Source organism: Hesperophylax consimilis, chromosome 7 (genome assembly GCF_061612785.1).
Source record: "Hesperophylax consimilis isolate HC1 chromosome 7, BYU_Hcon_1.0, whole genome shotgun sequence".
Taxonomy (NCBI): domain Eukaryota; kingdom Metazoa; phylum Arthropoda; class Insecta; order Trichoptera; family Limnephilidae; genus Hesperophylax; species Hesperophylax consimilis.
This window is the reverse complement of record NC_142842.1, coordinates 15409469-15481557: the sequence shown is the minus strand read 5'-3', so window position 1 is coordinate 15481557 and position 72089 is coordinate 15409469. Positions and strand designations below refer to the sequence as shown.

The 72089-nt window shown below is 32.3% G+C and overlaps 2 protein-coding genes across 2 annotated transcripts; both read right to left on the bottom strand.

The window, feature by feature from the left end:
- Positions 1-64703: 64703 nt before the first annotated feature.
- On the bottom strand, positions 64704-65384 carry LOC149422369 (GILT-like protein 1). The gene has a single exon (XM_089633758.1). The coding sequence runs from the start codon at positions 65334-65336 to the stop codon at positions 64719-64721; it is 618 nt and encodes a 205-aa protein (XP_089489884.1). The 5' UTR covers positions 65337-65384; the 3' UTR covers positions 64704-64718.
- Positions 65385-70600: 5216 nt separating this feature from the next.
- On the bottom strand, positions 70601-71321 carry LOC149422368 (GILT-like protein 1). Its single transcript, XM_089633757.1, has one exon. The coding sequence runs from the start codon at positions 71269-71271 to the stop codon at positions 70648-70650; it is 624 nt and encodes a 207-aa protein (XP_089489883.1). The 5' UTR covers positions 71272-71321; the 3' UTR covers positions 70601-70647.
- Between the last annotated feature and the right edge of the window lie 768 nt (positions 71322-72089).

The following is a 72089-nucleotide window of genomic DNA, read 5'->3' as shown; positions in this document are numbered from 1 at the left end:
TTCCACGCCATATCTCCATTGCTTCTATGATTAAACCATAAAGGTACATAAAAATATATTTATATATATGTGTGTATATATATGAACGTAAACAAGGAAGATACATGTCATGACCCGTTTTTAGTATGTATGTAGTGACGCCAACATAGTTCACTTACATATTAATTCTATGCAAATCGCATCTTCGCCCCTATATACCAAACTTATAACCTGTGCAGTATAGCCCATACTCGATGACAGTTATTCTAATGTTTCTAATATATATGAATAAAACCATGTAGGTACATATAATAAAGCTAAATTAAACATGGACGGAAATAATGAAGATAGGCCACAAACTGTTTTTTTGTTTGTGTGTAGTGTCGCCAAAATCTAATATGCATTTATAAAAATATTATGTTTATGTTATATTTCTCAGTCAGATATAAAGCATCCTTAGAGTGGTGTACGCAAAATCGGCGCTATAAAAATACTGTTCACAAGAAATGACACAGTAAGTTTTCGAAGCGAAATTACAAACGCTATTAGATACTTTCTAATTCAGCCATCGGAAATATGAGAACGTAAAAGATGTTCCAAGCTCATCTATGATAATTTTTTTGTGAAACCAACTGACACGCAAAATACGCGTGATTATTTTTTGCTACAGAATGCGCTCACGGGCGCACAGTGATTTTATTTTGAAAATTACTGGCCTATACTTTCATGTCTTCATTTTTATGGTTAGTATTATTATTGTTTACAACGCAAATAAAATAAAATAAAAATGATTTGACAGACAAGAAAATAATTTTTATCGCATTTTAAGTAAATAAAAAATATCAAATTTTGTATAAGTAGGTTTACAAAGAGTAATTAATGAAAATATTTGATTAGGAAGCAGATACTTTGTGATGTGACATCATGATTCATAATATAACACTACAAACTCATTATTTATTACAAAATGAAACAAACACTTAGTTTTAAACCACTTTATTTCGAGTTATATTCGTCGACCGGTTTCGATTGGACTCAATCTTCATCAGGACAGTAAAAATATAATACTAAATTATAATACAGATTAAGGTATAAGGTAATTACCTTGTCATGTTGTACCATTACAATGTCAAGCCACAAAGTGTTTGCTTTCTTCGATAATTTCATTATTTATTGGTAATTATTACAATTCGCCAGTGAATACAGAGCCGCTCTGTGATTCAATCACCTCAATGGCACTTACAGTATTATTTATTGGTAGCCTCTTCTAGTACTTTTATTATCTTTTTCAAACCAGATGGCTTCTGAACTTTCCAGAGTGGAAAATACTCTCAGTATCACCCTTGTGTAAGACCACCAGTCTTGAAACGTGGCTTGAAATGGCTTTAACTGTGTTTGGTTACCCTCCCCACTATTATCAGCTTTGCAACATACCCCAATTGGGGATTTCATAGTGTCACTGGCTACAGATAGTTTGGAGCAGTTGGGGCTCTTATGCGGGTTAATATTAACATAAATAAAAAATAGATTAAATGGCAGGTCATTTCAAGAATTTGAAAAATGTTAAAAATTAATGAAAAAATTATTTAAATTACACCAAGAAAAAATGTTTCGATCTGCAGTTTACAGAAGTAAGTGGTAATTACTGCAAAAGATAAATTAAAAAAAATGCTTTTAAGCTAATCCTGCTGCAACAGAAATCAGTTTGTGTGGTAAAACCATGAATGCTCGTGTGAGAAATGTGGAGATCCGCAAATAGTGCAAAGCTGATGTAAGTGTAATGAGTAAAATCAAGAAATGGACGCTTAGATGGTTTGGGCATTAGAGCGAATGAGCGAAGATAGGAGTGTAAGGAGAATATATGATACAAATGTGAATGGTAGCAGAAGTCGGGGACGCCCGAGGAAGATGTGGCACGATCGAGTGAATCAGATACTAGAGTCGGGCCATGTAAAGATTCAGAATAATAGAAGAGTATGTATGAATGTGAATGAGGCAAGAAGTGTGTGCCAAGACCGAGTTGTTTTGCGGTCCGTCCTTTCTGCCTACCCCTGCGGTGAAACGGCGAGATGGTTGGTAAGTTAGTTTAGCAATAGAAAAGCAAAACATCAAAATATAAATACTAAACATTTTATACATTGCTTATATGTTTCCAAGCAAGGTGCTTTTCGGTTCTGGAAAGTATAGTTGATTCTTCAAAAAATTGCCTGGAATGGACGCTAAAAATATTTTCGTTCTTACCTCTTCCGTATTTTTTTGATATAGTGACATACGAGCTTCTGTTTCCGTGCGTATGGTTTGTCTAGTCTGCGCGGGGCAAGTCATTTTAAAATAATATGCATCTGCAATAAGTAAAAAGCGCCAGGCGGGATCTCTCGTCTAACACTAACTGAAACTAACTCTTTTTAACAGGTGGACTTTTTAACTACCGGTGGTTTTTGACAACTCGCGGTCGAGAACGCGTCTACTTTTAACTGCCGATAATTCTCCAACTTTAAGGATTACTGATTAATATATTTTTTTTATAAAATTAAATTTTAGTAATTTATTTTAATACGGAAAACCAACATTTATTATATTTTGCAATGTATAGTAAAAGGGTGCGTATAAACAGGCAAAGTTTTATTGAGTCGAACCACGAATTAGGGAAAGGAACCAAAATACCGCAATTGGCATCAATCTTATAATAGCTCTTTTTTATCTTATCTTCGGATATATATTATGTTTTCTAAATTTTTGAAATAATCTCTTATCTTTTTGAACTATACAACGGTTACAATTTTATTTATTTATGTTTAATTTAAAAGAAAGACGAACACCACATACGAATAACCTGACAATGTTTGAAATTCTCCCACTACCCCCGTAGTAAGCGGAAAAGGTTGCTTGTGTCATGTTGGAGTCTTGGCCAGCCGAGGAATTGAATTTACGACGCCTGGGTGAAACCCAGCCGCGATGCCAACTATATAATATTATTTTATTATTTAATATTTTTATTTTTTAGAAGAGATATTTTTACATGTTTTATAGTGCCCTTTAGGTGATTTTGCACAAAAAAGGCGCTACAAAAATCATCCAAATATTTTATTATTATTATTTACAAAGGAATATAAAATACAGCCTCATATCATTACTTATATTTTTTATATTCTATTTTGTAATTGAATATAAAATTGTAACTTTTCATAAAAAGATATACTGCGTTGCATGTAAAAGACCTATGGGCGTGTAAAAATTAGATAATAATTTATAAATTAAATTGCGCGTTATTTACAAAGGAATATAAAATACAGCCTCATATCATTACTTATATTTTTTAAATTCTATTTTCGTTGTAACTTTTCACAAAAAGATATACTGCGTTGCATGTAAAAGACCTACGGGCGTGTAAAAATTAGATAATAATTTATAAATTAAATTGCGCGTTATTTACAAAGGAATATAAAATACAGCCTCATATCATTACTTATAAATGACCTATGGGCGTGTAAAAAAATAAATATACATACTATATTAAAATATAACTTATTAATTTAGATACATGTTTAAATTACCCGTGAAATCAGTGTATCTGGAGAACCAAAAAAAATATTTTTCCGATTTGAGCAAAATCTGTTTTGCTCAAATCGATTTCTTTATATGTTGTATAAACTAGTTCCCTATCGTAAAATGCAAGTTATCGACCTTGGCACGTTTGTGCCCACATTGCTATTTAAAAAAAAAACTTGCCAATATCGCCGTACAATCTAGTTTTTCTAAAATACCTTGATTCCAATGCAAATTTCGGCAAACGTGGCATGACAAATTAAGTAGAACATAAAATTTACTAAAAGTTTTTTATATACAGTTTTTTTTCTATCTCTAATAGATAAAAAAATAAAGTCGTAAAATGCGAACATGTTTAGAAAAATATTATACGTTATTAGGTTTGGTTTTCGTGAAATCCAGTGCAATTTTAGGGAAAATTTACAGAAACTAATTCAGTAGAACTTAATTTTTTTATGTTATTTTTACCGAGGTTGGACTTATGAACCAAAATCAGGTAAAAAATGAAAACGGAGGTAGGTAGGTATCAAAGATATTAGAAACTCTACTATTAGAACTTATACTTACAAAGATATTAGAAATTCTACTATTTGAAATTATAGATATTTACCAAAGATATTAGAAATTATACTTACCAAATATATTAGAAATTCTTATATCTTTGGTAAGTATAGTGTGGCTTCTGGAAATTAAAAAAAAATGCAATTTAATATTTTATTTGCGTAGTGCGGGCGCAACAACAAAATTTAAATAAATATAGTCAGCAAACTTTCATCAAATTAAATGAACTAGTAATTAAAAACAAAACAAAACCGAAAATTGGATTACACGCATATAACGCGGGTCTACTATTCCTTCGAATATTTTATCGTTTTATTTCTTGCTTACATGGATATTTGTTTTTATTTTACTATCTATCTCATTATACTATAAAAACTCATTATTAGACCATAAATGCAAACGTAAGGTATATTTTCTGTAAGAAATAAATCATTAAATAGCTAATAAGCAATAAACCTAACGGTTCCGGTATTTTGAAATAGAAAAATCAACCCGTAAAAAGTTCGTCTACTAAATATATGAAACATCTGTTTTTATCAAAAGATATATTTGAAAATATTATTTTTGGTTTGATTAAGGATTGAATCTTCCTCTCCAAGGACTGGGATCAACCGCGTTAACTAACTGAACTAAATCCCGATTTGGTATGACCGGCATTTATTTATTATATTAACTGCTGTAATGTCATTCAATTTCAGAGAAATGCAAATATGTCCGCGTGTATTCACGTGATTGCCGCCCGTTCATTGTAATCAACAACGAGTCTATCTGCCGAATTTCAGCTTTATTGGATGTTGGAAAATGGGTGAATTTCCACTTCATTCATACATTCATTTAAGAAAACGCATGTGAAATTCAAGAAGGTGTATTTAAAAGTATAAAAAAATAATATTTAAAAAAAAACACACGAACATATCTTCACAGTTTGAGAACTAATAATAATTGTACACAAAAAATGTCAACAACGAAAAAAACAGTAATAAAAACATCTGCACATCCGGTCATCGCGCATCGGCAGTGTATATACCGACCAGCCTCATATATGTACTACCGTATTATTATTCAAAAAGTAATATTATCTCATTTGGGTTTCTTTTGCGGCAATTTTTGAAACAAATAATGTCTATTATTAAAGCCCGAACGAAACAGAAAATACAAAAATGACTATTACCAGTTTCTACTTTGAGATTGAGATAACAATCCTTGGCTATGAATTCGGAGGTCGCGGGTTCATATTACGGCGTGCAATTGTGAATTTTAATTGATAAATTTGTATAATTTCACAATATTTATTAGTTTAAAATAATACGTTAATAACTATATCGTATATTTGCGGCATGTTGAAGAATGAAATGGGTACTTTCAGTATCGCCATGTTAAATTAATAATGCAATATTTTAAAAACTACAAAATAGTTGTTAATAGTATGAGGTTGAGATTACGATCCTTGGGTACGCATTTTGAGGTCGCGGATTCGAATTCCGGCGTGCGCAAGTAAATTTGATTTGATAAAATCGTTCCACAGCCGAGCTGTTGAACTCAAGAACCAGTGGTAAAACGAAACGACAAGGTGCCGAAGGGATTAATGATGCTGGTTCCTCGGCGCATCTTTATAAGAAAGAAAAAAAGTTAATTTTTGTCACAGATAATCTTAGCCATAATTCTGTGTGTTTTTAAGTACCTGGTTACTCATGTGCGTTCTTATGATAAAATACAGTTTTTAGTATTTTACAATTATATTTTAAAATTATACAATGATACAAAGTAATTGAACAAATATATGTTAATTCCACTCAAGCAAAAGGATAGGAAAAACTTTATCAAAAGCATATTTATTGGTGTTCACCTTGTAAACAATCACACCACCTTTAAATAGAGATACTTACATCAATGATTCGTAGTAAAGATACATTTACAGATGGTCGCTATGGTAGAACGATGGTATAATAGTAATTTATGTGAATACATCACAAGAGTCCCGAGTGCTCCCAACCGCCTGGAGCCAGTGAGATTGCAGTGAGGGCATCCACAATAATTGGGGTATGTTTTTATATACATATATGTGACACCTCACAAGAGCGTCCCTGCCTGTGCAGTGTACAGACAGGGGAACTATGTCACCACCCGATTGGGCGGCGTTGTGAGGCGGATTAAGGTAGGGGCTGTAGGAAGGGATTTGTTAATGCGGGCCTTGAAGAGGCTCGGATTATAGGAGGGAGGAAAAACAGATGCCGGTAGCTCGAAATTGCTATATACATATATACATATACATATATGTGACACCTCACAAGAGCGTCCCTGCCTGTGCAGTGTACAGACAGGGGAACTATGTCACCACCCGGTTGGGCGGCGTTGTGAGGCGGATTAAGGTAGGGGCTGTAGGAAGGGATTTGTTAATGCGGGCCTTGAAGAGGCTCGGATTATAGGAGGGAGGAAAAACAGATGCCGGTAGCTCGAAATTGCTATATACATATATACATATACATATATGTGACACCTCACAAGAGCGTCCCTGCCTGTGCAGTGTACAGACAGGGAAACTATGTCACCACCCGGTTGGGCGGCGTTGTGAGGCGGATTAAGGTAGGGGCTGTAGGAAGGGATTTGTTAATGCGGGCCTTGAAGAGGCTCGGATTATAGGAGGGAGGAAAAACAGATGCCGGTAGCTCGAAATTGCTTGTTGAAAAGCTAAAAGTATTGGAGAGAGGAAGGAGATGTGGAAGAGAAAGGTGGGGAAGTACCTGGTCACCAAACACGGCTAAAGCCATTTCAATCTGAATGATGGTATTACACCATCAAATTCTGTACGATGGTATTACACCAGGGCAATACTGAGAGTACCCTCCAATCTGGAACGTATCGCAAATATACCTTATATTATTTTTAAAGATAAATTGTGAAAAAATACCATGCCATATCTGCTTTGTTACTTTTATCTATGGGTAAAACCATCTAGGTGCCTACCTAACACAAAAGTTAAAATGTGTAACGGAACAAGGAAGATAGGCCATTAATCGTTGTTAGTTTGTGTGTAGTGTCGCCAACATCATATAACCTAACAATGCCCTGCATCTACACTCCTACATAGTCACCAAACGTACAACCCGTGCAGTATGGTCTAAGCTCGATGACAGTTGGCAAACTTCCATGCCATATCCGCTTTGTTTCTATTATCTATGGATAAAACCATCTAGGTGCCTACCTAACACAAAAGTCAAAATGTGTTACGGAACAAAGAATATAGGCCATTAATCGTTGTTAGTTTGTGTGTAGTGTCGCCAACATCATATAACCTAACAATGCCCTGCATCTACACTCCTACATAGTCACCAAACGTACAACCCGTGCAGTATGGTCTAAGCTCGATGACAGTTGGCAAACTTCCATGCCATATCTGCTTTGTTTCTTTTATCTATGGATAAAACCATGTAGGTACCTACCTAACACATAAGTTAAAATTTGTACCGGAACAGGGAAGATAGGCCATTGATTGTTGTTAGTTTGTGTGTAGTGTCGCCAACATCATATAACCTTACAATGCCCTACATCTACACTCCTACATAGTCACCAAACGTACAACCCGTGCAGTATGGTCTAAGCTCGATGACAGTTGGCACGCTTCCATGCCATATCCGCTTTGTCTCTATTATCTATGGGTAAAACCATGTAGGTACCTACCTAACACACAAGTTAAAATGTGTACCGGAACAGGGAAGATAGGCCATTGATTGTTGTTAGTTTGTGTGTAGTGTCGCCAACATCATATAACCTTACAATGCCCTACATCTACACTCCTACATAGTCACCAAACGTACAACCCGTGCAGTATGGTCTAAGCTCGATGACAGTTGGCAAACTTCCATGCCATATCCGCTTTGTCTCTATTATCTATGGGTAAAACCATGTAGGTACCTACCTAACACACAAGTTAAAATGTGTACCGGAACAGGGAAGATAGGCCATTAATCATTGTTAGTTTGTGTGTAGTGTCGCCAACATCATATAACCTTACAATGCCCTACATCTACACTCCTACATAGTCACCAAACGTACAACCCGTGCAGTATGGTCTAAGCTCGATGACAGTTGGCACGCTTCCATGCCATATCCGCTTTGTTTCTATTATCTATGGGTAAAAGTTTGTTGGTATCTATAAAAAAGCTAAAATTAACAATAAGTATTAAAAATGTTTTTTTTCGTGATGGATGAAATTTTTCACTCTTATCTTTCGAAAAACTCGACGAAAAAGTTTCATGAAGTATTTGACTTGAAAACGAAACATTACTTTATCATAATGTACCAAATTCCCAGCGCGTAAATATCTACATTTTTGATATGATTATTTGTGCCATCTGGCGTCAAAAATATTAATAATTACACATTATTCCAATGGAAGTTTCCTACTTACCATAAGGTCGAAAGTATGCTATATGTACACGAAACACCTCTCTGTGAAAAGCATTGTTTGAGACCACGACGGGAAATTATATATAACGCATACATTGAGGACTGTCTTCAAACTATCGTCTGTACAGAATAAAAATATGTCTTCAAAGTATGCTCTAGATGTATGTATCGATATATATTTTAAACGGTACATCATAGACGTATATAGCTGTGAGGGGGTAGTTTTTAAGGGTTGATTAAACAAAATGGCATTAAAAAAAAAGTGTATATAATGTGGCTCAAAGTATGCCTTATACAAATATATATATATATATATATATATATATATATTATTTCAATATTTTTTAAATATCATTTACAAACTTTGCCATTGAAACTAAAAAAATAGAAAAAACCTCCAGATAACTGATTATATACCAGATACCACCCTACTGTAATGCAAGACCTATCCCCATCCTTGACAATCATGTAAAAATTTGCCTTTTTTTTTCTTTTTGCTTCTTCGTGTTTTTTTTGGCTCCTTATGGTTCTTCTTGACTCTTCTCCGCTTTTCGTAGCTCGCTTTGACCCTTCTTGCATATTCTTGTATCTTCTCGCCTATTTGTGTCTCTTCTTAACTCTCCTTCTCTCTTCTTTTTGACTACTCGTATTTTAGCGGCCATTCTTGGCTTGGAGTTTTTATTTGGCCGCGGTTCCGGGACGTCGTGAACCGGGAAGACAAGAACCACTCCATGAGCAAACACGATTACGTACAAGGATGACGACACCGTTTTGTGGATTTACCTTTGGTCATCTTTGTCTCTTCTTTTAAAATATCAGCAATGCATAAACGCATCGCTTGGCGCCCGTCATTACATTCTTCAGGTTAGTTATTATAAATGCCACCCAATTGTCGCTTTCAATGCAATATTTAAATTAGCAATCGTGCTCTCTACCTTCGGTAGTAGCACACGCCTGAGATAAATGTCACTAAATAAAGAGTTCTCATGTTATTTAAAGGTTAATGAAGTGTTGTAGAAATAAATGTTGTGTCATGGAATTCATTTCCCTTATCTTTTATTTAATACACTGTTGTTACACACATTCCTGAGGCACTCACGCCCAATGTGGCAATAATCATCTTACAATGGCAATTGTAACGTTGGGTTATTGCCACATTGGGCGTGAGTGCCTCAGGAATGTATGTAACAACAGTGTATTAAATAAAAGATAAGGGAAATGAATTCCATGACACAACATTTATTTCTACAACACTTCATTAACCTTTAAATAACATGAGAACTCTATATTTAGTGACATTTATCTCAGGCGTGTGCTACTACCGAAGGTAGAGAGCACGATTGCTAATTTAAATATTGCATTGAAATTGACAAAAGGATGGTGACATTTATTATAAACTAACCTGATGAAAGTAATAATGGGCGCCAAGCGATGCGGTGAGCATTGCTGTTATTTTTATGTAGAACGAAGGATGACCAAGGTAAATTATTAAACTGAGGCGTCATCACCGTTCGTAAATTTTGTCAGCTCATTGCGGGGTTCGCGTCCTCCTCTGCTAAGCGATGTTCCGGAAGGCCAGCCAGTTGAATACTCTAATATATATATATATATATATATATATATAATAAAGAATTTGGTCAGGATTATCAGCGTATGTCTTGGAGACAGTGTTTATATTCAGTTCATCCATTGATGTAACGTTGATAGATTTAGAGCTTGCTATTTCATTTATTATTTGCCACATTTTCCGGAGATTTTGTTACCTATTTTCTATTTGTTTCTTATAGTTGGTTTATTTTTTATCTGTCATAACTTTTTTCAAATGATTCTATAACCATAGAGTATTTCATAGGCCAGGTAGTTACTCTCTATTATAAGGAACACGAGTGAAAAATTTAAGGCTTAAAAATATATAGTTATTCAGACCAACAAACGCTGATTCTGAATAGATAAGTTTTATTGGCCGGCCACGTTCATTAAGAATAAGAATGCGGACAATTTTGTGCCAATTTGCTCTGCGTATACGAGCACAAGGGTCACTACAGCGCTTTTCAAATTATTTCCAAAGAATTCATGATTGTTAGTAATCTTGAAATAAATTTACATAATTGTTTTTTTTTTTGTTTTCATACCGATTGGAGTGGGATTGACCTTACTGTTACCCGACCAAACGAAAGTACGCATGAAGTCACGCGATCAGATTTAGATCGTTTTGAAAAATTCAAACTATGAAAAATATTTTAACTATGAAATACTAAAAAAACATACTAAAAAAATTTAATTAATGTAATTTAAGTTGGAAGGTGAACATTCACATTATAAAAACTGACCAGAATTCTTTATTGTATTATATTCTTCCTTACAACGTTTTTCTTCTAATCGCTGGTAATAAAATTAAAAAATAAATAATTAAAAATGAACCAAATTCTGAAAGTGTTATTAACTAGTAAATATTTAATTGTAACGACATGTTAGGTTATTTCATTTCAATCTACCGCTATGGTGTAATTACGCCTTTTGCAGTCAAAATGAAAACTACACAAAAACTAACCAATATCAAGGCACGTCCAATGTCCGTCTGTGGAAGAATAAATGTTCAAAAGAAATGTCCATGTTTTTTTTATTATCGGAGATAATGGCCTTAGTTAAATAACAATTAGCGTAGTCCAAACTCCGAGAGGCGTGCCACACATGCTCTAGACATGTGTGAGCAAATGTAAAGCAATACTTGAACATGACTGTAGAAATGTCCGAAAATATTATAATATTATCATAGACACAAATGATTTCGCTTACTTGATTTTGTCCTTTTGACTATTTAAGTATTTGTCAGTTTGGTATGTGTATGGAATCAGGATGAAACTATTAACATTCTGAAATCTTGTTATACTAAGCATGAATAGTACACTTTCTTTCCACTTTCGTTTACTCATAATAGCTTAGAACGTGAAAAAATGTTTCTTATTTTAGCATCTTATACGGCAATAAGATAATTTCTAAATGGCCACTAAAAAATCTGATCTCAGTAAGTTGTTGGAATGTTCTCAGGGATGAAATGGAGTATATTTGCTTTACAACTCTCTAAAACGCGGTAAATTACCCAAAACTATTTCAGTTATCTCTTTATTCGGTGAGATCTAAATGGTCTCGAAATTAGGGTTTTTCCCATTATTCTTGTAGTCAACATTAGGTTAATTTGTTTGGGTCTCACCCTCGATAAGAAATGGGTGTTATTTGTCAAGACTCCCATTAAATTTACGTTACTGTGGTTTTCTTTACGATGGAGAGAAAATCTTTCGATTAAAAAGTTTCCTTGGAGATGGCGAGCTTCTTAAGCTGAGAGAATGAAAACAATAAATACGGATAAGAGTTTGAAAAATTCCAGATGCGTTAGTAAATGCCTATGTCTATAAATACTAGGTTCGATGGTAAAATAACTTTATTTTTACTGAATATGTCTGTAGTTCAACGGTTAAGAAAAATTCGAATTAAAGTGATTTATTTTTGGAGTATTATGCCGTGTTACGCTACTTCATTCATCGGCCAACGTTTTGCGTAGCATTACAGTGTCCGTCATCAGGGCAAATGTGTAATGAACAGAAGAAAAAAACCGATTCTTTTTTAAACCGCGATTCGTAAAATTTTATCGTTGTGTTATGGTCATTCAAGCGGCCCGACTGCCGGGGTAGATTGACGACAAGGATTGGGGAAAGGGTTGAATAATCTGCCTTTTCAGATCTAATTATTTAAATAGCTTTTTCATGTGATAAGCCTGCCTGTGGAGTGATATAAGGCTGAAGAAGGGAAAAGTGATGGGGTGGTAGAGGAAGGTTATAAAATTAATTGGCTATTTAGACCTTGTCGCTAAAACCTTTGGTTCCAACGCCCAGAAGCTTGCCACTCTACCACAAAGGTTGTCAAATAAAATTTCTTTTCTGACGCTGAGTTCGTTTGTTATTTGTCACCGTTATCTTTTTTATTTTCTGACGCTGAGTTCGTTTGTTATTTGTCACCGTTATCTTTTTTATTTTCTGACGCTTAGTTCGTTTGTTATTTGTCACCGTTATCTTTTTATTTATTTATTTTTATTTTTTTTTTATTCGAGATCTCGGGGAGGGTGGTGCAATCCCTTATAATTATAATAATAATTATAAGGGATTCAATATTACAAATTCCTGTAATATTCAAAAATCTGTTAGTGAAAAAATAAGAAAATATACAGATTTAGGAAATGAAATAAAAAGAATTTGGCATTCTCAGACTATAAAAATATTACCATTCGTTATTTCGGCTACTGGCATTATACCTAGCTCTCTAATTAAAAATTTAGGCGTATTAGATCTATCAAAAAAATTATATATAAAGATGCAAAAGTCGGTCATTTTGAATACATGTAGGATAACAAAAGATTTTTTAAATATTTATGTTGAGGGATCAGTAGGATTTATAGGCCCTGTTAGAAGTTCTACCGAGCCGAACCCTCTGATATGAAAATATCTGGAGACGGTGAATTATTTTCCCATTTGATCTCTGGTGATTTGACGTGTTGTTCTTGTATTGTTTTGTATTTATTTTGCTTATATAATGCACTTACATAATGTTGATTGACTAGATGATCATTTGTGGAAAAGTGAGTGGAAGGGTTAAGTTTTTCCTTTGGGGAAGATTTAACCCGGACAACTAAATCGGAAGTTAAAAAAATCATAATATAAAGAATTGCTTAGCAACGCTAGTTTAGGCATATACTTTGCATTTGCTCTCTGATTATTTTTTGTAATATCAGATAGAAAAGAATTAGCTTTGATCCCAAAAAATATAAATATTTAAAGAAGAGTATATCAGATAACGCATTAAATAAACTGCCAGTAAGCCATAGGATATTTAAGTAAATAAATAGGATTTTTAAAAAAAATTATTTGCGGACCCCAGTAACCAAGGTAAACAACAATATTTGACATTCATTTGAAAAAAATAAAAATATATTTTTATGTTGATAACGTTTTTCTGGAATATAATGTATCATAGATTCGTAATGTTGAAAGGTAGTTGAATTAGAAATTATAGATTTGTTATGTCGAAAGGTAGTTTGATTAGAATATTTAATTTGGTCACATTGAAAATTATTTATTGATTTGGTTACTGGAATGTAGTAGTAAAGATACAATCATCTCCAAGTTGTTTTGCAAAATGACAACAATGTAATTTGCAACCAACGTAGATGAACAGGGGATTATTATGTCATCTGTACAGATGAACATGGATAGTCTAAGACCCCAAAAAAAACAAAAGCAGGTATTCCTAGACAGCGTATGAAATGGACGAACGATGTCAATATGTTCATTGTTCGTTCATATTTTTATGTAACCAAAGTAGAAACAGATATGTTGTTATATAGGAAAAAATTACATTTACTTTTCTCACAAAATTATCCGATTGCCCAAGTAAGCGAACAAAGATTAGCAGACCAAAAGCGAGCTATTTTCAAAAATAATTTAATTTCTGTAGTCACATTAGAACAGATTAAAAGAGAAGTAGCAGATAGATTGCAAAGGGGAAATAATTTAGAACAAATTAACACAAGTAACAATGTCATATCAGATGCATTGAATGTAGATAGTTTGGATAATATTCTAGTCGAAATGTCCAATGATATTACAGTAGATTCAAATAACTTAGCCGTTATTTATAATCTTAAGGAAATCAATATTGCAAATTTAAACTTTGTTGATGAAAATGTAGTAGAATTAGCTAACTTACTTCATAATAATATAAACAGATATATAGATGTAGAGCCAACAGTTAGACCAAAATTACCGAAATTGCATACGTCAAAGAAATTATCTAAATTAATTTTTGAATTAAATAACATAATTTTACCAAAAATCATATTTGACGAAATTAGTTTTTTAGATCTTCATACAATAGTATACGCTAGTGCGATTACTGTTTGTAATAAGTTAGGAATTAAATTATCATCCTCTGACGATAGATCATATAGTTATAGTAAACCAGAATGGCAGATCAGATTAGAAAATGATGTAGTATTTTTAAGAAGTAACATAGCTAGAGTAATAGAATATAAAAATGGAAATAGAAGTAGGAAAATTTTGAGACATGTAGATGAAATTGGTAGAAAATTTGGTTATAAAATTGATAGTCATAATAATGAAAATATAATCAATGATTTATTGGATTTATTAAAACAAAAATTAGGCGTAAAAGCTAGTAGATTAAAAAGATATAATTATACGTATAATAAAAAAAATAGTAATAGATTATTTCAGAAAAATGAAAAAAATATTTTATTCCAAACTTGACGATAAACAAAATATTATTTCGAATAATAATATTCCGTTACCATCTGAATCAGATATGCGCGATTTTTGGACTAAAATTTGGAGTAAAGATATAAAACATAACGAGTCAACTCCATGGATAGAAAATGAAGAACTCAATTTTTCAGGTATTGAACAAATGAGTTTTTCTAATATATCGGTTGAATTGTTAACCAAAATTATTAAAAATACTCATAATTGGAAAGCCACGGGTTGCGATTGGATACATAATTTTTGGTACAAACGTCTGACTACTTTACATCCTCTTTTGGCAAAAAATCTTTCAAAATTTGTCAGTCAACCTCAAAATTTTCCAAATTTTCTAACTAAGGGTATTACTTATATGTTACCCAAAAGCGAAAATATTAATAATCCTTCTCAGTACAGACCCATTACATGTTTACCGACAATATACAAAATTTTAACCTCTTGTTTAACAGATTTAATATATACTCATTTAGATGAAAAAAATATTTTATCTGAACAACAAAAAGGTTGTCGCAGAAAACATATGGGATGTAAAGAACAATTAGTTATCGATTCTGTAATTCTAAAACAGATTCAAACTCGAAAACGTAATTTACATACTTGCTATATAGACTACCAAAAGGCTTTCGATAGTGTCCCGCACTCGTGGCTGATCAAAGTATTAAAAATATATAAAATTAACCCCATTATTATTAGCTTTTCGGAAAATATTATGTCCTTTTGGAATACCAATTTACTTATCAATTTAAAAGGTAAGAAAATAGTAATACCGGGCATTTCAATTAAAAGAGGGATTTTTCAAGGAGACTCATTGAGTCCTCTTTGGTTTTGCTTAGCATTGAATCCTCTATCTAAAATGTTAATTAAAAGCAAGTTTGGAATAAAAGTTAAGGGTAATACAAGGGAGAGTAGTACAATTTCGCATTTATTATTTATGGATGATATAAAATTATTTTCGAATTCTGAACAAAATTTAGAGAAAATGATCGAGGTAGTTAAAAACTTTTCAGATGATATCAAAATGACATTTGGTTTAGATAAATGTAGAACGATCCATATAGAGAAAGGCAAAATTGTAGATGGAGACGAGAGTATATTTAGAAATTTCCAAATTACTAGTATGAAAAGGGATGAGGTTTATAAGTATTTAGGATACCCACAATCAAATAGATTAGACCATAGTAGTATTAAAAATGATATTAGGATTAAATTTCAAACTAGGATAAGGAAAATTTTAAAATGCAATCTATCTGCTAAAAATTTAGTAAAAGCAATAAAAACTTGGGCAATACCTCTATTAACGTACTCATTTGGCATAATTAAATGGTCTAATACAGATTTAGATAACTTAGAAAGATTAATTAGAACTACGCTAACAAAGTTTAATTGCCATCATCCAAATTCAGCTATAGAACGAGTTAATTTACCTAGAAATTTAGGAGGTAGAGGTATAGTCAAAATAACTTCTTTGAAACATAATCAGGTAGAAATGCTAAGAACTTTTTTCCATAGGAAAGCTCATAGCTCAGAAATGCACAAAATAATTTGCAAGGCAGATAGAAATATTATACCTTTAAATTTATACGATGAGAATGCCAACATTTTTATAAATCCCAACCAGGAATTATTAGATTCCTGGTCAAATAAAATTTTACACGCAAAACACTTCAATTATCTCAACCAAACGTATGTTGACAAAATTAAGTCAAACAAATGGTTGAGTATTGGAGAGTTGAGCGCAGAAATAGAAGGATTTATGCTTGCAATTCAGGATAGAGTCATTAATACTAAAAATTATAGAAAGCATATAATCAAAGATACGAATCAAATTGATGATTTGTGTAGAAAATGTTTGGCTTTTCCGGAAACTATAGAACATATTATATCGGGATGTTCTATATTAGCACCGTCCGAGTATACATTTAGGCACAATCAAGTTTTAAAAATAATTCACCAAAATTTGGTAATTAAACATAACTTGATTGACTGCCGTAATGTAGTACCATATTATGAATACGAACCAAATTCATTTTTAGAAAACGAATTTCATAAAATATATTATGATAAAACTATACTAACAGACCGAGCGATTAGTCATAATAGACCCGATATAGTTTTACATGACAAAATTAAAAAAATAACTTATATCATTGATGTTGCTATTCCAAATTCCTGTAATATTCAAAAATCTGTTAGTGAAAAAATAAGAAAATACACAGATTTAGGAAATGAAATAAAAAGAATTTGGCATTCTCAGACTATAAAAATATTACCATTCGTTATTTCGGCTACTGGCATTATACCTAGCTCTCTAATTAAAAATTTAGGCGTATTAGATCTATCAAAAAATTTATATATAAAGATGCAAAAGTCGGTCATTTTGAATACATGTAGGATAACAAAAGATTTTTTTAAATATTTATGTTGAGGGATCAGTAGGATTTATAGGCCCTGTTAGAAGTTCTACCGAGCCGAACCCTCTGATATGAAAATATCTGGAGACGGTGAATTTTTTTTCCCATTTGATATCTGGTGATTTGACGTGTTGTTGTTCTTGTATTGTTTTGTATTTAATTTACTTATATAATGCACTTACATAGTGTTGATTGACTAGCTGATCATTTGTGGAAAAGTGAGTGGAAGGGTTAAGTTTTTCCTTTGGGGAAGACTTAACCCGGACAACTAAATCGGAAGTTTAAAAAATAATCCCTTATTTTCTGACGCTGAGTTCGTTTGTTATTTGTCACCGTTATCTTTTTATTTTTTGTGTCTCGTTCTGTTTTATGCTTCGTTTAGATTTTTCAATGTCATCTTCTTGTTTAATGATATTTATTATTCATTTGCCAAACGAATAACATTTATTTTAGTATGCTAAGAGTATTTTTTAAGATTCAAAATATCGTAGAATAATACGTTGGTATTCAAGCGGTTAAGATATTTTTGAATATTGTTAATATTTTTTGTTTTTCTTTTCAGAAATGAGTGAGATTGGATCATCATATCAGATGTGGGCTCGCTCCTTGCTGATGAAAGGCGGCATTACTCACAGTTTAAATACAGGTTGGTTATTTTCCCTAATTGCGTGTTTTTACTTAATGAAACTTCGAAAAAAATATGATAATAAAGGCATTTTCATTAATTATTTCAGGATAGTCCAATATATAATGTGACCTCACTAAAAATCTGGTGGCTTTTTTAAAACCTTCCAAGAAAAAAGAAAATTCTACTGCAATAGGTAAGGTGTTTTTTTTTTAGTTTCTTCTATTATTTTTTAATGCATTATGTGCGTATTTAACCAATTTACGATGGCTACCCAAATTTTACTTACCAAAGGCTACCGCTAATGCCTAGTAATTTTTTTTTTTTTACAAGAAAGACAAACATTCCCGGATTACGAATAACCTGACAATATTTGAAAATCTCCTACTACCACCACAGTAAACTGAAAATGTTGCTTGTGTTGTGATGGAGGACTCAGGAAGCCGAGGAATTGAACACACTATGCCTGAGTGGGCCGAGTGATAGCTACCAACATTTGAGCTGCACCGCTGATGACATTCATCAACAGCTACCCAAATTTACGTTCCACCGCCAATGCCTAATAAAATTTGCATTTTAATGTCTTTGACTATAGACATTTTTCAGGAGATCGTAGATAACATACAAAAGTAATAATCTATCTTTTTATTAATCTATATAAATAAAAAATGTTCGTTTGTTCAAAATTTTAAATCTCAGAAAGAACTTCACCGATTGCTTTGAAATTTTGATATAACGTTGCATTCAAATACGTTTGTGTTTTTGCATACCTATATATACCTATATATGTCACCTGTGATAGGTAAAAACATGCATTTAAAAAAAAAACAGCACCGTCAGTTGTCCAACAAACCTGCTTTTTCATAACATTTATTTCTTTTATACAAACTCTTATGTGTCCGTAAACTACTGTTATAAGCGGGTAAAAGGTGATTTCCATCACATTTAGAAATCATTTTATGAAGAAAAAAATTGATTGGGTAATTCGAGTTCGAAATTGGAATTTTTGGGTAAAATTATTGCGTAAAAGTAGACTTTTACGCATTTAATCCTTTAGTTGCCTAAAGAAAGGAAAAAGTTTAAAAAAAACTAAAATGTTAAAATATTTATTATAATTACACTTTTTTTTACTAATAAAACTTTTGTATATATAATTCAGATTTTCCAATGGGTTATTTGTACCTTATGATTTATACCTCTTGATTTATACATTTGTAAAATATAAAAATATATTATGTTTATCAATATATTGTGGTACTAGCATAATTTTGTGAAATAGTATACATTTAGGACGGAAAGAAGGATTTTTTGTGATATGTATATATATATATATACATATACAGTTATATTAAATCGTAATCATATTTATAAAATCAAGAGACATGCAAATTTGTGTATTTAGAAAGAAGAAAAAAATTATACTAACAGTTTTGTGCTTTATTTTCCGGACGCAATTTTTACATTAAGCCTAAGACACACTACGCAATACGCATAATTTGGGCGAGGCCTATACGTGTCTACCTTTAGTTGTTTCACACCGCGCTATAATCTTCCTCAGGAGAGGGGGTCAGATCAACTGGGGAACTGCCGCGGAATATCGTTTCTTTGTATGGGATCTGTCATCTTAACAGATGACAGCCGTGTGATCACGGGGTTCTATAAATTGATCTGACCCCTTCTCCTCCAATGGCAGGAGAACGGGTCGCACAATTTTCAGATCACGGCGCATTATCGTCGCCACGCCCACACTTATAACACATCATCTGTCGGGTGTGACAGGTCTGTATGAGAATGTATGAAGAGCGATTACCCCCTTTATGTTAATTTTGTGATATCTTTTCAGGATCATGTATTTAAAAGAAATGTGGCACCACTTTTATTTTCAGCCTCTAAACATTACATCGATAATGGCTTACATGTCTGACATTTCCAAAAGTTCCACAATGTTTTATTCAATCATCGTCATTTGTCTGCTTCCGCGATTAAATATTAACACAGCCACGTACAGCAGCTAAATTGCTTTTGGAATAGGTAGTTTTCTCCCCAGAGAATCGTATACATCCGGCGCAGTCGCTTTCCTATCGGCAATTTTATCTCGAAAACAAAAAGGAGGTACCTAATCTCATTTCAATTTTCTTTCGATTTGCCTCATCATTTTCGTTTAAAACTTTTTATCGACTTATACTCTAACAATTGGATTCTGCTCGAAATGAAATGAATTTCAAAAATAGTAACGTCAAATGCACAAGCGAGTTTAAAAGAGGTCGCAAAAATGATCCTTTGTCTTGATGGAAATTTTAACCGTTTACGAATATCTCTAACCTATCTAGTTAAATTAGGCTAGTTTGTCTCAGGACCTTTCACAGAAGTACTAGTAGAACAAACATAGCGTTTTCACTAAACTTAACGTCTATGTTACAAAAATGACAATCCATCTATTATGACCGGGGAATCTCTCACAGGTATGGCTCGTTTATAAAAAATATATAGTTGCTTTTTGGTATTTAGGGGTTCCAGGCCGGAGGTGACTGCGAAATTGAACTGTAAGGAGCATATTTACAATTTAACCCAAGTGCGAGAGTGTGGTTTACAGACTCACTGAAACGTCTCCCAACGTCAAAGGCTGCATGGCGGACCATCTCCGTGGAGGGAATACTTGTAATCGGCAAATGTACTGATTTAAAGCAGGCATATTTTGATAAAAATATTTCATGCATCCGAGTCCGTCCACAAAATCAATCAATCAAATTATCACTAACTCTATTTTGAAAAGTAAATTTTATAGGTTTATGTTCATATATCTTCTTTCCGCGTAATGCTAGCTGATCCTGTTTTTAGTTAGATAAAGAGTTTATTTATTAAATTCCTTGCTGATGCCGTTTTTAGTGAGATAAAAAGTTTATTTATGAAATCCTTTGCTGATGCTGCTTTTAGTGAAATAAATAATGTATTTATTAAAAACCCTTCCTGATATTGTTTTTAGTGAGATAAAGAGTTAATTTATTAAATTCCTTGCTGATGAAGTGTATTTATTAAATTCCAGGCTGAAACTATTTTTAGTGAGATAAAGAGTTTATTTATTAAATTCCTTGCTAATGTAGTGAGATATAAAATTTATTTATAAAATCCCTTGCTGATGCTGCTTTTAGTGAAATAAATAGTTTGTCTATTAAATTCTGTGCTGATATTCAAGTAGTAACCCTGACAATTTATCCAATCACTTACCTGACATCCAGAGTTTCGTCACGTTTACACTAACATGACATCATTTATGATTTCAATGGAATAAAACAATCTCGTCTTAGGTATTTTTAAAGTATGGTCAGCAAAACTTTACAGAACCGATGAAGAAAGAAGTCTGAAATTATATCCGTTAATCGAATTTCGGTAACGGAAATCCTTTCATATAAATATATTTATATATATTATGTTCTCTCCGATTTTTGGTAGGGTTTGCATTAAAACAATTTTTGAAAGAACGGAAAGCAGTAATAAAACAAACACAAACACAATTTAATTTTGTTGTTCTATTCGTTAATAACAAAAATAATCTTTTGATAAAGCTCTTCGTATGATTGCTTTACGATTTACGTAAAAAGCTTTTGTGAAGGAAATAACCAAGGGATGATTATTTTTCAAATTCCAATAGAATTTTATGTAGGTTCATTTTGAAAAACCTACCTAATGTTCTAAATTAAATAGCTGTGCTTTTGCTATCCGGCTTCTCCAGATATTTCGACACACGATTTTAGTTCGGGGTGTTTCAATGACTGTAATATTTGATAATCATCAACGCCATTTTAAATTATTGACAATCTTTCAATCGTTGATATTTTCGGCCAGCTTAGTACTTTATCAAATTGTTAAAATGGTTATTTATTTGATCAGTCGAGGACTAAGCCGTTAAACATGAAGGTCATCAGAATTAAACGAAATGATCGCGGTCCGATAATTTTTCATTCAAATGTAAAATTTCTAAACTCAGCTGATGGTCGATTTAAAACTATCTTTTTTTATTTTTTGTTTTTATGCTCAGTCGAGATTTACATAAATTTTAAGAACAGAATTTACCCAGTGATCTGTAGAACATTATACACCAAGTTTTAAAGCAGTAAATAACGTTAAACTGATAAACTGAAAGAGAATCAATATTATTAAAATATGTAACAGTAAAATAAAATAATATATAAAATAGAACAATACTACATATAAGATAAATCACTAAAATTACATTACCAACGCTACTATAATTTGCAGGATTCGACAAAGGAGTCAGCAAATATGTCAATAATACCCCCAAACTTGTTGCCCAGGTCGTGAATCCTATTGGTGAGTGAGTATGTATGTTTTGCCGATGAATGTTACATTTTGTCTTGTGTTCCTAGTCGGCATATGGGATTTAATAGTGGCAATTATATTCCACTTGACTTCTGACTAATGAAATATAGAGGGTTTTCATACAATCTAAGAACTTCAAATCGGTTAAAGTTCTGCAAAGGAAGCCAAGCATCTTATATAGTTATATCGTTAATGTGTCCAATGAATGTCAAGTTTTCATCGAATATTAAATTTGATAATCTTTGAAGAACCCCAACCTTGGTGAACAATAAAAAATATATAACATCGCAACGATATCTATATTTTTCAAACAACAATAAAAAAAATTACAGAGATTGGTAAATTTTGTTTAATATTGGAAATATTTTATTAAAGTGAAATATTCTAAGAAACTCAAAGCAAACAACTCTGAGTACTCCATACCATGTTTACTCTTTTCCTTCATTTTAAACGGTTTCGTTTTCAGTGGGTACGATTCGATTGAGTTTGGGTCTAGCCGTACGCAATCTGTACTCGCGGTTTTCAATCAACGTCGGAGCATTCTGAATGTTTACCAGGATTTTGGAACGAGTAAGAAGCATGGACTTTTGAAGTGTTGTGTTTTTCGTTTGCATAGTAAAATACCCACGGGGATTCAGGCTGAATTTCAGCTGTAAATCCTCAACTCTCAATCTGTTACATAATTATTTTCTCCTAGTACCATTTTCTTTCGAAAATTTGGGCGTTGCCTATACGTGTCTACTTATAATTGAAGTATCACACCACGCTATAATCTTTCCCAAGAGAAGGATTCATATCAACTAGGGAACTGCCACGGAATATCATTTATTTGTTTAGGATCTGAAGATCTTTAAATGAGAAGAAAATATTCTGCGATACTTTGTTAGAATGTACTTACGATAGAAATTATTGTCTTACCGCTGATAGTTTATTTGAATTCTCTCACTCTTTTTAATAAACAAAAGATTTGGCTGAAAGACATTAATGAAAAAATTTTGAAAAAAGATTAAAAACAACATAGAAAACTAATAAAATAGTAATGAATAACTTTAATTCGCCTCAGCACAGGTCACCCTAGTGAAGAGGACTAAGAAATAAAATTTACTACACATAATGAATCTAATATCATATATTTTTTATGTACAATGTTTAAATAGTCACTATGATAAAAAAAATAATTTAACATTTTTTACAGATGTTAACCACATATTTACGGCCCGTCAGCTATTTTTAAGATATTTATGCTTGACTGAACAAATAACCCGTTCCTTTCCAATATTTCTATTTTTGAGACCGATAATTCGTGGTGGAATCCATTATAATATATTTTAATAAAACAAATAAAAAACTTTATTCCACTTAATTTTATTTTGACCGTAACCGGTTTCAGCTCGTCAAAGCCATCTTCAGACTGGTACACAAAATTCTTAGTCTACGGTTTATATACACAACATATGGGGGAGGGGGGAGAGCGGTAGTTTAAAACCCTATAAACTACCCCTCTCCCCCCTCCCCCATATGTTGTGTATATAAACCGTAGACTAAGAATTTTGTGTACCAGTCTGAAGATGGCTTTGACGAGCTGAAACCGGTTACGGTCAAAATAAAATTAAGTGGAATAAAGTTTTTTATTTGTTTTATTATAATATACCGTTCCTTTCCAATATTTTGTAATTAGCAAATGTGAAGAAAAAAAATTGCGTTGGTGGCCGAATTGATGACGTTGTCAATCACGGAGATTCAAACAACCCCTTCTAAGAGGGATTATAACGGAGCTACCGGTGGTGGAACTATATATAGCAATGATAAATTAACAGTAAACGTACTTCGGTCTTTAGGAATAATAGTATGTAGAATATATATATATTCCTAATTGGCAAGAAACAACATCTGTAGTTATATTTTTATTCGATGCTTTTTTGCACATTTATCTCAATACTTTATAAAACTACCGAAATTTTAAACTACTAAATTTATACTGAAATGCTAATTTCAGTATAAATTCCCCGTTTTGATTTCATTTTTAAAACTTCATATTTCAATATGTTCATTTAGTTTTAACGTATTTATTGCATTCATCTCTTTGCAGCATGATTACATATCTTGTTCTTAAATATCTTATGTCTTGTGATCAAATTCACATATTCTCTTCATAAATTCTTATGTTTCATTTATTTTGAACTTTAATATCAAATTCACCTAGTCTCTTCATAAATGCTTATGTTATATTTAGTTTGTACCTAAATATCAAATTTATAATTATCAAATTCACCTGTTCTCTTTATAAATGCTTATGTTAAATTTAGTTTGTACTTAAATATCAAATGTATAATTATCAAATTCACCAATTCTCCTCATAAATGCTTATGTTACATTTAGTTTGTAATAAATTATAACAAATGTCTAATTATCAAATTCACCTATTCTCTTCATAAATGCTTATGTTACATTAAGTTTGTACTTAAATATCAAATTTCTAATTATCAAATTCACCTATTCTCTTCATAAATGTTTATGTTACAGTTAGTTTGTGCTTAAATATTAAATTTCTGGTTATAAAATTCACCTATTCTCTTCATAAATGCTTATGTTACATTAAGTTTGTACTTAAATATCAAATTTCTAACAATCAAATTCACCTATTCTCTTCATAAATGCTTTTATTACATTTAGTTTGTACTTAAATATCAAATGTCTAATTATAAAATTCACCCGTTCTCTTCATATATGCTTACGTTACATTTAGTTTGTACTTAAATAATAATTTTTTGAACATTGTAATCCAAAAAAGGGGAAGAAAGGTATTTTTTAAGTTAATTTTTAATATAGTAAAATATATTTTACCCCTGTAGTTTTTAAAGAAATTAAATCGTTAATTGTAAACAACATTTTTAAATAATGATTATATTTTTACCCCCCCCCCCCCCCTTAATAATGGGCGTGTTTTAGATTTTGTGCTGCTGAGAAACAACCATTACTCAACATTAAAAGTTGATTATCGATTGTGCAGGGTTTGAAACACTTTTATTAGTAAGGCCCAATTAGTCACCAAGAAACGGGCAGTTGCCTAGTATGGCGATTCAAAGTATCAATATCTTGTAAATGTCTATTAAATACCATATTTTTATGGTAATTTGAGGGGCACAGCGTTCTACAGTAAACAAAATATTCTTTATAGATTTTTTGAAATCCTTCTTATGTTCGAAAGATTGTTTCAGAATCCTTTGAAGAAGAATACACAACATTTCAAAAATTTTGTTATCAACTTAATCCTTTCAAAACATTTATTTAGGTAGTATTCAATAATTGAATGGGTCAGAATAAATTATTTTCTCATCAAACGAAATAATGTTTTGTTGAATTTACGAAATATTAATGATCAAATTTCAATGTACACACCAGTTTGCCCACTCCATGATTAAACGTAGAGTGGAAACAATAAACATTTCCCATATTTCTAAGGAATCCTATTACTCAAAAGAAGAAATGTCGAATAGAAAGCTTTTATTTCCAACATTATTATAGTATTTAGTATATCTGTAGGTATAATTAGATCTTTCTTTCAGATTGCTGTGGAAAATTCCATGGAAACCTTAAATATAATACGATTTGAAGATAAAATGCTTAAATTACCTAGTATTTGGTTACTTGAATTAACCTTTTACTTTCAAATAATCTGAGTGCAAGTAAAAACATTTTGTTCGTATAAACATTACTAGCAGAACTCCCCGGCATTGCTCGGGCTTTACAAGTTTTTCAAAAACAGACTTAAACTGTGAAGTTCCTTTTGTTTTGGTAGTCAAGTGTGCAAAATTTCATCAATCTCAACAATAGATTTGTATTAAAATCAATCGTACCGAACAACTACAGCCAGGGACGGCACCATGATCTGCTATGTATCCCACGTGGCAGAACGGACGTACTGGCTCGGCATAACATGACACGAGGTATGGCGCTGTTAAACAACGCCTCCAAGACTATCGATATTTTTAATAGTAGCCTTGAAGAATTCAAAAGGCATGTCAATGCCAAAAATCACTATTTATAACTTGTTATTTCTATTATTTTTCTTTCATTGTTACGTATCATCTATATGTAGTTAATGTTACATATGTATTGTAAATGGACACACAGTCACAATATATAATACACAAAAAAAAAAACAAACAAACAAACGCCGACCGCCACAGACAATCTTCTTTATATAAACAGCTGTAGTGAAAGTTATTAATAGTTTGGGGTAAAGTTTTGTGGTTGTAAATTCTAGTTAACTGGGCGTAGTTTCAATGTGGAGATAATAATATTGTCAATAATTGAAATAGTTCATTTTTGTAAGTATTTAATTTACTTAATTCACACGTCGTGCCATGTCTTCCTCGGGTGTCCCCGAATCTATCGACCATTCGCTTCTAAGACATATATTCTCACAACACTATCTTCGTTCATCCACTCTCTATGCGCAAACTTATTAATTTCGCTTACAGGGTGTATCGGCACTAACCCGACAAACTTTAACCAGCTATTCCTTAGCACATTTGGAGTAAAAAATGTTATGGGTACTTTGCTGTCCGGTAGCATTTTTTTTCAACTAAAAACAAAAAAAAATAAAATTTCCACACTACATCACTGTCATTGGCATTGCGTTTCGTGTTCAACAGCTGTTATAAGCAAGTATGTCAAAAAGCGTCTTCGCTCTTTCGCACACACTAAATAATAATAGTTAAAAATGAGACGAATGGTGCCGTGCCATTTCGTTGTGATTGTAAAAGTGCGCCAATATAGGTACACACGTGCATTATTCAACGGAATTCGAATAAAATATTGCCAGATGGGTTTTCAAACTTTGTCAAAGGATAAAACAGTGGTGACATGTGGTGAAAATATGAATAATATTTTTTTTATTAAAAAAAACGTTACCGGACAGCAAAGTGCACATAAGATTTTTTACTCCAAATATGCTAAGGAATAGCTGGTTAAAGTTTGTCGGGTACGTGCCGATATATACCTACGCCTCGCTTTACCACAGTTACGAATCTTTTGTTTCACTTTTTCCTCGGGTGACCTCGACTTCTTCTACCATTTACTTTCACGACATACTTTCTGCTTACACGCCTTTCTTAGTTTATCACATAATTATTTGATTTACTTGATCATACCAAATCTTCCTCAGGCGTTCCCAATTTTTCTACCATCCTCTTCCACTTCATAATTCCATATTTTTATCATCTTAACCGACGATGCAATTTCAGTCTGACATATAAATGCGAAAATTATTCACACTTACATTTCAAGAAAAATAATAAAAATAAAAATGATAAAATAATAGGTAATGAATGATTATATAAAAAAAATTCAAAAAATTCATTACAATTGAGGACAGTTTTAAGTGAATAATCACTCGGGTTAGTAATATTATATGATTTATTTGTTTTATTATTATAATTTATTATTATTATTTATTTTCCTGTTCATTTTTGGTTTTTGTTCATATTTTTTGTATCTCTATATGGAATGTGTGGGACTGCACTAACCTCCCCACATACCGGAACAAACATTTATTATTATTTTTTTTTTTTTTTTAAACTTCCGATTTAGTTGTCCGGGTTAAATCTTCCCCAAAGGAAAAACTTAACCCTTCCACTCACTTTTCCACAAATGATCATCTAGTCAATCAACATTATGTAAGTGCATTATATAAGCAAAATAAATACAAAACAATACAAGAACAACAACACGTCAACTCACCAGAGATCAAATGGGAAAAAAATTCACCGTCTCCAGATATTTTCATATCAGAGGGTTCGGCTCGGTAGAACTTCTAACAGGGCCTATAAATCCTACTGATCCCTCAACATAAATATTTAAAAAATCTTTCGTTATTCTACATGTATTCAAAATGACCGACTTTTGCATCTTTATATATAAATTTTTTGATAGATCTAATACGCCTAAATTTTTAATGAGAGAGCTAGGTATAATGCCAGTAGCCGAAATAACGAATGGTAATATTTTTATAGTCTGAGAATGCCAAATTCTTTCTATTTCGTTTCCTAAATCTGTGTATTTTCTAATTTTTTCATTAACAGATTTTTGAATGTTACAGGAATTTGGAATAGCGACATCAATGATATAAGTTATTTTTTTTAATTTTGTCATGTAAAACTATATCGGGTCTATTATGACTAATTGCTCGGTCTGTTAGTATAGTTTTATCATAATATATTTTATAAAATTCGTTTTCTAAAAATGAATTTGGTTCGTATTCATAGTATGGTACTATATTACGGCAGTCAATCAAGTTATGTTTAATTACCAAATTTTGGTGAATTATTTTTAAAACTTGATTGTGCCTAAATGTATACTCGGACGGTGCTAATATAGAACATCCAGATATAATATGTTCTATAGTTTCCGGAAAAGCCAAACATTTTCTACACAAATCATCAATTTGATTTGTATCTTTGATTATATGCTTTCTATAATTTTTAGTATTAATGACTCTATCCTGAATGGCAAGCATAAATCCTTCTATTTCTGCGCTCAACTCTCCAATACTCAACCATTTGTTTGACGAAAATTTGTCAACATATGTTTGGTTGAGATAATTGAAGTGTTTTGCGTGTAAAATTTTATTTGACCAGGAATCTAATAATTCCTGGTTGGGATTTATAAAAATGTTGGCATTCTCATCGTATAAATTTAAAGGTGTAATATTTCTATCGGCCTTGCAAATTATTTCGTGCATTTCTGAGCTATGAGCTTTCCTATGGAAAAAGGTTCTTAGCATTTCTACCTGATTATGTTTTAAAGAAGTTATTTTGACTATACCTCTACCTTCTAAATTTCTAGGTAAATTAACTCGTTCTATAGCTGAATTTGGATGATGGCAATTAAACTTTGTTAGCGTAGTTCTAATTAATCTTTCTAAGTTATCTAAATCTGTATTAGACCATTTAATTATGCCAAATGAGTACGTTAATAGAGGTATTGCCCAAGTATTTATTGCTTTTACTAAATTTTTAGCAGATAGATTGCATTTTAAAATTTTCCTGATCCTAGTTTGAAATTTAATCCTAATATCATTTTTAATACTAGTATGGTCTAATCTATTTGATTGTGGGTATCCTAAATATTTATAAACCTCATCCCTTTTCATACTAGTAATTTGAAAATTTCTAAATATACTCTCGTCCCCATCTACAATTTTGCCTTTCTCTATATGGATCGTTCTACATTTATCTAAACCAAAAGTCATTTTGATATCATCTGAAAAGTTTTTAACTACCTCAATCATTTTCTCTAAATTTTGTTCAGAATTCGAAAATAATTTTATGTCATCCATAAATAATAAATGCGAAATTGTACTACTCTCCCCTGTATTACCCTTAACTTTTATTCCAAACTTGCTTTTAATTAACATTTTAGATAGAGGATTCAATGCTAAGCAAAACCAAAGAGGACTCAATGAGTCTCCTTGAAAAATTCCTCTTTTAATTGAAATGCCCGGTATTACTATTTTCTTACCTTTTAAATTGATAAGTAAATTGGTATTCCAAAAGGACATAATATTTTCCAAAAATTTAATAATAATGGGGTTAATTTTATATATATTTAATATTTTGATCAGCCACGAGTGCAGGACACTATCGAAAGCCTTTTGGTAGTCTATATAGCAAGTATGTAAATTACGTTTTCGAGTTTGAATCTGTTTTAGAATTACAGAATCAATAACTAATTGTTCTTTACATCCCATATTTTTTCTGCGACAACCCTTTTTTTTGTTCAGATAAAATATTTTTTTCATCTAAATGAGTATATATTAAATCTGTTAAACAAGAGGTCAAAATTTTGTATATTGTCGGTAAACATGTAATGGGTCTGTACTGAGAGGGATTATTAATATTTTCGCTTTTGGGTAACATATAAGTAATGCCCTTAGTTAGAAAATTTGGAAAATTTTGTGGTTGACTGACAAATTTTGAAAGATTTTTTGCCAAAAGAGGATGTAAGGTAGTCAGACGTTTGTACCAAAAATTATGTATCCAATCGCAACCCGTGGCTTTCCAATTATGAGTATTTTTAATAATTTTGGTTAACAATTCAACCGATATATTAGAAAAACTCATTTTTTCAATGCCTGAAAAATTGAGTTCTTCATTTTCTATCCAGGGAGTTGACTCGTTATGTTTTATATCTTTACTCCAAATTTTAGTCCAAAAATCGCGCATATCTGATTCAGATGGCAATGGAATATTATTATTCGAAATAATATTTTGTTATTATCATTATTATTATTATTATTTTTTTATTATTATTATCATTATTATAATCTTAAGCAAATTCAATTAACTGATGTTAGACACGATGAAAAATAAAATAAAACTCAATTAATTTTTTAAAAGCTATGTTTATTTAAAAAGAAGTAGAAAATTGCGAATTTGTGCAAAACAGAAATATCTATGAATTTGAAAAAAAAAACAGTTTTCACGCAGCGAAATATCAGTACTTTTTTTAGTTCTACAGTAAAATTATTGTTTTTAGTACCTTAATACACCAAAAAATACCTGTAATTGACACGTCTACACAAAAATGTGATAGAGTATTAGAAATAATTTATTTTTATGTGTAACCGGAGGCCTACTCAAATATGTTGAAATTATATAATAATTGCTCTTTGACATTATGTACATATAGATGAAGCTAGATACTTTTCACTTTTTCTACTACGCTTTCTATAAGGCAGGAAAAAATAGTTTTCGAAAATCTGAATTAGCCGGAAGAGATTTTATTTTACTGGGGATTGAACCCAGGAACCGACTCTTATCTGTCGTGAACTTTCAAAAAAAATTTTAAAACTTGTTAAAAAAATTTTGTTTGAGAAAAACCAACCTAAGCCAAATTCTAATTGAATGCAATAGACATTTATTTTGAATTTCTGCAATTTTTTATTTATGATTTATAATAATTTTTTAATTATAATCATAGTTGAAAGAATGCATTCTCATTGACAACAAGTCTCTCTGCCGAGTTTCAGACCGATCGGATGTCGGGAAGTGGGTAAATTTCCACTCCTTAGATTCCACTTCATTCATTAAATAAATAAAATAAAATCTAAATTCAAATACATATTTAAAAATACATTTTTTTAAACAATAAGATATTAAGTACTTCAGGTGAAGGGCTTTTGACTTGAATATTTGAAAACTCAGATAATATTTTTCTTTTCTGTTAAATAATCTTATCATAAAGAACAAAAAATAGCTATTATAACAGTGATTTTTTTCCGGATACGGTTTTTTTCCTATTTAATTCACCAAACCCTTCATACAACACTCCTAAAACATGTGTTTGACGTAATACTTCAGGTATGTATCGTAATAATGCGAATTTATATCTTCACAAGTATGCAAATACTCTAACCCCAGCATTATAAATCAAAGTTCTCCATATTCATCTAGAAACTCCATTAAATCAGGTCGTTTTATAATAGATGCAAATTGTATGATCCTTCTAAACCTCGGGTAGATACAACCTACGACGTAGGACGTACGGGGTACGATGGGTCGTTCAGGTCTGTATTCTGTACATTTGTGGTTACCGGCAATGTACCAGCTATGGTAATTGTATGACGGAGAAGCACATGAAGCCAAACCTCAAAGAGAGCCTAATGGCAAACACAATTTGAACTACCTCCATACAGACTAAGGTATGATCTCCCGGGACTTCTTGGTGATCTGCGAAAGCCTGATTAATTAAATGAAACTCTTTAGCCCTTGTATCAACGATTAACTTAACATCAACGATTATTATTTTTTCATCGAAAGCTTTGGTGTGACAGTACTCGGATAAATAAATACTTTACTTTTTCTTCAACAATCACAAATCATTTTGTGGCGTCAATTTTAATTTTTTTAAATAAACTGACACAGAACACGAAAAAAAATGACTACATCATTTTATAGAGAAATAATTCTAGTTATTTACAGTAATATAATTTCTTGTGGCCTGTAATAAATACCGACATATCGTCATAAAATCGTTAAAGATGCAACTTTTAATACAGCACTAATATACCTATTAGTTTTGTATTATAATATTCGGTTAGTTATGATAATATTTAGTTAAATGTGTGAAAGTATTATAATAATAAATTAAGTTTTATAATATGAAGTATTATGTATTAGGTATAATGATATTACGTTATGTGTTGATTATTAAAATAAGTTGTAAATAAATAAATATGAGATTGGTGGTTCAGTTTTGTAAGATTTGTCTGAAATAAAATATGTAAGTAAAAAAACTGAATAAACAAACTTAAAAAAATAAAAATAAATTAAGGAAAATTCATCACTTTATACAAACCACACCACATCAACGTATATCGAAACCAATGATTTCTTCGGCAGGATAAACGGATAATGAAAAATAAAGAATATACACGTGTGTAACTGCAAAAATATTACAATGAGAAGTGATAATGACCGTTAATCTTTAAAAAAATTGATATATGGATACTATTATATTCTATTTTATAATAATTTAATTTATTTTACATAATTCCTTTTTTATAATAACTAGGTGTGATTCTCGATAGTACATAAGTTACAATTAAAATGCCATATGAATCAAATCACAAACAATGCAGTTAAAATGCTTGGTTTCATAATAAGAAATGCAAAATAATTCACAAACATTGTCATTTTCAAACAACTATATTTTGCGTCAGTACTAAGCCATCTAGAGTTTGCGTCAACTGTATGGTCTCCATTTTATGCATTATACATAAAAAATTGAATCGTTTCAGAAAAAAATATATTAAAAATATTTTTTTACAAATCGTGCAAACGATTTAGTAATTACATATTTGGATGCAACTGGATTTTTGAAAACTGATGCATCAAGTGTACGTAGACAATATTACTGTATAAAATTAGACCTAAAATTTCTACAACAAAAACTCAAATAATATGTTGCCACGAAGTAGTTTTTTCATACGCATCTCAAAAGCCCCGCGAATCTAATTAAACGGAGATGGTTGGCAACACTGGTGGCTTGCGCACGTCGTACTGCGCAACCCACGCCAAACTCCAATGGCTTCTTCGGCAGCCGCTAGCGCCCCCACACTCGGAATCTAGCTTTGGTCCCAACACCATGTGTGGGCAGTTTGCTACGAAGATGCTCTCGGAATCTAGATCTGGTCTTGACAACATGTGTGGTTGTTTTGCTATTAATCCGGTCTCGAACGAGAAGTGCCGGCTACATCATTGAAGTCTGATACGCGCGCGATGGCGCGTATGGACAAGCATCACCTTGGTTGTTACTCCACCATGACTGAGTAACGCCTCCAGTGGCTCTCAACTCCTGCATCACCCGGAACGGCTCATGTAAGCGTGTTACTTAACCATTGCCCCATTATGTGCCTTCTTGTAATGTTTGTTAAACAAGCTTGCCGGTCAGAGCAAATACGAAAGAGATTGTTCAATTCTAACAGCCAGGAAATAATTTAGGATGTTAACTGTGCCCCATTTGTGTCATACAATGTACCTGTTGCCTGTGAATACAACCATTTATCAACCCCATAAGAGTTTCATTTGACGAGAGAAGTGTAGTATGGATTGCTGATAAGTCTCCCGTGTAAAGGTTTTTGCCGACCCTTTCTGGATAATTGAACTCTCATAACTCTACGCTGAGCTGCCTTCCTAACAATGCCGCCTACATGGAGCTATAACATGGGGAGCTCCATCCCTAACACTGGCGCCCTGCGTCATCCCCCCATTCCTAACAATGTACTATAAACACGTCTTAAATAAGTTAAAATACACATATACATCACACATCATAGAAACAATTAAAAAAAATAAAAATGCTTACCTAACTTATCTCTGATATTGTAAACATGAAAGTAATTTCCACAATTTTATTAATTTAATTTTATGTAAAAAGTAATTTCTCCAATGATATGAATTTATTGTAATACATTCGTGTTACATTACCAACTAAACCTGTCATTTAGATTGTCCGGAAACGTGAAACCTTCCCAGTTGGACAAAAATTAATTATTCTTCAATTGTATTTTTTAGAATCTAATAAATAAATAAAAACTTAAATCGTAAGCAACTTTACTGACTGTCTGAAAGTACCTACACATACGCTTGTAAAATCTTTTTTTATGAAAAACAATGCCAAACTAATTCAAACCAAAATTCTTGCCTTAAGAGACTGTATTCAACATATAAAAAAATTAAAATACGTTATTATATTACTATAACACACTTATCAAACTACATTGTACAACTTTTGATATATCATTATATCTTTCGTACTTCTTGATATGCACCCTTTATTGCTGTATTAATTTGTTCTGTAAAACACCCAATCTAGCATTATAAATGTTTGCTAAATACAAACATGCTTTACAACAAACTTTTCATGTTGATTTTGATTAATATGATCAAAGTTACTACAAATTACTCTACAACATCTTTTATAGTATCTTAAGTATTTATTTTGTACTGTTGTTATTACATACAATTATTCATTTGAACAACAGAACTCTCTCTTGATGATTCGGATTGTACCAGTTTATATTGTTCATACTCAGTTTATTATGTTACGTACTATACGCTTATTATTGTATACCCAAACAACGTACCTATAACAGTGTAAACATGTAAAGGCCTTTAAGGCTTAAATAAATTAATATAAATACGAAATACTCGTAAATTCAAAATATAAAAGTAATTCAAACTCTTGTAACAAAATAAAATTTCCGCATTTTCAATTTTAAATAATTGCTTATGATATGGAAGATTTAATAACAATGTAAAACATTTTAAAATTACATACCTTTAAAAATACAAACCTGCAGAATGTATTTTGTTTCCATATTTTATAACCTACCCTTGAAACTTATGTTAAAGGCTCCTAGGATGTTCTACGTTAGTTTACGACAATTTATTTATAAATATGCCTAATAATAAGTATACAGTGAACTGGTTTGGTACAGGGGAGTCGGAAAAGTTGTTAGATAATGTCCAATATTCTATAACAAACGACTATGAAAAATCCAATTAAAATCATGGGACATGTCAAAAACGCAATTTACAAACTTTGGCAAAAATGTCCAGATACCTACAAACTAACTACACCTGAATATAGCAAAGACAAATTGCAAAAAAAACATAGATCAGTGGGATAATTTTTGAATAATGTTTGATTGAATACACGATAAGCTTTATATCATAAGTTTTTCAGTTACAGTGTAGACCAGTCCTGATGAAGGTAATATAATTAAACTTATGATGTACTCGTAGATATCTTCAATTGCAAGAATAATTAATAAAAAAAATTTCATTAAATATGTATTAAAATGTATTAAAGATGCATCAAAAATATCTTGAAAATGTATTAAAAATATATTGAACATGTAGTAAAAATGTGTTAAGAATGTATTAAACCTGTAGTAAAAAAGTATTGAAATGTATTAAACATGTATTAAAAACGTATAAAAGATGAATAAACTTGTACACTAACTAAACCATATTATATAGAAAGTAATGATATATTTTGTGATGACATGTATTATAGAGTATCTCATTTTATAATTATAAATTTTGTATGTAGTATCTGTTAATTTTAAAAATATGCGGCCTAATTGCTTAATACATAATGTTTATTATATTCTATCTCTTTTTTATCTGGTTTTACGCCCAGCCGGGCTTTTACATGGATTTTAAAAACAGCATATATTGCGAGCTTTCAAAAATTATACAAAAAAAATTAAGCATGATGTAACAGTAAACTGATAAACTGAATATGAATCAATATTAGTAAAACATGTAACAGTAAGATAAAATAATATAAAAACTAAAACTCTACATATAAGATAAATCACTAAAATTACATTACCAACGCTACTATAATTTGTAGGATTTAACAAAGTCCTGGTATAGAATACGCTTGGTTTTATAAATGGAGTTAATAAATATAGTTAACAGTACCCCCCAAACTTGTTGCCCAGATCGTGCATCCTATCGATTAGTGAGTGTGTCTGATAGTTGTGTATGTATTGCAAAAGAATGTTATATGTTGTCTTATATTTCTAGTCGGCACATGGAATTTAATAGTGGCAACGATGACAGGACTGTCAATTAAGTTGTTTATGACTCCGTGTAACACAACCAGGTCTGACATAATTCTTCTGTCAGATAGTGTTATTAGATGCAATTGATTCATCAAACCAATATCATTAATGTATTCAATTGGAATTCTGAGCTTAAACTTTACGTACCTAAGAAATTTGTACTGAACTCTTTCTATATTGTTATAGTAAACTTTATACAAAGGGGACCAAATAGGTGAATTATATTCCACTTGACTTCTGACTAATGAAATATAGAGGGTTCTCATACAATCTGATTTAAAATCAGCTAATGTTGATGTGTTTGATAAATTTCAGGTTTTCATTAAATATTATACACAAGTCACGAATTTGTGACACTCGTATTAATTTAATGTATATTCGTGTAAGATATCATAACGAGTTTCGGAAAATCGTATTACTTTATATTTCTGAATTTTCAAAAATATGGCATTTTGTTCACACCATTGATAAAGTTGTTCTAAGTTAATCTCTAAAATTCTGCCATCGTATACATTTCGTATTCTTTTTTATTCATATTTTTAGGTCGTCAGGAAATAGCAGGAATTCTACATCATTTAATTGGTCAACAATGTCATTGATGAATAATAATTAAAAAAAAATAGGGCCAAGGTGAGACCCTTCAGGAACCCCACTTGTGGCCTCAAAGATATAAGATTGTACAGAATTAATCTCTACGCTAAGTACCCTATTGCTAAGATAACTAAGAATCCAACACATTAATTTACCTTTGATGTATAAGTATAATGAGGAAATCTACAACTGGTTTCTTAGTTAAGTAAATTAAACCAACCGTATTGTAAATCTTGTAAAATAAATTATTAAAACTAATTACCGCTAATTGTAATATTTTTGTAAACGTGTACTTATCTGTCTGCACTAATATTAATTAGATTATTTTGATTAAATAGTGGTGTATAAAAAGTGATTTATTTTCATTAAAATAAACTTTGCTATAACTAACAACTTTCTTCCCTCTCTAAGTCACCATTTTTTTATTTGTAATAATAAGTGTTTTGTTATCTCTTTTTGTAACAAATAATTTTATGTGCATGTGATTAAAATTTAGTAGTATGGATAGTAAAAAGTAATTATAAATATGTTGAATAGTTTTTTTTGTTGCTTGTTTTTGGGGTTTTATGCCGTGTTGCGCTAACTCCTTCTTTAGCCGACGTTTCGGACAGCGTTGCAGTGTCCATCATCAGGGCAGATCCGGTAGATCCGAAGATGTCGGCTAAAGAAGGAGTTAGCGCAACACGGCATAACACCCCAAAAACAAACAACAAAAATGTTTTTGGCCGTGAAAATCTAAAAACTTACATGTTGAATAGTGTTTTTTTTTCTGGAATAATTATAAATATTACAAATCATTCGTTATATGTCTCCAGTCCCATTTTTAACAGGAAAATGAATAATTTGACCAGATTTTTAATAAATTAACAATATTTCATACCAGTTTTTTTCGTGGATAATTAAATTATCTTCCACTATAATTACGGATGTTATATGTGGTTTTAAAAAGTGGTTGATTTATTTCATGATAACTGATATTGTCTGTTCATTTGACCCGAAACTCGATCGGTAACTTTGAAATAATACGATTATAATAATCAACCGTTTTATCATAAATGAAATACAGTTGCTTTGTGTAGGTAAATTACTTTTAAACATTTTGTGTTGATTAACCTCTGAAGATAATGTACACAAAAGAACGTATGGCTGCAGCTTTAATTAAGCATAAAATCCTGATTACTCGCGTACTTCAAAGTATCTCCGTAATGAGGAACTGAAATCTTTAGTCATAAGAGTTCGGGGGCGAGCATACCCTGAGAAATCCCCGGCTTTGGCGGAAAATGAAAGGTAATGTCGGCATTGTGAGGGATTAAGTAGCCCCGTCTGAGAGAATGGGAAATGGATGTTGAGGAAGCCTTTATACTCCGCCATCTTTCTCGGGAAAATCATCTCCTCCCAATTTGGACATAAGCAGAAAGATTTTTGTATCAGACAATGTTACGACGGAACACAAAAGTAGGCATCAATTATAAAATTATTTTTCCGTAATTGCAGTAAAAGGGATACATTAAAGATTGAAGCATATTCTATAGATTGTGATATACTGATATAAAATATTACAAATTTATTTAAATGGCTAAAAAGACTTTTACATAATAGTGTTACATGATGATACATAGGAGAAAATCTGTATTAAATAGGAAATATTAACAGTATCTAGATGTATTACATTATAAAGTAAAATAATGAAAAGAAATTCATTTGAAAACGTAACGGTGACAAAGAATAAAATATAAACTAGGACAATACTACGTATAAGATAAATCACCATAACTACATTAGCAATGCTTCTATAATTTGTAGGATTCAACAAAGTGCTGGGATAGATTACGCTTAATTCTATAAATGGAGTCATTAAATATATTAATAGCACCTCCAAACTTATTGCTTAGATCACGCATCATGTTGTTAAGTGAGTGTGTCCGATAATTGGTTGTGTATGTATTACAGAAGAATTTTATCTTGTATTCCTTTAAGTTAATAAAGACTCTATGTAATACAACCAGGTCTGACATAATTATTAAAATCTGGTAAAATTGTTCATATTCTTGTTAAAATCGGAACAGCAGGCTTTTAACGAATAAATTGATTGAATATTGAAAAAATTCTAATATTCTAACATTTCGTCATTATATTTATCAGGAACCTGCATGAACACGTGTTCCGATATATTCTGAATGGACTAATATTTTATTATGAAATGAATTCTTATCACTTTTTTAACAGGATTTCATAAAGTCAGCCATACTCATTTTTTTTCCGTGAAAGCACAATGATATATATATGTACGACAAGCTATATTTCACCTCACATACCGCAATACTTCAGTTGGTTTATTTATTAATTATAATTTTCATACGGTATATGAATATAGACTATATTCATAAATAACATTAATAAATTATAATCTTTGTATTCTGATCGTCCAGTAGTTATGCAAAAAAGTACTGATAACCTAACCTTATTAGCTGTTTACCCTATACAAATCTCTAGTATGCACGGTAATTGAATTTGGGAGCCACCTCTGGGCTGGAGCCCAATAATACTAGATAAAACTACTTGATTCTGTGCATAGGAGGGCGGTCCGTCTGATTGACTGATTCACATGCCGTTTGCCATTTCCAATGCATAGACATAATGTGGGCATGCTGAGTCTGTTCTACGGGTATTTTAATAGAACCTGCCCTAAGAAGCTAGCAGCATAGATCTCCGGTGCTCCAGTGTACGTGCATGAAACTCGACGTACACGAGCGGAACACCCGTTCACAGTTGATGTTGGCTTCATAAGAACGGGCCGCTTCTTCGACTTGTTTTTGTGTAAGACGGCTCGCATGTGGAGCGAGTCAATGGCATCCGTTTTTCCTCATTAATATAATCTGGGCCTCTTCAAGACCCACATTTATAAAACCCTTCTTACAGCCCCTACCTTAATCTGCCTAAAATTTAAAAAAAAAATTTTCGAAAATCGAATTGGAAAACCAGGTAAAAGTTGCTTTATGTAATTATAAATAACATTCCTCAATTTGGAAGTTCTAGCTCGAGAGCTTGAGGTCCTGCAATAGACTTGAAATTTTATTTTTTAAGTTTTTATAGACGTTTTGTATTAAACACCCTGTGAACAAAATAATAAGTAAATATAATATGTTATGCATTAAATTATATAATAAAAGTAGATTTTAATCAATAAAATCATTTATTTCAAAAGTAAACACAGGTTCAGAAAGTTATGTTCGGATGAATAACATCCTTTTTCGTCTCAAACTTTGGCAAGAGTTTTCGAGATGCTAATTTAGATTTTATGAATCCCTCTCGGTTTGTCTTGTCGCATACAGTTAGAGCTGCTTCTTTCACAACTTTTACAGATCTTTCCACAGCCTGGGTGTGGCAAAGCAGACTCATAAACTCCAACACTGTATCTTCTCCATTTTCAATAAGATCTTGTAACTGCTAATCGGAAATATTCATCAGTATTGGGGGTTCGTATATATTTTGTTGCCAGTCAATCATTTATATGTAAGAACGTGCATTTAAGTCCACTTTTGGCACCTCAAACATGCGCAAAACAGATTTTTTATTAACTTGACGAGCCTTTAAAATGCGTCTTGCAGCGAGCTCTCTAATGTGCTTACGTGAATCTGTTATGATAATCAACAACAAGTTTTCTGGATGAGCCAAGTAACTGTTTCGAATTATAACAGGGTCCACTATCGCTAACAACTCGTTGGACAAATATCTAGTGCTGTTAATGAGCTTCCATAAATGATTTGAACCATCATTGCAGGATGAATGTGTTTCGATAGCAAACCAGACAGGAGCGTGTGATTTTACCACAAACGTTGCTAAAGTCACAAGATTTTGTTGTGGATTTTCTGTAGAAATATTCAAACGCAGTATGCGATTAGCTCTTGTCAACCAGCGGGCATGGGATAGTTTACCTGGGCTTCTCTACAATAAACCAGGAGAACAGGATCCATTTATTACAGCAGTAGTAATTTATTGTAAATATTTCTGGTCTGTACTGAGATCTGTGGATATTTGTGGAAGTAGTTCACCTTCCATCTTCTCAAAGTTGGCCAACGGCAGCGTCTCGCATATCTCTAATGCTTTACCAATGTGACCTGCAAATGATTTATGTCCTGCAGTAGGCCATACAAATAGGTAAACAAATGCCTCAATGGTAACTCATTGGCGTTTAAGAGACACATTATCCATTGCCATGGTCGAGATAGTCTGTTTTCCAAAAGACAAATCTCGCCTCCACTTTCCCTGTATTTGTATTTGTATTTGTTCTATCACATGCCACAGCCATTAAACCCTCTAGTGATATCTCGTCAGTCGTTAAAAAGCTGTGGATAGCTCTTTCAATATTTCTTGCACTTCCCGATGTTGGAACCACATACCCGAAATAAACAGAACCTGGTTCTTTTATAATCGAAATATGTTCCTGTTGTACAATCACTTTAAACCTCTTCGATCATTTTAAAACAGTTTTAGCCGTCTTAGCTTTCCATCCATCGAAATATAATGCAGGAATTTCTGTTACTTGCAGCTATGTCAAAAAGCTCTCTACTTTGTACTCTGAACTCTTCTAACGTTTCTTCTTTAATTTTCTTTAAAGACTTTTTCAAATTATAACACTTTGAGTGATAACTTTGTAGTAACTGTAAGATTCTTTTGTGTTTTTCGTTACAACTATTTCGGCAATTTCCAAAAACGTAGGTTCTTTTGTTGTGTTATTCCTTACTTTTAAGTCTTGTCGAACCCCTTCATAGAATTTCATCACATTTTCATACGTAGGTAGGATATTCTCTTTCAACTCTGCATTTTCACCAAATATCGAACATTTTAAATATTGTCCCTTTAGAAGTCATGTTAAATCAATTAAAAAACTTTTATTAACAAGTACTCGTGAATATAATTGATGAGCGACATTTCAACTTGAGTCAATTATCGACACTAGTTTACGAAACACTGCATTTCTTAGATTGTCACGTGCCCCCCCCCCCCCCCCCGCTTCGTCCCGCACTTTGCTCCACTGTTACTGCGCCAAAGTATATTAAAATAATGAAATAATTTATTGCTACACCTAGTTAACTAAATGTGAATATGTTATTAAATAAATTAAACCTATTTTAATATATTCTGTACTATTTTGTAGGCCGCACAAATAGCCCCTAAACTGTCGTTTTTGTAAATGTACGATGTTTTGGCGGGGGTTTTTACAGTTGTCTGATATTATTTATATTTTTAATTAAGGTAATTGATGGCAATTGGTAGCTTAATACAACCATTCCAAATATAAATTTGAAAAAAAAAATCGTTTTAGCCTACTGTACATACAGGGGTGCTTTTGTGTCACATAAAAACTAATACAATTGACGTGAAAGATAAAGTTCGCACAGCATTTTTACAACAACTTTAAAATAATGAATCAATTATTAATTATCGTTTGATAATTTCAAAAAATCTGGCTCAATGCATTGTTGGGTAAGGTTAGTTTAGCCTTACTAATAATAAAAAAAAAATACTTCCCAACACAAAGACTGTACCAATTCTATTTCAAATTATTACTAATAAAAAATATTTGTAACTATGTGCGAAAGAACTGGCAATATTGCAATTTGGTAGATTTAAAGAGAGTTTTGTTTTGTGATGTGTGATTAAAATCATCTTATTGTTTATATTTTCTATTTTAATTACCAATTCATTACTATATTTAAGTTATTTACTATATTATAATTTACAATTTTATACAATATATAATTTAATAATTTTCAAAAAATTATTTATTTACTATTATTTGTGTTATTTTTCTTCGGTTGTAATCTATTGATAACTTCATATTTTTTAATAACATATGCCTTAAGCACGTTTGGATAAATACAAATTCAAGAAATCAATGGTTCATATTGTGCAAAAATTAAACCAAAATGACAGATTTTTTATAATTCTCTGGAAATAGTTGTCATAATTTTTTTTAATGGTATGAATAAGATTAAAAGTGAAGTGACAGCTTTTTTGCAAATTCCTTAAGCAAAAAGTTTGGGTTTTTATTTTAAAATTTCTGAAATTTAACAACGTTTTGATTAAAAATGTTTGTGGTAATCATTTTTATATCTTACTTCATGTTTGAAATGAAAATATTACACTTTTTGTATATTATTTATTATTTCATATTCGAAAATTAAAAATTTCGAAATTTCATGAAAAATTATTATAATTTCAAGTACATACAGGCAACAGACAAAGTACAATCTTTAACAAAAAATACAGTCGACGGAAATTGAACCCGCCCTTTCTGATTGACGGTCAGGTGCACGTAACTTCTGTGCTACGTCGGCTTATTTGAACAGCCAAATAATTCAATAAATACAAGTATTTCATCAAACAATTATTGTTTTTGATTTTTTTTCACCTGAAATCAACCAACTTTATGTTTTTAGGAAAGGTTTTGTTTTAATACTTCATTTCTCACTAGCTGGAGTCGAGATATATTAAATCTTCAATTAATGGTCTGCAAAAACATAATTTTACCTTTAATAAAAAATTTTAAAAACATGTAAATGTAAATTTTTTTATTCATATTTTTTTTCATCTAGAATAGAACTTCTCTATCCTCAGTCATAAAATAAAATAATTTCGGAAGTTGAACTTTTCACAGAATTTACTATGTACGCATTTGCGATACTTGGAAACAGTGATGGAATCGCGTACGGACTATTTGTATAACAGGCGTCGCATTACCAAGTTGGGGGCGGCCCGGACTGGCTCCGGCCCAGGTGCCATTGATTACCAAAGGAACGCGCCCGAACTTTTCCATAGAACCTTTTAACGTTTTCCCAGATGCATGAATATTAATGGATGAGTGATCGCCTCGACGACAGTTCACAGTTCGGTGCCAAACGACGTCATATTATTATTATTACGGGCGTTCCGCCGATAGCTACGTTATAGTCTCTCTATTTCTTATGAACTTGATAAGAAAACTCAAAAAATTGAGCTCGCTAAACCATTTCCACCACGAGCTATGTAGCTTTGAAATAACTGATTTCTGCATTAGAGTGATTTATTTTTGGGGTGTTATACCGTGCTGCGCTACCTTCTTATTTAGCCATCGTTTCGGACAGCATTACAGTGTTCATCATCAGGGCTGATTTTTAAAGTTTATGAAGAGGTGTGTGCTTATGTATGTAGATGTGATACCATGTTGCCAACTCCAATCCTCTAAGAGCTGGGCCCGAGCCCGATGGAGATATATATTGATATTTTGTGGTTAGTAATATAGCCACCAAATTCGCTCTGTATGGCTTGTGTTTTTAACACAACCAGACCCCGCTATCTACCCAGCTGACCGAAAGAGACCTGCCGGTACCACTGCACAGGCGCACGCGGCCCCAACTACCTCGCTGAAGGCAACCCCGCCCCGCATATATTCCATAAACAATCACACTGGCCCCACTGAAGCGAGAGCAGAACACCTGTCGTATACTGAAGAGACGGTATAGGACGCCCGCCCCGCAGATTCTCTCCGCTAGGTTCTGCTGCGTGGACCCGGAGAAGTTATTTCACATCTCCTGGAGGGACAAGGCGGAGGAACCGCCATACTTGTTTGTCAATCCATTACATCTACAAGAATCCCAACTAGACACAATTATCGAAGTCATCATAGAGGGTAGAGCACATACCATCATCGCTGCCTACTGCAATAGTATAAGAAATCTACTGAGAAGATTTAAACAAGTTGCTCAATGTGGAACCCATTGTTGTGATTGAAGGCGATCTGAACGCCAAACTTAACTACTGGAATAACTACAGAGACAATGCGAATGGGAAAACGCTCTCTACACAAATGCAGACAAATATCTACTCAATAATGGCACCGGAGAAACCGAAGTTAGACTCGCCACTTGCCCAGCTCGCCCGATCGCCCCAAGTACATTGTGTATTGTACTTGACAAAAATGTAAGGTCTACCTCGCCACTTTGCACGCTAGAAGAGCTGTCATCGGACCACCTGCTCGGGAGTTTCACTATAGGATGCTCGACTCGACCAGAAACAGTGCAACTATAAGAATGCCGACTGGGAAGGATTCAAAAAGGAAATCAACGAACGAATACATCTCACATCGAGAACTCTCAGCGGATTCTCGCATCAAGTTCATTAATCAAATGCATTGTATATGTGCATATAGGTAGTTCTGCATTGTTATCCATTATCATAAATTGAAAATAGTTTATAGTAAAGTTAGTAATAAGATAGATCATTGTAGAAATGTATTAGATTTTGCACGAAAACAGCGTTATACAAATAATCCAAAGAATATTATTTTTTAAGAATGCATTATAATTTGTATAATTTAAAAATACATTATAATTTGTAATGCTCTCCATGAAGCTGGCTAAATAAGGAGTTCGTGCAACACGGCATAATACCCAAAAAATAAATCACTATAATACTTTTGGCCGTGAAATTCTTAAATCATAATTTCTACATTTTTTATTTTATCTATAAGAAAAAAGGTTGAGAAGAAATGCGTTGAACCTCTGACGAATTGATTACAAAATAATAATTTTATATAAAAAAAAGAAGGTATCACACTAAAAATAAATCACTTTAATACTTTTGGCCGTGAAAATCTCAAATCATAATTTCTGCATTGATTGCACCACGTTTTTCATTTTTTAAATAATAAAAAAGTTTGCGAAGAAATGAGTTGAAACTTTGACGAAGTACAAAATAGTAATTTATACAAGCGAATAACATCAATACGATGTATAACATTGAGCAGTTTATTGATCGCTCTTGACTATAATAAATCAAATGTAGATTTGCCATTAGTGCTATTTACGAAACGGTAGGGTAAATACTGTCTTGTGGTAAACTTTTATTCATATAAATTTGTTTGGCAAACATCGCTCGAGTTCCTGCGTTCCTGGCTATCGATTCTGAATATTAATGAATACATATGGGATTTGATAGTAATATTCTTAGATAAAAATAATAATATGTACGTAATTATTTCTCTTTCTGAATTATAGCAGTCGAAAAGTAAATATTTCAACAATTGCAGCGAAATTTTAAATTAAATTTGTCGTTGATTTCTTCAATTTTTTTGATAATTTACTGAGAATTTTTCGTTTCGATGGAACTATGGTAAATTATAAGTAATTATTTTGGCTAAGCTCAGCATTGCCATTTTTAAAAGTTTATTAGATAACAACCAGATATATATTCTGTAAGTTACATTCAATTTAAAAAATTTAATAGTATTTGTATTTGCTAATTTTTGTAATATTAGCACACTAGTACACTTAAAAGTCACGAGCGGTCACTGCTGTTTATTACTAAATTATATGACTAAACTATACGTAGTTACATAATGATGATGACAAAACTCAAAACATATTTATTTCATTGTATCTTCTTCCCCCTGTTCTACCTATTCGGGTTTATAACACATCGATAATGCGACTCAATGTGTTCCTTTATTATCATTTACCCTTATTATCCGCAGTGTAATAATAATCATTATTTAACGTATATAGATATAAGAAAAAAATAGATAATTTTATGCAAAATCGAAAGAAAGTTTCTGCAAAGTTCATGGAACAAATTTATTTTTTCATCTTCCAAAGGTTGATATCACAAAAGAAACGCTATTAATCCCAACGCAGCGTAGTGCTTAAAGTTTAAATGAAGTTCTTGGTGCACTGCGACTAGCACTGGATAGGTGGGTTCCTTAATAGAGTTGCGGCCATTGTTGTTTTGTTGCTTTAATTAAAATTTTAATTGAAATTGGAACCCATCTACTTGTACTTACCTCAGAAGTACACAAAGAAACAAAAATAAATACGGCGCAAGTTCAAAACGAATTGTTGGTACTTTCCGGAATTTGTTTTTAGCGATACTGTTTTAATAAACATTGAGAATTGGAAACTGCGAGAATGGTGAAGCAACCGTGCGCTCCTCGCAAACCAACAAAACAAAGGGATAAGTTGATAGAAGTGTGTTGTGGGTGACCGAAGTAAGGTCAATTGTTCCTTCCTTCTGATGAACGTGGTAAAAAATTTTCACACATAATAATGTTTCTTTTCAGAACATATTTATAATCTTTTTCATTGCTTGTTTATTTGTAATTGTATACAGGAGGGAAACGAGTCGAAAGGTTAAAATTTATTTTATTGAAGAAGACGAGGGTAGTACTAACAAAAAAAACAAACAGTACAACACACAGAAAAATAAAAAGATAACAATCACAGCTAGAAATCGAACCCAGAATCTCTTGTCTTTTTACTAAATATTTAGTTAATATTTATGAAGACTTTTATTGTTTTTCCATTAATGTAGTGTTTATAATTATGATCCTTATTCATATCAACATGTTAGGGAATAACCTGCAGACAAGCAGCCATATGACCATCTTTTTTAGAAAAATCTTTATTATCTATATATTATAATTATATTGTAAGTGATAATAACAAAATTATTTTTGGATTAACTTAATGAGTATAACCACTAATTTTAATATTTAATTATTGCAGGCAATATTAGTGATTTCCAAACAAAAATTTCAAACATTAAAACCTGAAAAATATACGGTCTCATCTAGGACTTGAACTTTAGCCGGCGAATATTATCTAGTATATTTTTCTGATGTTTCTGTTTCAAATTATCGTTTGAAAATCGCTTATATTATCTTCGATAGTAGTAAAAATAGTATAAATAATATTAATATTAATAATGAAACCAATTCAAATACCCAAAAGATTGAAAAGAATCTTCCACCAGATGATTTTAAGCTGGACAAAAAAATAATATTATAATAAAGATAAATAAAAAGAAGAAAAGTCAAGCACAAAATACGTATAAAACTATGGTGAAAATAAAAAGGCATGAATTCTTGGCAGATTCTTTGAAAACCGTTTATTTCATTATAAACGTTATTTCATAATAATTAGAACTACATTATTTTTACCTGAATCAATAGATAATATGTAAAATAATATATAAATAATAACATTCTAATATATTGTAAAATAAGAAATAATGTTGTTCTTAATCATTATAAAATATGAAATAATGTAGTTTTAATATATAATGAAATTTGAAATAACGTATAGGTATAATGAAATAAACGGTTTTAAATCGGTTTTGTTAAGAATTCATGTCGTTTTATTTTCACCATAGTTTTATGCCGTGGATTTGTAAATATCAACGATTTCCGACACAAACTTTCGAAAATTTAAGCGAGCCTCTTTCTGCACATCTTCGTCGAAATAATTATCCAAAAAAATCATTGGAATGTATTTCAAAAAAATAGTACCAGTTTTTACTTCGGCCTGAAGTTGAAGTTCTTCACCAATAGGGCCATTGAAACAATTAGATATTCGTTCTTTCGGGATTTTAATGGGTTTAAAGCACTTATCTTCGAGATCACGAGGTGTCGATGCATTCCGGGTCATGGCACAGTAAACATACAGCATTTTACCATCTGGATCATTTCCCAGAACGTGAAAAGCGCAAGACATCAACTTGTTTCCATTACAATCGTCTTTTCCGTGTTGACAGACCAGTTTTCCTTGTAAATCTCTAGAAGTTCTTCCGCATGGAATAAATTCAAAAAGCACCTCTTTCTTGAAATCTCTGTACACCGGAAAAACCTTATTTGGTATGAATTCTCTCGAAGCACGGTTTAGGCTTGTCATATAGATTGTCAATTTTGGTTTTGTTATCTCTCTCTTTGTACAAATTGATGCAACTATAACAAAAAATACTAATATGACAAGAACAAGTAAGTGAAGATTTTCCATGACTCTGTCAACACGTGTCGGGTAACTGAAAAGATTGAAGTTAACCTCTTGGATTAAACTGCGAATACCTGAATGCCTCAGGAAGAGATTACTTTTTATAAATAGTATGTTGATGGATTGCAGACATACAGCGTTCATCTTTATTCAGAAAAATATAAAAATACAAATATACATGATGCTTGATAAATCATCAAAAGAAGAGTGGCTGTGGCGCGTGGCTGGGTGGATCGGCAAACCGGTGGCATGGCTTTTTTTTAATCCTACAGTTTCATTCTTCCGCATTTGACCTACAAAACAAGATGAAGGGCATTTTTTACACGAAATTTTGAAAACCGCCCCACCCCCTTTTTCCAAACCTTAAAGCAGAATTTTATTTTTTCTTGATGAAATTTTGCACACTTGACGTTCAAAACAAGAGGAAAATTACTATTCTTCAGAAAACCAGTGATCTCACAAACGATTTTCAGCTTTTTTTCTTCTATTTATTTTGAAATAGCTACAAACCTATCACTAGCACCAATTTCCATCCCTTTGCATTTGTAAAAAAAAATTTCTTCTATTTATTTGTGAAATAGCTACAAACCTATCACTAGCACCAATTTCCATCCCTTTGCATTTGTAAAAATCAGGTGTTTTCAACATTCCACTTCTCCGTCTCCATCCCCTCCCCACCTTATTTAACCTCACAACATACCAAAATTGGTTTTGCTTTAGTCCCACTGGCTCTAGACAGTTGTGCGTTACCTTGTTCGTTATTCGCATAAAATAAAATAAAATCAGCCTGTATCAAATTTTTGTGATTTAAATATAGAATAATAATAAAATCTTATTTATTATGATGCTGAATCGAATCCATTGTTCGAGTTAACAGGTAATGTTTATACATAGCAAGCTGACGTTTATCCAACCTTACGATTGTGATTTAAATTTGTATTTATAATTATTGTTAGTATTGTAATTGATAATTGTTTTTAAGCATTTTTGCCAGAGTAGCATAACGATATTTCTCCACCCGTATATTTTAAAGTTCTGTTTGATGAATACAGTTGGGAGAAATATTCGTTACGAAAGTTATGTAAAATAAATTCTTAATTTTCTTTCCTAAGAACTTCGACCTTCCTTCTTTCACCAACACCAAATATAATAATTCACGGCCTAGGGGGGGGGGGGGCTAAGGGAGAATGGAAGCTTGGACGGGAGAGAATGAAGTAGATACCGGGGAATGTTCGGCAAATCTCTCTCGCATCGCCCGCCTGAGCCACACAAAGGGGAGATGGGGGTAGATATTATAAACAAACATCAACTCCGAAAGTATAGAGTTGCCAAGTAAACATTACATTTTCCCTTTATTTTGTATCGGGAATTAATTCACTGTCACGTTCCTTTTTAAATGCAAGAATCCATTATTTATTTCTGGAATCGTAAATAAATAACTTGTGCATTTCCAGATTTTTTTTGCGTTGAGAGCTCCCTAAGTGTTTCTCAAACACCGTTTTTTGTTATACTAAAAATAGTAATAGTACCAATAAATTAAAGGGAAAAAATTTTTACTCAAGAAAAACCACGGAATGCAATTTTCTTGCCAGGATGAAAATTTCCTGCATTATAATACGTAAGTACTTCATTATTTCATACGTTAATTCCACTTTTGAAAAGGTCATGCAATAGTTCAAAACAATGGTTGCTAGAAAATATATATACTTAACAAGGTTCGCTCATACAACACTTTTCGAAGAAAAAAAAACGAATCGTGCTCGTGACGTAGCTCGAAGTCCCGAAACTAGAGATGATTGGTATCTGAAAAACATTGTCACTGCGGTTCCAGTTACGGAACACCAGTTTGGAAACGGTTCTCTATAAATTTATTTACCATTGGGGGTGAATAGAGAAATTCTGTAAAGAATTGAACCGTTTAACCGTTGAACAGAGTGATAACAAATAATGCATGTTGGAAAGAAGTAAGTAAGATCACCAGTAAGTGTACAGCAGACAGAGGATTAACATTAATAAAATTACAAAGTAATAACAATCTATAAATATACCAACCGTCCACTGACGGTGTACAATAGTATTAAATGATCTGCATAAGGGTAAGTATGTAATATATATATTTATTTTTTTGAATAGCTTAGTGAGTAAAACCTCAAATTGTAATATTTTATTACTGAAGACAATATTAGCGATTCCTAAACGAAAACTTGAAACAGAAAAATCAGAAAAATCAGAAAAAGATAGGTCACATCTAGGACTCGAACCCAGGACCCTTGCCTTGCCTGGGCACCGCTCTACCAACTGAGCTAATGGGACCCTTCGTTCAATCTCCTTGGTGAACTTAGTGAAAAACTAGTTTCTTAATATGATATAATATAATTTGAAAATTTTAATTCAGACACGTTTCAATTTTTAAAAATGAATTGCTTGAAAATGGAAAGCATTTTGTTTAGAAGAAAATCTAAAATTATCTTTGTACATAATTAATTATTCAACCTATTGAACCAATAGGTTGAATAATTACAAAATCTTTATTTTTCGGAATAACTTTATATTGAGTAAAACCTCAAATTGTAATATTTAAATATTGAAGACAATATTAGTGATTTCTAAACGAAAATCTGTAATAAAATAATAAAATCTGTAATAACCGTTTCCTTTTCTGATTTTTCTGTTTCAGATTTTCGTTTAGAAATCACTAATATTGTCTTCAATATTTAAAAATTACAAAATCGTTCATTCTTCTGTACGGCAATTCAATTTATACATGTTGTCACATAAATATTTGTGACAAGAGAAGTTCTTGCTTAATTGCTTAATTGGGTTTATTTTGTCTATGGGTATTTTTTCGAACTTTGGCAATATTTTGAAGGAAGGAAGTAGAGTTTTGTTCATGGTCACTTCCTCCCCGGTCAGCTGGGCTGCTGACCGGTGGATCCAGTCACTCTCCTTCAAAGGGGCTTCAATCTGAGTTAATCATGTGAATAGGAGTTATTATTTCTTTTAAAAAAGGCGCGGGGTGTTTATCCTTTCACGAATAGTTCGTGTTGATTATTATTTCTAGTGGGGATTATGGAATCCCGCTTTTCATCCAGTGTTGGCCGTTGGTCATATTTGTATACTCGTGTTTCGGAACTGAAACCGTAAATGGATCGGTCCTAGCTATGGCTAGTAGTTGATGGCTGAGTTTTCCCGCGTCGCGAAGGAACGGATTGCTGTTCCCGAAGTCTGTAAGACAAGTCTGGTCGACTACCACGTGCTGCAGGCCTGATGCCCCTGCAGGCGTCCATTGAGGGAGTTGCTGTCCCGCTGCCACTAAGAAAACGGATTGCTGTCTTGGCTCCGTTGAAGAGTCTGGTCGACTACCACGTGCTGCAGGCCTGATGCCCCTGCAGGCGTCCATTGAAGGAGATGCGTCCTCCTGCTTCCACTAAGAGAAGGATGTCCTGGCCTCCGTCCCGGGTCCGTTCCCCGCTGCCGAGAGCAAGTTTTCGTTCGCCATTCGTTGTCGTTCTTTCGTTTCACGTTAAGTTAGTTTAGTTTAATTCAAGAGTCCATCGGGTATGTGCCTATATTTATTTCTATGATTACATGTTTATCATCTGTACTCCTTTGTAGTTGCTTTTGATGTTTCAATATATTTTCCATTAAGAACTCACTCTTTTATTTATGATCACTTAACTTACTTGACAGGAAATTATTCCCACAATCTTGAGATGAGATCTCAGCTCTACCGTTTCCTTTTAAACATTGGAATGTACCTACCTAAAATTGCATACGTTACATTTGGCGCTCAACGTTTAAAATATTTCGTTTTCGGTGCAGTATCCTTTTTTCTGTCATGTCAAGTTGGGTTTTCATTAATACAAGTTGATAATATTAGAGTTGAATCAATGTGTGTGCACTTAGCATTTCCATACTTACATTCACATCATAATGTCTACTATTGACCTTTAATATTAATGTTATGTTCATGTATCCTCAAACATAACCTATAATAATTATGTTGTTTGCATTTTGAAATGTCATTGTATTGCAAAGAACTTTTCATTGTTTGATCATAGACAACTTATTACTGATGAAGTTAGAAGTTTTCGAGTGTTTGAGTAAATTAATTATTATTTTTTCTTAAAATATAATATCGATTGTCTATGATTCTCTTGTTGATCTATGAACAAGATTAGTTGTCAAAATAAACAAAGGTTAAACGTCAAAACGAGTGTTGTATTTTTACACTTTCAAATGATTACAGCAATCAAAAGCTATTGTATTTTTATGAATGGTGAATAATAATACCGAATCAAATTAAAAAATTAACATGCATTTGTTAAAATCTTAATGTTTTTATATTCAATACGGAGGTACATTTTTCATATCAATACAAACAACTGTGATATTAAAATTCAGTTTATTTGTAATTGCAATGCACACAAGGTACAAACATACGTACAATACTTACTTTTTAAATATATTTGCACAGTAATATTCAAGTTTTTATGAATCCAGTACACATTTAAATTACGACTTTGTCAAAAAAAAAAAATTACCTACCTTATTATTATCACAAATACTATCAAAACAAATTCATTGTTTACATTCTAAAAATACTATCTGTCAAAATGTGTACATTGACATTTGTCATCTATCATGATGAAACATAAACATGCAAATAATGTTCAATATGGTTATTTTATAATGAAATACCTTTTTCAAAGAATCTTTTATATGATATTACCATTTCATATACAAAAATGGTAACGAGACTTTTCATGGTTATTTTTCAATGACAGCGCACTTCTGTCATTATTGAATATGTTGTTGTGGTGTCATCTGACATTAGGCACTAATAAATACTACATTGTTTACAAACATGGATAACTGTCAATGTCTGCACAAGACTTCGTTATTTTTTTTTGCGGTGTATTTAATCGAAAATAACGACGTGTAATTTTTTAATAAAGAGCATCATCATCATCTACATCAATTATCATAACAATTTGGTTAATTGTTTTCTTTATCAATTATTATAACAATTTGGATAATTGTTTTTTTTTGATTAAATTACAATAAAGTAAATGTCCTTGATTCGTAATTGTACTTGGCGTTCTAGTATATAATCGTACTTGTATACCGTCGCCTGGTGAGCACTGAAATATTAGGAGGATACTTTGACGGTACTGTTGTGTCTCGTGTTAATGTATACAATTTATACTTGTCGAGTTGACTTGTACAGGGGGTTTGGTAATTGATCTGTTATAAATAAATTATTATTTATATTTCATTATTACATAAGTGATAATATTCTTATTGAAGAATAATTATTAAAATTCTAATTATCATTTTCCCCAGTTAAATTAAGTTATTGTTAAGTATAATTCAAAAACTAGCCAACGATCTTTTGCGTTCTGTGCACAAGGATGACAAGAGCTCGTCAGCGGTTACTAGTATTAAATATAAGTTTACAACAAACAACATGGACGCATGTGTGTCGCTATCTCATTGTGGACAAGTTATTAGACCACTTGTTAATATTAAAATTAAGAATTTGTTTTTTCTTCAGGTAGATTAGTTTTGTTTTTTTTTTAAGGAGGCTAATGTTTTAGTGTGTAGGCCTACCAAAGCCTTCACATTATTGCAATATATATTTATGTTTCTTTTGTGACTGTTCTGTTCTCATGATTTGGAGTTTGGTACCTCCATTTCTTGTGCTCAGTACGGACACTAAAATCTAGTTTATCGACGATAAACCGTTTATTTACCCTCGGTAAACTGGAACGTGATCCTTGTGGTCACTGGCGCCCAAATTTTGTTAGATAAGTCTTTCTTTCTTCGTTACTATGTTTTTCTTGTTATTAATAACATACACTAGATTCGGGATTTTGGTTTTGGGATTTTAGTCTCAAATATTTGATTATATTGGTTATGATACACTTAGTTACTTACGTGCACTCACATTGATTTATTTCTTGGTTCCGTCTGCATAACGGATTATGTTGTAATATTTTTATTTTTAAGTTTAAGCCCTTCTTTCTTTAGTCCACTGGAGGCCCTTTTATCGGCCCATTGAACCTCCAGGGAACTTCAGAATGTATATTTTGGAATTTTGTGTTTCAGAGACTTGAGCTACTTTCTGATGCACAAAAGTTCTGTTAAGTCTATTATTGTTAGTTTGTATTTCATAAACTTTAAGTATGGTATTGCTTTCCTAAAAGTTCTTTAAATAAGTCTTAGTTCATAAGAAAGTTGTTTTGTCTCTAACAAAGTAAGTACTGCTTTGGCGTGCTTAACTAGTAATTAATTCCTTTGGAATTATCACTTTGCCTCTAATACAGGAAAGTGTGTTTCTGTTTAGTTTTTAAGTCTAAATGTGATAAACATTAGAGTCTTACTGTTAATACCAGTATTAGACTATAAATTAAGTATTACTAGTGTCATTCATTAAATTTTGGATTGAGCACCCCTCGAATAGTGTCAACTCACTGAAAGCCATAGTTGATCACACAATTTTGTTTTGTTTGTACAAGAAATGCTGACGTTTTGTCTACACTTGGAGTGTTTTTTAAGGAATGCCAGCTTGGGTATTGCCTTGGTCTCATTTTTTTTACAAACAATGTCACTCTGTTGAGTGTTTGCTGCAGGTTGTTATATGGATTTTTGTATATCCTAAGGTATGAGCTTAACTTACTAGTTTCTGTTTTGCTTTTTAGTACCATTTGACTTTGGTCATGAACTGATTGATAAATAGATAGGTATTGTGTTATGTAAACCCTATTCTGTCCACCTTGATCGGCAGGTATTTATAGTTTTATAAACCTGACCTGATTTGACTTTCGCAAAAAGAATAATTTGAATATTATTCTTGTTTGAAGACTCTGTTACTTATTGGTATTTCTTCGGAATTGTAAATCCTGGTTCAATAACGAACGATAAGAAAAAAATGATGGATAAATAATCCAATACAAACCCCTACTCTGGTCACGTCTGATAGACAGTTTGTAAACTGTTTCTATACTACTAATAACACAGAAAAGTATTTTCTTGTGTACTAATTTTGCCTACTATGAACTCCATTGTTCTGAATTGTAAAAAAAATGTATATCTATAAAGATATTTTCATTATCTGTGATTGTTTAATTTTAAGTATTGTTTAATTTTAAGTTTTGTCATAAGATTTTTGTCATAAGACTGTTAAACCGGATGGACTTAGTTAGATAGGTTTCTCATTTTGCTATTTAATTATAGCGTAAATTCAGTGTAAGTGAGGGCTGTTTAACCACCCTAAAGTGAAGCCAAATTGGCCTTGATTTCCTGTGCAAGGAAAAGTGATCTTGTTTTTTTTCTTTATTATTAAGAAATTTATTTTTAAGAAATTTAGTTTTTAAGAAACTTAATTCTAAGTTGTTATTATAACTACTAATTATTGTTTATGTTTTCATTTTTCTAGACACCTGTTGGACTCATAGTTTAGTTTGTTAGTGGTCTTAGTTGTTCATGTTTGAGGGCAAACATTTTGTGGGAAGGGGGGAATTGTCACATAAATATTTGTGACAAGAGAAGTTCTTGCTTAATTGCTTAATTGGGTTTATTTTGTCTATGGGTATTTTTTCGAACTTTGGCAATATTTTGAAGGAAGGAAGTAGAGTTTTGTTCATGGTCACTTCCTCCCCGGTCAGCTGGGCTGCTGACCGGTGGATCCAGTCACTCTCCTTCAAAGGGGCTTCAATCTGAGTTAATCATGTGAATAGGAGTTATTATTTCTTTTAAAAAAGGCGCGGGGTGTTTATCCTTTCACGAATAGTTCGTGTTGATTATTATTTCTAGTGGGGATTATGGAATCCCGCTTTTCATCCAGTGTTGGCCGTTGGTCATATTTGTATACTCGTGTTTCGGAACTGAAACCGTAAATGGATCGGTCCTAGCTATGGCTAGTAGTTGATGGCTGAGTTTTCCCGCGTCGCGAAGGAACGGATTGCTGTTCCCGAAGTCTGTAAGACAAGTCTGGTCGACTACCACGTGCTGCAGGCCTGATGCCCCTGCAGGCGTCCATTGAGGGAGTTGCTGTCCCGCTGCCACTAAGAAAACGGATTGCTGTCTTGGCTCCGTTGAAGAGTCTGGTCGACTACCACGTGCTGCAGGCCTGATGCCCCTGCAGGCGTCCATTGAAGGAGATGCGTCCTCCTGCTTCCACTAAGAGAAGGATGTCCTGGCCTCCGTCCCGGGTCCGTTCCCCGCTGCCGAGAGCAAGTTTTCGTTCGCCATTCGTTGTCGTTCTTTCGTTTCACGTTAAGTTAGTTTAGTTTAATTCAAGAGTCCATCGGGTATGTGCCTATATTTATTTCTATGATTACATGTTTATCATCTGTACTCCTTTGTAGTTGCTTTTGATGTTTCAATATATTTTCCATTAAGAACTCACTCTTTTATTTATGATCACTTAACTTACTTGACAGGAAATTATTCCCACAATCTTGAGATGAGATCTCAGCTCTACCGTTTCCTTTTAAACATTGGAATGTACCTACCTAAAATTGCATACGTTACATTTGGCGCTCAACGTTTAAAATATTTCGTTTTCGGTGCAGTATCCTTTTTTCTGTCATGTCAAGTTGGGTTTTCATTAATACAAGTTGATAATATTAGAGTTGAATCAATGTGTGTGCACTTAGCATTTCCATACTTACATTCACATCATAATGTCTACTATTGACCTTTAATATTAATGTTATGTTCATGTATCCTCAAACATAACCTATAATAATTATGTTGTTTGCATTTTGAAATGTCATTGTATTGCAAAGAACTTTTCATTGTTTGATCATAGACAACTTATTACTGATGAAGTTAGAAGTTTTCGAGTGTTTGAGTAAATTAATTATTATTTTTTCTTAAAATATAATATCGATTGTCTATGATTCTCTTGTTGATCTATGAACAAGATTAGTTGTCAAAATAAACAAAGGTTAAACGTCAAAACGAGTGTTGTATTTTTACACTTTCAAATGATTACAGCAATCAAAAGCTATTGTATTTTTATGAATGGTGAATAATAATACCGAATCAAATTAAAAAATTAACATGCATTTGTTAAAATCTTAATGTTTTTATATTCAATACGGAGGTACATTTTTCATATCAATACAAACAACTGTGATATTAAAATTCAGTTTATTTGTAATTGCAATGCACACAAGGTACAAACATACGTACAATACTTACTTTTTAAATATATTTGCACAGTAATATTCAAGTTTTTATGAATCCAGTACACATTTAAATTACGACTTTGTCAAAAAAAAAAAATTACCTACCTTATTATTATCACAAATACTATCAAAACAAATTCATTGTTTACATTCTAAAAATACTATCTGTCAAAATGTGTACATTGACATTTGTCATCTATCATGATGAAACATAAACATGCAAATAATGTTCAATATGGTTATTTTATAATGAAATACCTTTTTCAAAGAATCTTTTATATGATATTACCATTTCATATACAAAAATGGTAACGAGACTTTTCATGGTTATTTTTCAATGACAGCGCACTTCTGTCATTATTGAATATGTTGTTGTGGTGTCATCTGACATTAGGCACTAATAAATACTACATTGTTTACAAACATGGATAACTGTCAATGTCTGCACAAGACTTCGTTATTTTTTTTTGCGGTGTATTTAATCGAAAATAACGACGTGTAATTTTTTAATAAAGAGCATCATCATCATCTACATCAATTATCATAACAATTTGGTTAATTGTTTTCTTTATCAATTATTATAACAATTTGGATAATTGTTTTTTTTTGATTAAATTACAATAAAGTAAATGTCCTTGATTCGTAATTGTACTTGGCGTTCTAGTATATAATCGTACTTGTATACCGTCGCCTGGTGAGCACTGAAATATTAGGAGGATACTTTGACGGTACTGTTGTGTCTCGTGTTAATGTATACAATTTATACTTGTCGAGTTGACTTGTACAGGGGGTTTGGTAATTGATCTGTTATAAATAAATTATTATTTATATTTCATTATTACATAAGTGATAATATTCTTATTGAAGAATAATTATTAAAATTCTAATTATCATTTTCCCCAGTTAAATTAAGTTATTGTTAAGTATAATTCAAAAACTAGCCAACGATCTTTTGCGTTCTGTGCACAAGGATGACAAGAGCTCGTCAGCGGTTACTAGTATTAAATATAAGTTTACAACAAACAACATGGACGCATGTGTGTCGCTATCTCATTGTGGACAAGTTATTAGACCACTTGTTAATATTAAAATTAAGAATTTGTTTTTTCTTCAGGTAGATTAGTTTTGTTTTTTTTTTAAGGAGGCTAATGTTTTAGTGTGTAGGCCTACCAAAGCCTTCACATTATTGCAATATATATTTATGTTTCTTTTGTGACTGTTCTGTTCTCATGATTTGGAGTTTGGTACCTCCATTTCTTGTGCTCAGTACGGACACTAAAATCTAGTTTATCGACGATAAACCGTTTATTTACCCTCGGTAAACTGGAACGTGATCCTTGTGGTCACTGGCGCCCAAATTTTGTTAGATAAGTCTTTCTTTCTTCGTTACTATGTTTTTCTTGTTATTAATAACATACACTAGATTCGGGATTTTGGTTTTGGGATTTTAGTCTCAAATATTTGATTATATTGGTTATGATACACTTAGTTACTTACGTGCACTCACATTGATTTATTTCTTGGTTCCGTCTGCATAACGGATTATGTTGTAATATTTTTATTTTTAAGTTTAAGCCCTTCTTTCTTTAGTCCACTGGAGGCCCTTTTATCGGCCCATTGAACCTCCAGGGAACTTCAGAATGTATATTTTGGAATTTTGTGTTTCAGAGACTTGAGCTACTTTCTGATGCACAAAAGTTCTGTTAAGTCTATTATTGTTAGTTTGTATTTCATAAACTTTAAGTATGGTATTGCTTTCCTAAAAGTTCTTTAAATAAGTCTTAGTTCATAAGAAAGTTGTTTTGTCTCTAACAAAGTAAGTACTGCTTTGGCGTGCTTAACTAGTAATTAATTCCTTTGGAATTATCACTTTGCCTCTAATACAGGAAAGTGTGTTTCTGTTTAGTTTTTAAGTCTAAATGTGATAAACATTAGAGTCTTACTGTTAATACCAGTATTAGACTATAAATTAAGTATTACTAGTGTCATTCATTAAATTTTGGATTGAGCACCCCTCGAATAGTGTCAACTCACTGAAAGCCATAGTTGATCACACAATTTTGTTTTGTTTGTACAAGAAATGCTGACGTTTTGTCTACACTTGGAGTGTTTTTTAAGGAATGCCAGCTTGGGTATTGCCTTGGTCTCATTTTTTTTACAAACAATGTCACTCTGTTGAGTGTTTGCTGCAGGTTGTTATATGGATTTTTGTATATCCTAAGGTATGAGCTTAACTTACTAGTTTCTGTTTTGCTTTTTAGTACCATTTGACTTTGGTCATGAACTGATTGATAAATAGATAGGTATTGTGTTATGTAAACCCTATTCTGTCCACCTTGATCGGCAGGTATTTATAGTTTTATAAACCTGACCTGATTTGACTTTCGCAAAAAGAATAATTTGAATATTATTCTTGTTTGAAGACTCTGTTACTTATTGGTATTTCTTCGGAATTGTAAATCCTGGTTCAATAACGAACGATAAGAAAAAAATGATGGATAAATAATCCAATACAAACCCCTACTCTGGTCACGTCTGATAGACAGTTTGTAAACTGTTTCTATACTACTAATAACACAGAAAAGTATTTTCTTGTGTACTAATTTTGCCTACTATGAACTCCATTGTTCTGAATTGTAAAAAAAATGTATATCTATAAAGATATTTTCATTATCTGTGATTGTTTAATTTTAAGTATTGTTTAATTTTAAGTTTTGTCATAAGATTTTTGTCATAAGACTGTTAAACCGGATGGACTTAGTTAGATAGGTTTCTCATTTTGCTATTTAATTATAGCGTAAATTCAGTGTAAGTGAGGGCTGTTTAACCACCCTAAAGTGAAGCCAAATTGGCCTTGATTTCCTGTGCAAGGAAAAGTGATCTTGTTTTTTTTCTTTATTATTAAGAAATTTATTTTTAAGAAATTTAGTTTTTAAGAAACTTAATTCTAAGTTGTTATTATAACTACTAATTATTGTTTATGTTTTCATTTTTCTAGACACCTGTTGGACTCATAGTTTAGTTTGTTAGTGGTCTTAGTTGTTCATGTTTGAGGGCAAACATTTTGTGGGAAGGGGGGAATTGTCACATAAATATTTGTGACAAGAGAAGTTCTTGCTTAATTGCTTAATTGGGTTTATTTTGTCTATGGGTATTTTTTCGAACTTTGGCAATATTTTGAAGGAAGGAAGTAGAGTTTTGTTCATGGTCACTTCCTCCCCGGTCAGCTGGGCTGCTGACCGGTGGATCCAGTCACTCTCCTTCAAAGGGGCTTCAATCTGAGTTAATCATGTGAATAGGAGTTATTATTTCTTTTAAAAAAGGCGCGGGGTGTTTATCCTTTCACGAATAGTTCGTGTTGATTATTATTTCTAGTGGGGATTATGGAATCCCGCTTTTCATCCAGTGTTGGCCGTTGGTCATATTTGTATACTCGTGTTTCGGAACTGAAACCGTAAATGGATCGGTCCTAGCTATGGCTAGTAGTTGATGGCTGAGTTTTCCCGCGTCGCGAAGGAACGGATTGCTGTTCCCGAAGTCTGTAAGACAAGTCTGGTCGACTACCACGTGCTGCAGGCCTGATGCCCCTGCAGGCGTCCATTGAGGGAGTTGCTGTCCCGCTGCCACTAAGAAAACGGATTGCTGTCTTGGCTCCGTTGAAGAGTCTGGTCGACTACCACGTGCTGCAGGCCTGATGCCCCTGCAGGCGTCCATTGAAGGAGATGCGTCCTCCTGCTTCCACTAAGAGAAGGATGTCCTGGCCTCCGTCCCGGGTCCGTTCCCCGCTGCCGAGAGCAAGTTTTCGTTCGCCATTCGTTGTCGTTCTTTCGTTTCACGTTAAGTTAGTTTAGTTTAATTCAAGAGTCCATCGGGTATGTGCCTATATTTATTTCTATGATTACATGTTTATCATCTGTACTCCTTTGTAGTTGCTTTTGATGTTTCAATATATTTTCCATTAAGAACTCACTCTTTTATTTATGATCACTTAACTTACTTGACAGGAAATTATTCCCACAATCTTGAGATGAGATCTCAGCTCTACCGTTTCCTTTTAAACATTGGAATGTACCTACCTAACATTGCATACGTTACAATGTAAGATTGGTTAACGATATTTAATATCTAATCATTTTTAGTGTCGTTGATATAAAATGCAAAGATGTTAATCAATCACTAATATAATTACTCTATCATTTCACAAAACGGCTTTATAATGATTATCATTGATATTAATTTTTTTGTCATTATGTACTTATCTGAAATTGAATTATATAATTATGTAGTCATGCAAACCAATAATGTCTATAATAATTTTACAAAGAATCAATGTCGGGTAAGGTTGTCGAATTCCGCCGCATTCAAAGGCTCTTTAAAAGAACAACACTTGATTTCAACTTACGTAGCTAATTGAGACTATTTAAATCAAGGATTTAAGTACACACGCACAAAAAGGGTTTTTAGATTGTAATTTTAATAATTTATGCGTATTTCCCTATGTTCGAACATAACTTTGTTTGAGAAAAAAATAATTTTAATGCATTTTTTACCATCTCCCCGACATAAATAGTTGTTTCTTAATTAAGTTGAAAGTTTTGTGTTAAGCGTAAAGCGAAATTCTACAAGTTTATCTTGAAATGTTTTAATTTAAAAATGAGATAATGGAACATGAATTTAAAATTATCTTTTTCAATGCGGAAAGGATTGCAAAGTCCGTAAATATCCTGATAAAATCCTGACATGTTGCAAGCCGTTTAAGCCTAATATGCGGATTAGTTCAGACGACGCCAAAAAGAATCCGCGTGACTTCATTGCATTGCCTTGTGCGTGTTCAGATAATAAGCGGACTTTACGTGGTAGCTTTTAAGCTAATTATGTATCTAGCGCTAATATTGAAGCGACTTTTCCCTTGGTAACACGATATCTCTTAATCAAATCAAATCTGAATGTTTAATGGATTCACCTGCTCATATTGATATTTATATTTTATGATTTTATCGTTGTCCTCAAATAAAGGATTTATTTAGGGAATGCAAAAGAAATCTCTTATACATATATTTCCACGCAATGAGAACACAATAATTGCGACACGGAGAAAACTTACTGATGATTCAACGAATGAATTGACAGAATTCCTAACAAAGTATCAGTTAAAATTGAACGTTCTATGAGAACGGCGGAACACGTGTTCATACAAATATTGATATTGATATTAAAAAACTGATATTGTCGCATTCCATCATGATGTTTATTAGGAAACTCACTAAAAAATCACCTATTTAATAGGATCATTTTTCTTAGTGCGTGTTTCGTGATACACAATTCTGGGCCGGAAGTTTCAAATACAAAACTTTCTTCCATATTTATTATGAAATTCAAATGGAATAGTGATATACGATGACATGAAAGTGTAAGAGAGACAGAGCGCTTACTGAATGGACTAGATTCGAAGATACTGAGTCAGTGGTGACACTGCACTGATTTTAATTCAAATCTGTATGGAAGGCATTTCTAGTATGTGTTATCCATTCGGTGGGTCCTCCTATTGGAAAAGTTACAGTCATTGGATATGACTACACCGACAAAAACCGATAATGTTATTACATAAGAAATATACATGCATCCATTACTATTTTAAATTAATATGAAACCTACGAATGCGTCAAAAATTGCATCAGACATGGGTAATTTTTTCTGTAACAGATGTGTAAACTAGGTATAAAATAACATTGATTTGTCATTAGATAGTGGTTGTTGTATCACTGTCCAAATATTTTTACCAGCTTATTCAATATTGGACCCCTATGTAAGAAGGTAGTATAAAATTATGAAATATTTCCTTCCGTTCTTGTAAATGTGCATGTTTTGTTAATGTATTCTGCATTCTTTTTATTTTTTTTAACATTGAAGAAGACGATAATTCTAACAAATCTAAACGCAACATGAAAGAGAATAAGACAAAGAAAATAAAATGATAATGGTCACAACTAGGATTCGAACCTGGATATCTTGTCTTACCGGGACAGCCTAACCTAACCTAACCCATCAAATCTAAACGAAACATGAAACAGAACAAAACACAGAAAATAAAAAGATAAAGGTCACAACTAGGAATCGAATCAAAAATCTCTTGTCTTACCGGTACAGAGTCTTAACCACTCGACCAATTATTAAAAGGGTTTAACCTTCAAAAAAAGTTCATATAAAAATTTCTCTTGTATATATCTGGTTGATTAAAACACGATAGATGGTGTGAACAGAATGCATTTATTTATAATTTTACAACAGAAAACATCAAAATTTACACAGTATTTGGAAAAATTTTAATCGTTTGAGTAGTATTTTGACGGCCGGCATAGTCCAGTGGTAACGCATTGGACTGCCATTCCGAAGGTCGCGGGTTCGAACCCGGCGTGCGCAAATAAATTTTATTTGATTAATTTGTGTTATTTCACAATTAATTAATTAAAATAATATATAGTATATTTGCGGCACGTTCCAGAGTGGAAGATACTACCAGTATCGCCCTGGTGTAAGACCACCATTCAGAATTGAAACGTTGCTCCAAATGGCTTTAGCCGTGTTTAGTGACTAGATCTGAATAGCCAGGTACTTCCCCACCTTCCTCTTTCCCTTCCCCACTTACCTTCAGCCTCACAACATCCCCCAATTGGGGATGCCATAGTCTCACTGGCTCCAGACGGGAGCAGTTGGGACTCTTGTGAGGTATTCACTATAAAAAAAATAAAAAAATAAATTAAAAAAAAGTATTGAGTCAATGGTCAATTCAAGAACAAGCACTAGGGTCAGTCTTCTGAAGAAGATCGCACACGAAGCCCCTGAAGTTACCGTAAGCTGCGTTCTGGTTCTCGACACTATATGTACTATTGAACACTATCGTTGGGACGAATACCATGGTTATCTCTGATGTTTTCTTCTGCGCGATTAATTGAAGACCATCTCCCAATGGAGAATCAAAGCACTGTTTGACAGCGGCCTCGGAAATTCCAGCTTGCCTGACGCAAGTGTAGTCCAGCGTGGTAGAAGCAAGAGTCAAAAATTCGCAGTTCATGTAGTCCACAATCTTTTGCTGGTTCTCGAGGAGTTGGTCCAAAACGCAGGACTGAAGACGATTTGCTGCACAATCGTTTGGTCCAAACTGGCAGGTGAGGGATCCGTCAGCTTCGCGGCGAGTTTTACCCCAAGGAATGAAACTAACGGACAAGTTGGCCTTGAGTTCTTCGTAAACTGGGGCGACCTGCAGGGTGATGAATCTCTTTGTGTCTGAGCAGAGGCTGGTGATATAGAAGGAAATGTCCAGTTTCTCTGCTCGGGTTTCTTGTGCCATGACACATGTCCCCGCGAGGAGCACGCCGAACAGAACAATCACAACTCGAAGACCCATTGTGTGTGTGTTATTATGACGATTGCCACCGACTTAATGATGGTAATGTTACGTTAGCTTGTTATTAGTTGAATCGTGTTAGTCATTTCAGATTCTAACAGTACGTAATCAGTCGGTCCGTGTCGTTTTACGTAATATATAGTATCTTTATCGTGTAACTAATCACTTTTAACAATAAGATTTATTTTGTTATCTATATAATTTTAATGATTAGGTGATCATCGACTTTATATATTTGATTTTTATTAATATAATTTTCATAAAATAATATGATATCGATAGTGTCAAAACATATAAAATTTATTTACAATTTTTAAATTTTGATTTAGTTTCCAATTAGAGAAGTTTATTTATGTTTTTTTTATTTAATATCCACGGTATAAATATATCGTACACAGTAAATTGTATATCACAGTATATAAGTATAAAATTAATACAAGCTCTAGAAAGGGATACAAGTACATACCAAATATAGTAAACAAGTATAAGTAGACTTAGGTATGATTAATATTGATTGAAATATATGATACTATAGCCTTCTTGTAACTACTATGTAATGTAATCTATTTGAGAATTATTAACGAAGTATATATACAAGTGTGGTAAAAGGTTTCTAATCCTGCCATCCACAAACAATATAACAATTTTATAATAAATATAAAAGCATTAAAACGAAACACAGGCAAAAAACTGGAGTTTTCGCCGATTTTTGTTTACAAAAATAGACTGGGTTGTTTTGGAATACACAAAGGTTCAATAAATATTATACGAACCTCTCTTTGGTCTTTTGGGAATTCTCGCTCTGTAATTGGTACTTTTGGATATTTAAACAGTTCAGCAATCATATATTTGCATACGGTAATTTCAAAAGTTTCTTAACGGCTTCTTCATATATTATTATGTACCTAATAACTATGTATTGTAATCATCACTTTTTTTTACATTAACTTCACATAGGAGGCATATGTAGTATCTGGGGATGCTGTGTGGAGGGTCTTTTTGAAAAGAGGATGGAGTGAACTTTGGATCTTGAAGACAACCATATTGTAGGAGGGAGGAAATACTGAGGCCGGCAAATCTTTCCACAGACGAGCTGTCGAACTCAAGAACGAGTCGTAGAACCCGTTCTCGTGTGACAAATGTCAACCGTGTACAAATGTTGGGCGCGTGTTTGGGCTGTTTCCCGACTATGCACCAGTGCCGAAGGGATCAATGACGATAGTTCCTCGGAGCACCTTGCATTTTAATACCGGTAGGATAAGGACAGCATACCTATTTAACATCTGTGCTTTAAAGATTGAAACTAGGGGAATCTATCAAACGGATTGCCCGTTTATGCAGAGTCAGGGTTTTTTTCAGGTATTTTGGGGTTTTTTGGTTTTGATCTTTTTTTAAATTTAAAACATAAAAAAATCAGTAGTTATATGAAAATTTGGGTCGAGTTGAGGGGTTTGGCAGTTACTCGGCTGAGTAACCAGTGACGAATGCATGTGAAACTTTTTTTTTTGTTTGGTTTTGGAAAAAAATATTTTAAAAAAAGTATTGAAAAAAAAAATAGTCACAAGATTCCAAAATTTTATTTACATTTTTTACCCCCAAATAATGTCAGAAATCACTTGTAATCACTGGTAATAATTCACTGGTGGTATGTCAAGTACATCCCTGTAGGAACTGAAAACATAAGATAGATTTTTTAATAATATCTAGCTGAGGTGTACCCGGCGCGGTGCTCGGGGATGGTTTGGTGTAAATATTATTTTACGTCTTGATTATAAAACATCGATTTTTCTCTAAATATAGAATGCATGTAGTAAATATATAATGTTATATTTCGCATTAGTCAGAAGTACACTGGAATATGCATCGCCTATTTGGAATCCACAATATAAACTTTACATTCTATAGTATATAATGTATCCAAAACAAATTTATAAAATATATTACGTACAAATTTAACAATAAATTTTAGTGTACATTTGAAACTTTGCAGCAAAGACGAGCAGTAGCTGACTCAATATTTATCCACAGAATTTTAAACAATGACATTGACTGTACTGAACTTCTGTCCCTTATTAACTTTAACATACCTTTGAGGCGTACACGACATACAGTGCTATTCCACACGATAAATTATAAAACAAATGCATTTAGACTACCATAATACGGACATGTGTCTAGTGTGGTAGTCGAAAGCATGTAAAAAAATGTATACAAATATATTATACGAATAAAGGAAAAAAAAAATGAAATATCTAATTCACCAATTAACCGAGCTCTTCATACTCTAAATAATATTTGTCTTAACTATAACATTGACATTTTTTCGGATTCACTGCCCAAATTCAAACGTGGCATCATGTCAATAATTTAAACTGTTCAATGCGCATGCATACAGACACACACGCACACACCCTCTCACACATACATTACACACGTCACACACACACCTATAAACTACACAAGTCACCTGGTAATTAAGGAATAAACATACCACTTAGCAGACATTACAAGGAAACATATCATAGGTACCCAACATGAAGTATCTTTTTTTTTTTTTTTATTAACAAAATTTTTGATACATATACAATTCAGGTACATACATAGTAATATAGAATGAAAGAGTAACAAAAAAATCCCACAAAGGCGAAACCTGAGTGTGGGTATTATAGTGTAAGGATAAAACAGTGGTGTTTAAAATATATATTTTTTAAACTTGTAAAAAGTATCTATAGAGATCAATGTGATGGTTTTTTTTTACAGAAGTTTCTATTTTTTTATCTTATTCCTGTATATTGTTTCATCTCTGTAAATCATGTACTGTTTGTTTCTATAATATAAAATAAAAATAAACCTTCCGGAAAAAAATCTCTAAATAATAGTGAAAACCCTATAAATCATACAGACTAGGATTTCGACTTTGTACTATTACTATATTTATACTATTAAGATATAATTCTATATTTTAAATGTTTATTTCTTTTGTTTAAAAATTCTAAATCCAAAAAAAAAATATCTAAATCTGTCAAGAATTGATAGATCTGAATTTGAATCTCTGATTTCAATTTCTGATAGTGTCTCTAATTATTTTTTTAAAAGCAATTATCCTCAGGCAAATATTTTCAGTATCACAATCTCACGCGTCTGCGCTACAATAATGTCTTGAACCCAATCGCTTCAGATTATTCTAAAAATAAAACATTTTCACGCTAATCTGATTCGTTTTGTTTCGTTTGTTATTTTATTACATACATAATTAATTTTTATGTATGTAATAAAATAACTTATTTTACCTTTGTTTCTTCGTACTTATGTCTTTTCCGTAAAACCATTTAGATGTATTATTATTATTTTAATAAATAAGTAAATAATACGGAAAATGGCTGGAAAAATGCTTATCCATTATCATCTGATTTTCTCCCTGGTCATCCTTGGAACTAAATACAATTAATTTAAAATAAAACAATAACTTTATTTTTATACTTAGTGCCGACCGGGTTTCACTACCCTAGTTTCTTCAGGGCTGTACAATACTGTATTCAAATTTATAATCTAAAATCTGCATCCTAAGTTATTGTTTTCAAATTATAATTTCACGTCACAAAATACCGGCATTATACGAGTAAATATAAGTAATTTTGTGCTACGACACATATTATATCATCGTAAAAATCACATACTCCTTTACTTTCCTCCTGCAAAACTTGCCAAAATCCATTCAGTTAGTCTTCTGATATCAAATCTGAACCAGCGGCAGTGTGTGTGTGTGTGTGTGTGTGTGTGTGTGTGTTTTGTATGAGTGAGTATGTGTTTATGTAGGTGTATGTGTGTGTGTGTGTGTATGAATAGAGAATTGGAATAATCCTTCAAATTTCATAGATAATTTTCAAGTTCTATGAAAGTTCCATTCAAGTTTTGTTTAGAATTTCAGTTTTGTGACCAATGGAATGATAACAGAACTTTAATGGATGAATTGGTCAAATTTTGTGAAACAACTGGCCCGAACAAAACTTGAATCGATGAATTCTCAAATATATTGATTTGAACTAATTCAATGATTTGTTCATTGGTTGGTTTATTAAATTATACCGCTGGTACTCGCCCTTTAACTCGCTATTTGTTTAAAAATATTGCTTTTTAACATGTTAGTTCACACACCAATTGTCTTTTATATTTAATATACAATCGATCGATCATATTTAAAATACAAAGGACGTATGTATAAATGAAAATAGAGACATATTATTTTTAATCAATCCCTTAAAATAATGCCCCCGACTTCATATAAATATTGTTATTATTGAAATTGATTACATTACTAAATTAATTTATTCATTTATATGTATTGTATATTATAATATTACTGAAGGATTCATTAACATATAGAGTGAATATAGGTACCAGGTTAATACACGTACTTTTCGTCTCATTTTTGAGAACAACGCTGTATTAAGGCATATTTAAATATGCTAAAAAACATAGTGACGATTAGGTACAACGATGATTTGCCATTGCCCATTAGTTTACTTATTTATACTGGGTTTTTAAAGATGATGATCTCACACAATCCAGTCGTAAAAACTCAGTTAATACACAAATAGTACCTACATACAATTACTTAACTCTACTCTATACGATAAAAAATTTTGCATACATCTAAATAAACATTTTAATTTTTTTTTTTTTGGTAAAAAAGATTTTTTATGCATAGCACTAAGGGTAACAATTATTTTATAAGCAATAATTATTAGTCTGAAACACTCATCCACATTGAAAAATCTCCTGATAAAAGCTACATGACGCCAACGGGACTTGAACCCGTGTCCCGTTGGCGTCATGTATCTTTTATCAGGAGATTTTGTCAATGTGGATGAGTGTTTCAGGCTAATAATTATTGCTTATAAAATAAAGATTTTAAAACAAATAAATTTACAAAATCATAAAACTATAGACAAGCTCACTCAAATTACAAATAGAGGACAGATAGAGACACAAGAGACACAAATAGAGACACAAGAGACATAAATAGAGACACAAGTAAAACATAATATAATTATAGCAACAGCAGAACATTTTTTCAGCATATCTATAATTCTACTTCAGTACACTCTATCTTCTTATATAGTTGAATTATCTGGAAAGCACCTAAACAAGTTTAACACTCTAATTCAAAAGTCATTAGCTATCCACTATCAATATTGCTACATAAATCTATCTTTGAAATTGGGAACATTTATTTTATAAAAACACAAACAACATTATGATAGACTTTTATTGCAAATTATGAGCAGTTACAGAATTCACAACACAATCTTTATCTGCAGGCGTTCGGGTTAGTCTGCTGGAGAATTCCGCAGACGAAACCCCTGAAGTCGCCGAAGGCAGCGGATTGGTTGGCGGCATCGTAATTATCATTCAAGACAATGGTTGGAACAAACACCATCGTGATCGTTCCAGTCTTAGATTCAGCCAACCCGAGCAGCTCTGTCCCTAAAGCTGAGTCGTAGCACTCCTTGGCGTGTTCCTCAATGAGTCCTACCTGCTTGACGCAGGTAAAATCCATGCTCACTGAAGACAATGTAGAATATTCGCAGTTCATGTAATCAGCGATCTGTTTCTGGTCGCTTCCAATCAGGAACAAAGCGCACAGTTGAAGACGGTTCGCGGCGCAATCGGTTTCTCCAAACTGGCAAGTGATCGAGCCATCTGAGTTTCGCTGAGACTTTCCCCAAGGAATGAACTCGATGTCCAATTCGCTTCCGAGCTCTTGGTAAACTGGGTAGAACTTTTTAGTTATGAAGTTAATGGTGTCGGCACATCGGCTGGTCACGTAGATGGACAATTTGGGTTTATCGGCCAGAACCAAAGACTCCTCGGCCAGGCCATAGTTGGCGGCAAGAAACGCAACAAATACAACACTCAGAATTCGGAAACTCATCTTGATGTTAGTTTTTTGACCGCAAATGATTGAATGATTTATATTTCACCAAAAATTGACACCTAAGATGTCAACCAAATCTATAAATCACATACCTTTATCTGTAAATCATATTTTTTACAAAGATCTTCAGTCAGTAGGTTATTTTAATTATAATAGATAACATGACAAGATAAGTATTGTATTATATAGGTATGCTTCCGTGATACTCAATCTGTGGGTTGCAAACCAGCCAATATATCTTATCGAAGTGATGCGAATGAGAAAGAAACCATCAGTACGGCAGTTTTGAAGCGTATTGATCTTTAGGATGATTGATCATACTGAAAGAACACCTTCGATTAAAATATTCAATAGATTTTATGTAAATATAAAATATTCTAGGACCTAAAACCACATTCGGACAAAGAAATTATATTTATTTTGCAACGAAACTCCACAACATCCTTCCCCCTGGTATAAAGCAAAAAGAAAATTTGAATGATTACAAATGAAGAATAAAAATCTGGCTGAAATAGATTAATGAAAAAACTCTGAAAAAAACATTAAAAACGACATAGAAAACTAATAAAACAGAAATGAATAACTTTAGTCCGCCTCAGCACAGGTCACCCTAGTGAGGAGGACTAAGAAATACAAGTTAATATTCATATATTCAATATCATATTTTGTATGCGCAATGTTTAAATAGTCGCTATATAAAAAAAATAATAATTTAAATGTAAAAAAAAATTAAAAAATCATAATAAAACTAAAACCGTCTATAAAGATGAAATGCAGAAAAAATAATACTAATTTATTTATGTCTGGTTGATAAT

Coding starts and splice junctions, on each gene's coding strand:
- LOC149422369 (XM_089633758.1), bottom strand. CDS start 65,336: ATGGGTCTTCGAGTTGTGATTGTTCTGTTCGGCGTGCTCCTCGCGGGG.
- LOC149422368 (XM_089633757.1), bottom strand. CDS start 71,271: ATGAGTTTCCGAATTCTGAGTGTTGTATTTGTTGCGTTTCTTGCCGCC.